Source organism: Centroberyx affinis, unplaced genomic scaffold (assembly GCF_046629955.1).
Source record: "Centroberyx affinis isolate AG114_WGS23_722 - 3 ecotype Tasmania unplaced genomic scaffold, CSIRO-AGI_Caff_v1 ptg004668l_1, whole genome shotgun sequence".
Taxonomy (NCBI): Eukaryota; Metazoa; Chordata; class Actinopteri; order Beryciformes; family Berycidae; genus Centroberyx; species Centroberyx affinis.
This window is the reverse complement of record NW_027282256.1, coordinates 752-72,840: the sequence shown is the minus strand read 5'-3', so window position 1 is coordinate 72,840 and position 72,089 is coordinate 752. Positions and strand designations below refer to the sequence as shown.

Genomic DNA, 72,089 nt, shown 5'->3' with positions numbered 1-72,089 from the left:
GGGAAAACTCCTGGGGATGCATTGTCGCGGTGATGAAGTAAAGGATTGCCATGGCAATGATGAAGATGCTGCTGGGAGTCAGGATGGTTTTGTCCTTCACCATGGAGCCTGATGGAGGATAAAAAATTAGGACAGATAAATTCAAAGGTTCAAAGCAGCCAGCACCTTAACCTTTAGACTACTGCCACCACCCAGTCCTATGATACACCCAAGAAGGCTACTGTATAATTATGTTTATGTTGTTGTTGTGGTTCAAAACTCAAAACATTGGAATGTTAATCACAGCCAACACCCAAATTTTGAAATGAACATTGGTTGACACATCAGTTCTTTGGCACCGCACCAGTGCTTATTTTTATTATACTAATAGTATAATAATACTAATCAAAATACACTTATTTGTATAAAGCATTTTTTAAAACAAAGTTTACAAAGTGATTCTCAGTCAAGACAAACAAAACTCCCAGAAACAAGGTTACACAAGAAAGAGGACAGGAGCATTTATCAATATTTTCATGTGTAAAACATTAAAAGATGTAAGAAAAATTAAAAAAAAGAAAAAGAAACACTTGCCAGCACTTAGTTTAAAAGGCTCAGGACTTCCTAATTTACAGCCAAAATGTTATTTTCTGTGGCTGATATTGAGTGGCTAGGCTTAAGGTCCACTTACCTATAATGGACATTCCCACTACCAACATGAAGAAGGCATAGCCGACGCTCATAACTGCTGCAATAAGGATCTGAGTGTCTGACTTGAGCTTGAAGCAGAGACCCAGGTAGATAGCAGGAGGTATTACAGCCAGGATCAGTGCGCCGCTGGGGTGAATGTTAAACATGAAGGTAAAACTACCTGAAAACAGACAGAAAGCACACACAGGGTCTGGTTTTACAGTAGATTAATTAACATAACTTACTGTAATTAACTCTTTCTGCCCTTTGAACAGGACCGTAATGGAATTTAGTATCCTGGCTTAATTATTTTTGCCTTTTTACAGTGTCATAAATTAATCAATCAGTGGGTAAAGGGCTTCAATTGTATTTTATTTTTGCATTCATTGAAATTATTTGTAAAAAATAAAACAATACTAACGTATATCCAGTGGATTGTGGATTACGTCACTGTGGGAGCAGCAATCCAGTATGCAAGATTTGTTTGTTTTTAAATTTCATTGTCTGATTGTGTCGTATCAAGCACCTGGTCAGGAGGCTGGATGTGCATACAGTAGGCTACATCCTTGCTAAATAATGCAAAACCATCAAGTTACACAAAGAGACAAAAAACAACCTAACCTGCAATCATGAGGCAGATGGTGGCGGGCCCCAATATGGATGAGGTCATGCCAAAGAGATGGTACAACATGTAGAGTTTGGAGATGGATCGGTTCCTCTTGGAAATCATGTTGGTGGAGCCCAGCAAATCCACAATGTTGGCCATGGTGGACGGTCCCCATCGACGACGCTGAATATGTGACAGAATGTGATATAATGTTATACAGATGTCACCACACAGACTTGGTATGTCTTTCACAGATTTTAGTTATATGTTTCTCGGAGGCAGAGCTGCTCTGGAGGCAGAAATAATCTTATTGGTTAAGTTAAACCTCAATGGAGCCAAAGAAACTGTTTTTCTTGGTACAGTAAGTAACGACTGAAGCCTAGAGAAAAAGACAAGGAGAAAGAGACAAATGATATGAAGCCTATTTCTCTTGCTCCTGACTGAAAAAATACAGTTTGGCCATATCAGGTTATCTACATTAGTAAGTTAGCCTAGCTGATCTTCCAAGTTCAAACTAGCCATACAGCCTATAGCTATCTAGGTAAGTTAGTTCAGTTTAGTTTAGTTAGTTAAGTAAGTTAGTCAGTAGCTAGCTGCTGACCTTCCAACATCATGAATAAAAAATAAGTCATTGCCATTGTTTAATTTATATTTTAACCAGAGTTCTTTCCTTGCCATTTGAGTTTTCCTGTTTGCTAATTTGCACTACAAAAAATTTTCTTTGGCTCCACCCATTGAGGTTTAACTCAACCAATGAGAGCATGTCTTTCGACAGTGCACTGTGTACAGTTCAGTTCTGTTCAGAAACCTGTACTGGTACAGCTCACAAACATACTTGGAACTGGCCCAAAGGTGCTGCAGGGACCTTTTTATATTTGTCATATGCAACCAATAAAAACTTCTGATACTTCTTCGGTTCTGATACTGTACCTCACTCATAGGCCCAGTATGAGTAGGGCACAGTATTTGTGGATTGGAAAAACTCCAGCTGAAAAAATATTTTGACCCAAGTCTAGCACTCACCTGGTTGTAGAATTCATTGAACTCCTCTGGGGCATTGGTGTAGGCATCAGACGCTGCATTGTACTCCACCCTCCAACCCTGCTTCAGCAGCAGAGTACACAGCCAGCGGTCCTCCCCTAGAGGGAGGTAGAGAGAGATTGTGTGTGTGACAGACAGGGAGAAAGTGAGAGGGATTATGTGCGTGAAAGACAGTGAGATCAAGTGAGAGACACTGAGTGATCTATCAATCTATCTATTTTGTAGAGTGACCTCTACCTTGGTCGTACTGGATGTAGTGTCTGGCCTCCAGGGACTTGGTGGAGTATCTCTTCATCACGTTGTTGTCCATGAGAGCTGCTGCCCTGAACAGGCTGAAGCAGCCCGGGCTACACAGCACACAGCCGAACACGTGCTCTGCTGTCTTTTGTAGCCAGTGGCCTATAGCATACTCAAACTTCTGGAACCAAACCATGGGACCTGACAAGGGAACAGAGAGATATTATAGCACAAACCTCTGCAAAACAAATTAACATTTAGATTGTTATACTGCAAATGTAGATATAAAGTAGACTTAAAGTTTTTGTTGTTGTTGAATTTTTCAGGTAGATGCTCTCAAGATCAAGGAAAACAGAATTGAATCGAATCAAATTGAATCGAATAGAATAGAATAGAATAGAACATTTTCCTCTCCCGGTGAGGTAAATCTTGCCACATACTGCCACAAAATATATTCTGCTACTGTTGTGATACTGTTGCAATAATTTTTTGTACTTCTTTAATATACTTGTACTGTATTTTTTTTTTGTTATAGTATACTGTGTGCCAACCTGAACCAGTAGGGTGTATCCTGCCACATGCGGCCCCAACAAGCGGGTACAGTTTCAGGCGATCGATCAGCAGCATCACAGCAGCCGGCTGGAAACCTGTGTCCCCGTCTAAGGCCAGGAGGTAGGTGTTGTGCTTCTCTTTCTGGAGGAACAGGGACAGGAATTTGCTGTTTTAGAATTACGCTATAGCCTGCTACTTTCCATAGAGAAATATAGAAGACATGCAATCTATACACACACAAGTTCATGCACACAAATGCCAATTTATATGTACTGTATATATAATCTATATAGTGTGCATGAAGGTTTGACCGATATGGGTTTATTCAGTGGTGATACTGATATTTTTGGATTGAAGATGCTGACTCATTTTGTGTCGATATTCAACATCAACATCTCTAAATTTGACTGTTTTCATGCCAACAAATTGCAAATACTCAGTGTTTCCCCCAGAATTTTATTCTGAGAAGGGTGGAAAGGCAACTAGTGTAGCATTGATCAATTACACAATAATATGTAATCAAACAGCTGTCCTGTAGCTGTTGTTGGTGGATGACACTGACTGGCTGATTTATTGGTCTAACCCTAGTGTGTATATACACTTTGCACTATACAGCATGTACATACACATATACAATGACGACAAAGTTGGTGTGCTTGTGTGCATGTATGCCTGTGTGTGTGTGTGTGTTTATATGTGTCTGTGTGTTTTCTGTCATCTCACCTCTATCTTTGTCTTCAGCTCAGCCTCCTCCTCCCCGTTCACCCAGTTTATGTAATATTTAGTCATGAGTCTCCAGCCCAGAAGATAGTACAAGTACATGACCTGGAAAATAACAAATAATGTTTTGCAAAGACATATTGACACAGATACCTCTACAGATACCTCTACCCATACAACCAATGTTTACATCAAATCTGACAATTGTGACAATTGTGTTAAAAAAAAAAAGTCCAACATCTTTTTGATAGAAATTCATACACACAAAAGTAACTAAACCCTAGACCAAAGTTTTTGTATTTGCTGCTGCCTAATGGTTAAAAGTGTGCTATTGCAATTGCCATCTGCTGTCGGCTGATCTCTCTCACTGGCACCAACGATCAGCCAATAGCAGATAGCAATTGCAATTAGATGGCAGCAAACCCACAAAAGTGGTATAGGGATTAATTTATCTTTAAGCAAGCCATACTAGCGTGAAATAAACAGGATTATTGTGGTAACATAATAATTTTGGAGAAAAATTAGGACTTTTGTTGAGAAAACGATCAAGTCTATTCTTACAAAATTATCTCTGGCAGAAAAGTAAAGCCAGTTATGTGTTACTGTTAAAGTTTGCTTACAAAATATGTATGGTTTTGATGAGAGAATCATCTTTTTTTTTTACTTTAACTAACTATTCAAAACTGGATGCATACAATTTTGTAATGAAACCCATCACATGATTTGCCCACCTGGGACCACCTCTTCTTGTGGCGGATGAGTTGCTTGTCCTTGAAGTGAACCACCAGCTTGTTCCCGTGAGGCATGGTGACCTCCAGGCGACCTCCATACGGCGTCCTCAGGATATTCTGGTCAGGGATCTGCTGCTGCATTCTGAAGAGGCTCCTATCATTCCCCATGAAGATACTGATGCAGAGGACGACAGAGTAGTTCAGAGTTTAAAGTGGCAATCTGCGAGATCCTAATATTTCTGTTTTTGGTGAAATCTTTGGTGTGAAGTTGTCATTGCTGTGGTGTTTCTGCACTGCACTTCCCAGAGATCACCTGTCAATCAAACATTGCGGCCAGTATTGCAGCGTCGTTTTCCATGGATTTTCTGGTGCTGAAGTTTGAGTTCTATTTTTGTTGTTGTGTGTGTGCCAAAATTTGCATTCCCTAAAACATGTTTCCCTGGCAGTGTGCCGTTTTGTCCTTGGTGTGTGTTTAGTTTATTTATTTGACAATTCACTTTAAAAGGACAATTCCATGGTTGCAACACCAGTGTACATGCACAATTAAAAGAACATCAAGGATAACACAAAAAAGTCACAGGACTTATTTCCATTGTGGTCCTTGTTGTAGTTAGTGTTGTTATTTTGCCACTGCACAATGAAGTTATTGTGGGCGGAATGCAATTACTGAATGACAGGAGATTAATATATAGCCTGACAACTTCCTTATATAATCATTGGATGCTTGTGGTTTGAGATACGACCAGATACAAGCGTGATCTCCGTTCATTACAAGGCAACTAGGTAGGTTACTTTTGGTAGACTACATTCATTGTAATACCATTCATGTTTTTGGCTTTACCATTTAAAAAGACAGCAATTGGAAAGCAATCCGCAAAAATGTTAATTGTTTTGTTATTTCCTTCCCTGTTGTGCAATAGTAGTGAAGACTATGCCAGGGGAAACAAATTTTGGCACAACACCAGCCCTTACTTTGGGCCGCCCTGCTGTGGCTCCTCAATGATCTAACAGTGACACATAGGCCTTCTATGTGAGGTACTAGGAGACCTACTTTATTTTTTATGTAAAACAGTTCAATGCACTATAAATGTATACCATGTCTAAGCATGGATTTTACCTGTAAACTTCTCTGATGGTTTCCACAAGGGTCTCTGCGTATTCGTTAACGTGGCGTCCCAGACTCCCCGGAACATCTTTGAACGCATCGTCAAAGAAGATATGGGTCTCGAAGATCACATCAGTGTCCTCTGGATCCTTCTTTGGTCTGTATTTGTCCAGCCTGGAGAGTTGAGAGAATCACACAGAGGTACTTTGATATTTTGCTAAAATCTCCCTAGACTGATTTTTCTGTTGTTTAATTTTCTGAGCTCTCAAGATCTAGGAAGATGCAACACTGGGACGCTGAACTGCATTATCCAAAATGGTTGAAAGAAAATTCTGGACAGTCATGCACCTATATTAAGGATTTTTATTTTTTTTTCACTATGGGCAGCAGTCCTTGAACTGGAAAGCATTGGTTCAATCGCCTGTGATAGCAAACATACGGAAGTGTCCTTGAACAAGAAACTTGCTCCCTCTAGGGGCGCTGTTGTATAGCTGACCGAGTGCTCTCAACTGCCTGTGGTGAGACGCAATTTCCCTTTGGGGATCAATAGAGAATTACAAAAAATAAATCCAACTGCTCAATATAGGAATGGGAAAATGACTGTCCATAAAATTTTCTTGTGACCTAGGGGTCTGTGTAACTCACCGGAACACCGAAAATATTATCTGCATCATCTCGGTGTAGGTCTCATGCCACATGGTCGCACATAGATACACTGTCAGTGGGTCTAACGACTTGACACTTGAAATGACAAGATTTGCAAGTTTAAGAAATTGATTTACATTTAGACAATTGACAATCAAAGTCAAAAAATCATTCAAAAAAGAAATTCACTGTTTAAAACAAAAAAAGATTTTTTTATTTTTTCAGCCTCATGAGGACGCCACCTATCTCAGTTTCATATACAATTTTACAATATGCATTCCAATTTTCTTCTTTTCTCCAGTTTGTGTTAACCAGCCTTTCAATTTGCATAGCACAAAGGACGGAGTGTTCTCCTCATTTACCATTAGTGGCTGGTCCCGGCCTTCCGACAATTTGTTTTTATGTATAAAAAATACTTTACAAGTTTAGAAATGCAAAACCGTTCCGCAACAGTTGATACCTCATTTACTGTAATTTCTAACTACAAAAAGGAATGCAATTTGTAATTTCAGGTGAACTTTAACCCTAAACCCAAGTCTTACCCCTAAACTAGCCCCTTTGTAGGTTTTTACTGATCCTCTATCCTTGTGAGGACATAAATAAAGAAATACAATAATCCACACATACACACATCACACCCACACTTACTACTTCTTCCTGTCGGACATCTGAATATCAAAACGTGTGTTGAGGAGTAAGGACTGCTCTATGAAGGCCCCCTCATACATCCTCCTGATGAACAGATCTTGGGTTCTCTGAATGCGCTGCAGCTTGAGGAACCAGAGGTGGAGAGTGGCCAGCAGAAGACCCAGCCACCAGGCCACTGCTAAACCTGTGGCAAGATTAACGGGAAACATTAAAGGAAAATTTCCACCCTTGGATACTCTTACACTGTTATATACAGTATCATAAATCTGTGATGTTCGGTGCATTCAAGGAGTTATTTTGTGAAGTGTTGTAGTTGACTTTTTTTGTTGTACCCACTTTTCCTCAACCTGCCTTGTCTACTTGTCTATTTCAGTTAGTGATTTCCTACATTTCCCAGAATGGCTTAGGTTTTGTACACAGTATTGTTGCTGACAGGTATGTGACGTGGTGGCCGACAAAACCTTTGTAGAACCCTCACACTGTCTCTTTCTTGCAATTAAAGCATTTATTTTGGAGAAAAATTTTATGTTTCAGTCTCGTGACCCTCCTCTGAAAACATACAACTTTTTGGTTTGCAGCGTTTCTCAGGTATACATGAGGACGTTATGCCTGTGGTGTCTTATTGTAGTGTATTACATTGTACCACATTTTATTGTAAGTTTTAACAGGCTCTAGAATCGTACCTGTTAATAGACCTATGTCAGTTATCTGGGACAGATCACGGCTGCAGAGAGTGTGTGTCACATCCAAAACAAGATGCGGGAACGTGCTGCCCTCCAGGGTTTGGTTTCTGCCATACACAGCTACAGTGCAGTAGTCTGTGAAGGTGCTGTTGTGAGTCACATTCAGGTTTGTCCTGTAGTCCTGATAATAAATAAAAACCGGGGCGATCAACACAGCCATAATGGCCAGAGAGGCGAAGTACAAAGGAAGGATGAAACTACGTCTCAGGGCGTGCATCTTGCAGGCCGCCACCGCAAACCAGTGGCACAGTGCTGAGGAGATCAGCTGGACCCCAATGAGGATTGCTATTGTCCTCGTCTCGCGGAGTGGGATGGTGGTCAGTATGGTCCAGTCCCTCTTGGACAGAGGGACGTAGGCTCCGAGCACACAACCCGTCACCAGGATCCTGACCAGGCTGGAGAGGATGTGAAGCATGTTCCGGCACCGTCTGATGTCTTTAGACAGAACACTCAGGAAGTTTGAGTTGCTGTTGTCTGTAAACAATCTGATGTAGTTCTCCCACCAGTTGAAAGAGGTCAGGAACGACCCAGCGACAGCCAGGCCAGCCCAAATTGCCATCTCATTCCTGTTTTCGTCCAGCAGGTAGAAGACGAGGAACAGACTGTAGCCCAGCAAGATGAGGACCACGGCAAATATAGATGGCAGGAGGAACTGATTCCTCTCTCTGGCAATACATTGGGCTGCAATCTGTAAGACCGCAGAGAGGACAGCTACACTGTTGAGTATCGTCACATTGCTCACAATGTCCAAGTGTGGCATAGCCACTATGGTGAGAACCGCTGAACCCAGGGACACCAGGAACTCGATCAACAGAACCTGGGTGACACAAGAAGATAGAAGAAATGTGACAAAGTAGTGAAAAAAACATGGATGATTTCCAGTCAGGGACCAAGACAAGGCACAGATATTAAGTTATTAAAATGTTTCCATTAGTGCCATAAGTTTTTCTGTAAGTTTTTTCTGTCAGATTTTCTCAGTCTAAGCATGCACTTCAAAGAACAAAAAGAAACCGTATTGCAATGATTCCCTACTTCTATCAGAGCATAATTTTAAGTTGGCATGAAGCTGGAGGTGCAATAACAAAGAAGCCAGTACATAGCAGATCTAAATGTAGGAAAAATACTTTAACCACAGTACTTAAATGGATAGAGTGGTCCTTCCATTGTCTGTCATGGTAATTAGGCTAGTACAGCATAAAATGATGACTATGGAATTTTAAGGGTTAGTTGCTATGGTGGCAACACCAGTCTGGGCATTAAGGTCGTAAAGTGTTTCACACTTGCTTGAGAACTGCAGATGTATCTGTTGCATGAGTGTTTAGCAAACTGTCAAAACTCAACTGAAAGCTGGTGTTTGCGATGAGGTTAATGTAGCATTATCATTATAATTGTGCTTCTCTCTCTAGCTCTTCTCGTCAAAGTCAGCATATTAGCAAACCTAGCTGGTAAGCTAGGTAAACTTAATATAGCCCCTTAAATGCTATAAACTAATGTAGCTTATCTTAGCTCTTCTTTAGTGGAGAAAGGGACATTGGCAGAAACAGATTAGCTATAAACAAGTATAAGTATTCTACTCACTGTGCACAGATGTCAAAATGTTTGACCTACTTAAAAAGACAGAAGCAACTGGTAAAAGAGCACCACCTAGTGGTGGCTTGCCGTAAGTTGGTTTATACTGAAGCTAGCCCAATGGTACACATAAAAATGGCTGCTGCTCCGACCATTCAGAAACGTTGATTTGAATGGGAAAGTCTGTTATATCCATTCAAGTTCTGTGACTTTAACGCACTGCGTCAATTCTGATATAATCTGTGTTGAAGATCTGTTCAACAAGAACAAACCAGAACTTCAGAATGAAAGAATTTAAGTAGCCTAGATAACTGAGTCATTTAGCCTACTATCATGAATACAATCACATGGCTTCACATTTGCATTTCTGTCGTGTCATGTTGGATTGCTGTAAAATTTTGGTCAGTTCAGTTTTTACTGCTAGCCTTAATTATTTATTATGATAAGCCACTTGGGTCACTGACTCACAGTTGGCCAGACTGAAATAATTGACTTGGGAATTTACAGCACTGTTTTAGCTTGTCACACACTAGAAATTTACTGGTTAATAAAATTTACGCACTACTAGTTAACGCACTTACACAAAAGTTTCTTTAAAAATGGCAGTATTTTCAGTATAACATTATGTTTAGTTTATTATACCATTATCAGAAAAACAAACAAATGAGTTCATAAGAAAAGCAAACACACTGTGAATAACAAAGGACCAACCAGTATGTTTTAAAACTAGAAATGCCAAGGTCAATTGGCCTTGGTCAATCAAGCCAAAATCTCAGTTTTCAAAATGTATCTCCATTACTTTTACTAGATCTTATTTCTATCCAAACCAGCATTGTAACATTTTCAAAATCATGCAAGGAAATAATATATTTCCCCCCCTTAATTGATGGCTTGTTGGTCTTCTCTTAGAATGTAAATTCATTGGCCTCTGTTAACCTTTATTGATCAATGGAAGAAATTTACTAGGTGTACATGCTCTGTTTTAGCAGCAGTTCAGCTTCACTTTCATAAGGTTACACCAGTTCACACCTGGAAGCTGTCCAGTACAACCACAGTTTTCTTCTTTTGGCCACTGAAGCTCCTCTGGAGGAATCGGGGGCTAGACTAACTTTTAGCCATTTCTCACAGTGAAGTGATATTGAACTTTTCTAAGCTTTATTTACCAGTCGACAGGTTGCAGAGGCTGTATGGTATTTTTTCAGTAATGCACTGATTGACACTCAAGATTTATTCAAAACTGGGAGCTGCCTAGCACAGCCACACTGTTGCTGACTGAGCAGCTTTACTGGAGCAATTTGTCATACAAAACCAGCACACTCACAACAACAAATGTTTTTTTTTTTTACCCCAAGGCATTAGTCAGAGAGGAGGGAACGTTACTCTTGAAATGTTGTCAGACTTGTCCTTACCACAGCTGCAGTTACTTTGGCTGGCAGCTTTGAGGTTTTGAAGTTTGCCTTCCAGATGCTCTTGAGAAGGAGCAGGACGCTGGAAGAGATGAGAGCGCAGCCAACACAGAGCAAGGCGACGGGTTTCTGCTCAGCTGGGATGGTCAAAGCGGCCTTATTGGACAGAGTGATCAGCAGGAGGAAAGAGACCTGCAGCAGAGAGCAGAGAGTCGAGGCAAGACAGATTAAAGTATGAAGTGCTTTGTCACAAAGTGTTTTACAGAGCAAGAAAGGAGAAAAACAGTTTAAATACAGATAAAAAGAAGAGACAACAAACTACAAACGTATCACAAATGTGGTTGCTAGGGTGTAGTAGGTGGTTGCTATAATGGAATGGAACTATAAATAAAGATTCTTATTCTTATTCCCTAACACTGGCAGCAAGCATCTTCCAAAACTTGCTCCTGTAATAGATCCAGAGATGAAAAGAATATTTTTTAGTGGGAGTGCTACTCCGGTTACTGTTTTTTTTTCTTTTTTTCTTTTTTTTGGGGGGGGGGTTATTTCTCAAGTTATAGTAAAACAGTAGTTTAATAAAATAATAATAATGATAATAAATTAAGAAAATGTAGAGAATATAAAATGTTTCGTGTATTGAATGTATATAAGATTCAAATGCATCAGTGGAAACCTGTTCCCTCTTAATGTTTTTAAACATATCTGCTAGCACTGTGCTGTGAAAATCAAAGTGTGTTCAATGTGTGCAATTAAAACTTACTGTAAAGGATCAAAATATTTTTTAATCTGAATTTCAGTAAAAAAAAAAAATGTTTTAAGTCAAAGGAGATTCCCTGGAAGTGAGTGAATGTTGGCAACAAAGCATTAAGTTTATCCCTGAATGTTTTACAGCATGTCAGTGTCTCAGTGCCTGTGAGTCCACTGAGCAAAAATTACAGCAGTAATTGAAAAATTGTTTTCATGCACATATAGATTTAAATATGGCAAACCTTGCTGGAAACCGCCAACCCGAACACCAGCAGGGCGAGCGCACAGAGAGAGAAGAACTTGAGCAGTTTGACCAATTTCCAAGGAGTCTGTTCATCTTGGATGACCGGGACGTCTCGGCACGAGTCCCACGGCCTCCTGGGGAAAAATAACAAACTGTCAAAATAATGGAATGAATAGACAAAGTAACATATCTAGCAATATATTGCCTAATTAGAAAACTTCATTTTTTCAGCTGATAAATTTAAGAGGGGGGAATGATTATTTGCTGTAGCTTCCCATACTACCCAGGACAACTTTAAAATTACTTTTCTCCTAATAAATCACAGCAGTTTAGAATTAAGTGTTAATTATCCTAAAATATTAGTAGAAACTGATTATCAAAATTGAAGGGTTTCATTCTAAAACAATACATACTGTATATATTTTTAAAACTGCTGTTACCTGAAATTCATCAATCAACATTTCAATAGGTAATTCTATCTATTGTCCCTCTTTTTCCCCCTTTTCCCAACAATTCCCCATCCAGAGGCTTTTTGCCTCTTGTCAGGTTATTGTAATTACATTACAATTTGTTACATTACAATTGATTTGTCTGATTAAATACAGGTCCAATTAAAATTACAATTAAAAAACAAGCTTGTAAGTGAAGGTCTTATGACTTGTATCCTTAGTCCAAACAGTGGATAATAAATAATAATGAATAATGCTTAAATAAATTAACTGCAGTTGATGAAAGAAATTAAATGACTATCAGTGCAAAAACATAATCAATGTATCAATCAAAATTGGGCATAAATAACTGACAATGGTTGATTAATATTTCATTTTTCCCTTATTATTTATTGTTAAATAAATTAACTGCTTGTGGTAACATAAAATATAATATGTGGTAATAACAATAAAATATACGGTAACACTTTATAATAACCATCATTAATAAATGGTAAACTGATAGTTAATTAAACTTTAGTTAATAGTTATTTTACTGTTAACAAACAATGAAACGATCATTAATAATGTTTACTAATTATTAGTAATGCCATAATTTATGTTATTTTATCATTCGTTTGTATAATTTAAAATCATTTGTTTATAAATTATATATTGTATCATAGCTGATAAGAGACGGTAAAAAGGGTAAAAAGCTATGATACAATATATAATTTATAAACAAATGATTTTATATTACACAAACGAATGATGAAATAACATAAATTATAGCATTACTAATAATTAGTAACCATTATTAATGATCATTTCATTGTTTGTTAACAGTAAAATAACTATTAACTAAAGTTTAATTAACTATCAATTTACCATTTATTAATGATGGTTATTATAAAGTGTTACCAAATATACTTCTATTGGTAATAGCAGTTGTATAAATATAGAAATATAATATTTTCAATAAAAAAGCACAGACTCACTTTGGCATGTGTCTCTCGTCCCCCATGATTGTGGCAAACCGTGTGCTAAAACTGCCTTTATATTGTTAAGTTAACAGAAGATGTGTTTGAGCTCCATCCAGATGCCATCGTCAGGACAGCTGAACCTGACGCACATCCACAGCCACACCCATTAATATATGAGACAACACCCAAACATCTGCAAGTGCTGCTACAGGTGAGGAGCAGGAACAAGCTGAAGGGAAATTCTGCTGTGCTATGTGACCCTACCTTCCTAGTTATTTCTGGGCTGAACTACCTGGTTCTCTCTCTCATGCAATGTCATTACCTGTCTATTTATCGGAGCACCCATGCAGCACAACCTCGTTAAAACCATAGTAAAACCACCTGTGTTAATTTTACTCTGAGAGGATAAAAATCAATACTTTGCCAATATTTCTAGAGGTCCACACCCAACAGAGTTAATTTAGCACTTTTAGATAGATATTTAGTTTTGAACTCCAATCAACACTTCATGTCAACTCCAAAAACTTTTCACTTTTTCAACACTGGAGAATTTGCTGTGACTTAACAGTGTTTGTGCAGGACAGCCTGCTGTCGGCCTGCTGTCACACAGACATACGTGCTGTGTTTGTGCACCGAATTCCATTTCCTTTGAACTATATATACTATAATTACAGGAAAAAATTATCTTGTATTGAAAACAACATAATTCATCTGAGAAATCGACACCCACCAAACACCAGGTAAAATAACCCACAGTATGATATATTAATGTAATATATACACATTTAATTTGATGTTTTATGATGTAAAATGGCTTTTTAGTCAAGTTTAGATGTATGTATGTGAGGGTTTCTTTCGGAAAAGAATGAATGTAAAGCTATTTCTAACAAAAAACCCCAAAAACAAACACTTTCTATACCAATCAGGCATTCCTGACAAAGGTCTCTTCAAACAAAGGTCCCTAAAATGTCTAAAAACTTAAACAATTTTCCAATATCTAATTTTGGAAGTAAACCTTTCATCTGTAGAGTGAGACATACAGTCTCCTCTGTGTCGTATATCTTCACTGTCGCTTTCCACTGTGTATGAGGTCACGTTTTTGCTTGTTTAGATTGTTATATTTGCTAGCATGCTTGTAAAGGTAGCTGGTTTGAACGGGAGAATATTGCAGAATCTGGCTTTGAAACTTGCCAGATTTCATTCTCTCAAATGGCAACATACTCTCAGAATTGTTTGACAGTATTTCTTGCTTACTGAATATTTTTTTTCTGGACCTAGTTTGCTTCAGCTGTAAGTGAACAGAATTTTCTAACATGATCTAACATGATTTGTAACATGATCAGTAAAAAGAACATTAATGAGGACGTAGCAGCAAAGCCATTAACGTAGACCGGAAACAACAAAGGCACAAGAACGGAGCCCTGTGGGACTCTGCCTGTTATTATCGCCGTATCAAATGTCAAATGTTTATAATTAAAATTGTGAAACCAAGTGTAGCTTTGTTTTGTCTTACCCACAGACTCATTGGAATCTGATGACATGGACATGACTTGGACATGATGCCCCCAGCGATGGCTACTTACAACCCCATTGGCATGTGTGAACACACAGAAGGGTGAACTTTGAAAATGACAATTTCTATTTTTCCCTTTCAAGCTTTTTTACTTGATTATTTATTTATTTATTTTTTACAAAAAAAGAGCATTATCACAAATAGAATTTCACTCATTTCATTTCATTTTCAAACTTGTGCAATTTTTTTCAGATTCCAGAAATGATCTTGTGACCCCACAAAACTGTCTTGCACCCTACTAGAGGGGTCCCACTCCAGATTTACAACCACTGATCAAGATTATGTGTGTAGGTCCATCAGTGATTGTGTGCAACGTGTGATCGGAACCAAGCACCTAAAGTGAATCAGTTTTTTTCTCTGCCAAGGAGGTTATGTTTTCACCTGTCTCTGTCTGTCTGTCTGTCTGTCTGCGGGATAACTCAAAATCTTATGAGTGTTTTCCATTAAATTTGGTGGACAGATCAGATGAAACCATTGGCCACTGAAGGAAGAGTACCTTGACAGTGGTTGTTGGGGGAGGAAAGAGCGTGTCTGACTTCCACCAATCAGATTTTCCCAGGATTCAAACTGGTGACCCTTGGACCACAAGCACGCCTCTCAAACCATTACTGTAGGTTGTTGCAGTCCCAAATCTACTGAAGCCCTATCAAAAAGTATTGTCTCCTCTCTCCTTGTCAGGTAGAATTTCGATTATAAAAATGAATATTTTACCTAGAGTAAACTTCACTGTTTCTATGTTACCTCTTTCCCCACCTCCCAAGTATTGGGACAGATTAAACAGTATCACTACTCGCTTTATTTGGAAAGGCAAACGCCCCAGGGTAAAACTTATTAATTTGCAAAGAGAGAGAATGGCTGGTGGCCTGTCAGTCCCTGACTTTAGATCATATTTTTGGCTTTTAATTTTCGATCATTGGCAAATTGGTTTTCTTCTTGCACCTCTAACCCTTGGATTGATATTGAAAGAAGTATTGTGGCTCCTGTTCCATTGGACCAATTGGTATTCACTAGACTCTCTAATCGGCAGTGCAGATCTAAATACGGACCAATTATAAGTCATGCTATCCTTATATGGCAAAAGGTGGAGAAAGTCTATAAGTTTAGATGCAAATGGCACGCCAGCACTCCATTATTTTATAACAATGCGTTACAGTCTGGAGGGCGACCGTTCACATCATTGCAATGGTACAATGCTGGTATACAAACTTTAGGTGATGTAATGGATGAAAAAGGCCTATGTACCTTTCAAGACCTCTGTGGAAAGTATAACATTTCACCTACATCCTTTTTCATGTATTTACAGCTACGGTCAGCTATGCAGGCAGGGGGAATACCCATCAATATACAACCTACTAGTCATCCACTCATGGAATTGATAAAAAAAGGTTCTGACAACCATAAAAGGTAGTATTTCGTTTATTTATGATTCTCTTCGTAGCTCTTCATTGTTACATTCCCCCCTTGCTATTACAAGAGTATGGAACAAAGACGTTGATTGTGGTGGCTCGTCAATAAATTGGGATAGAGTTTTTAAGAATATTACTCTTTCATCACAGAACTTGGATAATCAAATTATAAGCTTTAACTATGTACATAGAGTTTATATGACACCAAAGAAAAGATATTTGATGAAAATATCCCCATCCCCTAATTGCACCTTATGTAACCTAAATTTGATAGGTACATTTATGCATATGGTCTGGGAGTGTCCAGAGGTCAAAGCATTCTGGGAAAGGGTCGCTCAAAAATTGTCTATTATGATACGAATGAAACTGGACTGTTCACCACTTCTAATGTTATTGAATGATGATTCATATCTGACGCTTAACTTAACTCAGAGGCGGCTGATGTATTTGGGGATCATTGCTGCTAAAAAGATAGTTGCTGTAAGATGGCTACCTTCTAATTCATTATCAATTCATCAGTGGTTCCAGTCTTTAACGGACTATGTATTCATGGAACTATCCATAGCGAGGATGAACCATGCTAGTCAGAAGAATCTTGAGGCCTGGACGGAAGCATTGTGTTTAGTTAAATATACATCAACTTGAAGGGAGAAGAGGAAATCCATGCAAAACCATTCACACTCATTCTTTATTTAATTACACTTAGATTATGATAAAGATTGATGCGGAAAACGGGGGGGGGGGGGGGGGGGGGAGTTGACACATCGGGAGGGGAGTTAAGGATGTAGGTGTGTGTGTGTCTGGTATGGATGTATGTGTGTATATGTGTGTATGGGTGTGTATATGTATAAATATATAGATGTATACAAATGTATTTCATTTTATACTATCCCTACTATTATTATATGTTTATTTATTTTACTTTATTTTATTTTTATAGGTGTGTGTGTATGTATGTATATGTGCGTATATATGTTTGAATGTGTGTGCATTTATGTATGTTATTATTATTATTATTATTGTTATTATTATTAATGTTATTATTGTTGTTATAATCTATCTTTATTGGGGGGTTTTTTGTGTTTTTTTTTTGTTTTGTTTTTTCTATTGTTATATTACTATTATTATTATTCTTGTTATTATTTATTTATTATTGTTATTTTTTTATGTTTAATTTTACTTATTTTTTGCTATTTAGTCACTTATTTATTTATTTACTTTTTGTTTCGTTTTTCCGCTGTTTCATGTCAATGTCAAGGTACCTGCATCCCTCACATCCAGGAAAATAACAAAAAACTTGGTCACAAAAAAAAAGTACTGTCTTGTCATTGCCACTTGTATTGTTGGTTATAGTTTGTGTGACACTTTATGAGACTCTTCTGAGATAAAAGAAAGAGCATTTCATTAAGTGATAGAGAAGTTATTTTCTATGTAACATTTGTTAATGCCATTTGCTTTTCTGAATAGAATCAGATCATACTCAGTTGACTTTCTCAATTAAAATGCCCAATAGAAAACCTGAGATCCCTTTCTCAGAATCTTTTCACAACCTTCAATGACTAAACATTCCTAAGCTACTAAGCTTCCACCCACATCATGAGTGACAAATCAAGAGCCTGAAATTAAATGATGATGACCTTTCTCTCATCCGGCGAGAAACTAGGTTAACTCACATACCAAGTGGTTTTATATGTTTATGCAATAGCAATAATACAATTATCACTCTAGAAGGATATGTTACATGAATGATGCATCCAGTTATAAACATGCATTACAGAAGTATTGGTACAATTTCACTGTAACAATATAGCACTACAAATTATCTTGTGATCCCACAAAATAGTCTTGCGCCCTCCTGGGGGGTCCCACTCCAGATTGAGAACCACTGATCAAGATTATGTGTGTAGTCCATCCCTAAAAAGTCACATGTGAAAACCCACATGTGAATTCAAAGCACATGATGTGCTTTCTGGACACATGATGGTTTTCACATGTGAACAATTTTTCTCACATTGCATTCTGACATCACATGAGAGTTTTTTACTTCAGATGTAAAAAAGTTCAATTTCTAGATATCTAGTATTTTTTCCAAATGTAAAAAAAATTGTGAAAACTTAATTTCACCAGTTCGAAAGAGTGTACTTTCAATTCACATGTGCCTTTTTCTGATTGTGTGCAACGTGTGATTGGGACCTTAATTCAGTCTGTTTTTTACTCTGCCAAGGAGGTTTTGTTTTCGCCTGTTAGTTTGTTTGTCTGTCAGCAGGATAACTCAAAATCTTATGAATGGATTTCCATGAAATTTGGTGAAGAGATCAGCATTGGGCCAAGGGACAGCTGATTAGATTTTGGTGATGATCTCGGATTCCCTCCTTCAGACAATTATCTATTTTTAGCCATAACTATGGAACCATTGCCAATCATTTTGAAGGAAGCAGGCCTTGGTATTGTATGGCTTCTGTGATAAAAGAAAGAGAATTTCATTATGTGAAAGAGAAGTTATTTTCTGTAACATTTGTTAATGCCATTTGCTTTTCTGAATAGAATCAGATCATACTCAGTTGACTTTCTCAATTAAAATGCCCAATAGAAAACCTGAGATCCCTTTCTCAGAATCTTTTCACAACCTTCAATGACTAAACATTCCTTCATGCCTTTTTAATTGTAGCTTCCACCCACATCATGAGTAACAAAACAAGAGCCTGAAATTAAATGATGATGACCTTTCTCTGAAACTAGGTTGACTCACATATGTCAATTATCACTCTAAGGATATCTTACATGAATGACAGGAATAGGAAATGATCAAAATCTAAACATGTCCAGTTATAAACATGCATTATTGGCGCAGTTTCAATGTAACACTACAGCAGTAGAAATCTCTCTCTCTCTCTCTCTCTGTATGAGACAGGCAGCATCGTTAAAACTGATCTTACACTCGTCTACCCTTTACCATTTAAGGCTACTTCTAATAAAACGCCTGAATGCGAACTGCTACACACCCAAAGACGTACTTCCTTAAAAGTTAATTGACAGGTACAATACACATTTTGGATTGCAGAGAGACAGGTACTTCAGGCTGCCGTTTTTTAAGGCAGTATTAACAGTAAAAACATACAGACATTTACCTGCTTAGACACACTACAAAAAATATAACAGTTTGTTTAATCTAGTATTGAATAGTAAGATCAATTTTCTTAAACACGTGGAAAAATCTGACAGCGGGATAACAGTTTCACAATTTATCTGGAAACTGAGTATCTTGAAATACAGTAACCCACTAGTATTAATATAATCTCAAAGATGAAAAAATAAAAATTATCTCCCTCCACAGTAATTTTTTTTTAAATTGCCTTTTTGCAAAAGCCAATTAAACACCTGAATAAAAACAGGACAGGACAAGGAGAAAATAACAAATAAAACATAAAACAAGAGGAACAAAACAGGACATTATGCAAAAGCCTGTTCATAAAATCCATAAAAGAGACTCGCTCCCTCAACAACTATCGCTGAGGTGCCTTTGAGCAAGGCACTTAACCCCGACATCTACTGCAGTAGAGCTGTGGTTTTACTGGGCAGCTCCCTGCTGTGAATGTGTGTAACTGTATTAATATCGACACTGCATTTGTTAGTTTGTTAGTTTGTTTGTCTCTCAGCCAGAAAATTGAAGTGACAGGAATAATATCTTTGGGTGTAACAGCAGGTTGGAGGTTTGTTCAGGGCTGGCAGAGGTTTGCACTGTCATTCTAGTTGGAGTAAAACTCCTCAGATGAACTCAGTGTTTTGAAACTGGGTTTGCCCTCTTATGTGTATCTCTTTTTTTTGTACTTAACGGTACATGACCACTGCTTCTATCTTTTTGTTTTGTGAAGCCCTCTGAGGCTTGCTGTGCGATATCGGGCTATAAATAAATAAAACTTGACTTGACTTATGCTGCCAGTGGAGACTGAAGAACCGGACTTCGACCTGACCTTTCAACTTTAATCAGAGGGAGTCACTGCACAATAACCAGGATTAGCCTTGTGCATTCACACTCGGGTAGTAACACTTTACTAGCGCTCAGGCTGAGCACGACATAAGAGCCAAATTTGTTTGTTTGTTTGTTGTGTCATGTGTGATACTTTTCAAAGAGCATCATTTTTAATAATAATAAACTGTATTTATATAGCACTTTTCAAAAAAAGCTTACAAAGTGTTTTACAAAACAAGGTAAAGGACAAGGTTAAAAGAAATTAATTAAAAGTAAATAGTGGAGAAGTAGAGAATAAAACAAGGATAAAAGGGAATAAAATATAAAAATTGTGATGTAAAATAATAAAAGAGAAAGAATAACAGCCACACTAAGAAAACGCCTTAAAAGTAAGCATAGTAAACATAAAAGTAAGTTTTTAAGGCGTCACCCTTAGACAAGCCTGAGGGTGACTACACTCTTAATGTTTCAAGTCCTGTCTCATTCTTGAGATTTTTCTAATTAATTTCCCTCCTATTATGTAAAGCAGCATGGTGGTTGATTATATTGCAAACCACACCTGGGTGTTACATCAAGCTGGTAAACCGCATCGAGCTGGGAAAACACCAAGTCTACTAAGACAGTGTTGGACCTGTGCCAACAAGGATGAACTGTTAAAGTGGATTAAATCATGGTTTATCAAACTTTAAACCTAGTTTAAGACTGAGACATATTTTCAATCTCAGTTAATAATGGTCAAGGGTTTAGGGTTTAAACTTTAAACTGACAGTTTGAGATGGAGGAAATTGAGAAAGTACCTCTATTAAAGATAAAATACAGACAAAATAATGAAAGCTCAAAGACTTAGATAATTCCCTGGTTTTCATATTCATCTGTCCTCTCCTGAACTCCTGAAGCTGCTGATCTCTTAAAGGCTTTTGCCAGTTGAAGCATCAGCTTTTCCCCAAAGAGAAATTAGAGTTTTTCTGCTGAGCCATGAAGTTTTGACAAAGCTGATGTCAGTTTGCTAGTCTACTTTTTAAGCGGATCGGAGCAACAGTAATAAAATAACTATTATAACTCATTTAAATTCAAATTTAACCTATACTTTTTTGTTTTTATTTCTATCTTTTCTTTTTGTTTTGTTAATCATATTTTAATAATTTTAATTTAGATTTACATCATTAATCTTACATTTACTAAACTAGGGTTAAATTTAAATTTTTATTATTATAATCTTACATTAAATCAAACCATGCAATGAACTCAAGTTTGAGTCGAGTCACACAACTTGAGAACTGACCTGGCTCAAAGAAAAATGGCTCGGACTTCACCTGAACTCGAAAACTAGATTTTCTAAGCATTTGGCTTGTGAATTGAATCTGATAATGTTTTTTTCTTAACATTTATCTTAGTCTTATTTCAGGCCAATTTTCTGTTTATTCAGTGGGAATACTCTGATGTGGGATCTGGTGATTTACGATGAGTCACCCACAGTAGCTGAACTGGATCTGCGAGGTGGTTTATGAAAGGTGTTGCCGCATGCTTCAGGTGTTTGTGCTGGCACAAACATAAACCTCTAATTATATAATGGAGGATTATTATTTAGATTCTATGTTACATGGCTTATCAAAACATTTTGACACCTCATTAGGATAAAACTAACAACTCTGTCAACAAGGCCTCTTGGCTTGTATTTCTTTGTGTGAATTCTGTGTAAACTTACCAGAACATTCAATAGTTTTTCTTTACATTTTTATGTTGTGGAACAAACCAGTGATTCATCAGCACAGCAAGGTGTTGCCTCATTTTTGTTTGTACACAATGGCATTTCAATCATTTCACAAGAATTGCCAATTACCTGACCTGCGACGTTTCATAAAGCATCTACTCTTCATATCTGAAGAATCTGCAAAATGTGACACTTTAGTTGGTCTACACCTACATAAAACACAACGTTGTCTGTCTTAGGACTGAGCATTTTTTTCCCCATACTCTTTCAGACTTTTAGTGCAAATCCCAAATTTTCACTAACTGGAAATAATCAAATTCGTTTAATACATTTCCAGACTTTTCAGACCTGCAGATACCTGATAGTTATGTGGAAACATCATATCTGCACATGAATGCCCTGTTGCTGCCAATTTTAGGCCAAGTAAAAAATAGTAGACAGTAGCAGTCAATACTCTCATATAAGCATTGCAGTATAGGCTATGTAATAGCAATGTAACAATGACATGTAGCTAAAATCTTGCTTTATTTAGCCTTTGTATCCATTTAACACTAGAAAGGCCGAGCAGCAATTGACAGCTGCTTTGAATTATAGAACAGAAATATTTCAGTTTTCAAAAAGTCCCTATATGACTCTCCCAGACCCACTTTCCCTACAAACGGTTGTCAGGTTTTTAAAAAAAAAAAAAAAAAGAAAAGAAAAAGAAAAAGGGCATTGGACATTTAATTATATTCACTGTTTTCAAACTTTTTGAACAAGGAAAAAGGAAATAAATTACAAAAAACTTCGGTCGGTCGCTCTGTTCAGCACTTCATGGGTCTGCAGGCTCTCAATCGGGAGACCGGAGTTTGATTCCCAGCAGGAAGGAAAATTCAGTGTTGTGTGGCTGTGAGACTCTTCCTCTCACGTCATATGACCATAGAAAAAAACTTGTTTAGGGAACTAAACTAACATTATGTAACCTAAGGGGGAAAAAAACTTTTTGAACAAGGAAATAGGAGTCTGGGAGCAACTGACAGCTTGTCACAAAAAATATTACTCAAATGGCAAGAGAAATACACGCGACACTGTGTCATCACATTTTACTTGTTTTTATTTTATTTAAAACTCAACAAAATGAAAAAACTAACACCCCCCCTCTCTCTCTCTTTCTCTCTCACACACACACACACACACACATATATATTCATCCTGTACTACAGTTTAACATTTCATCTAATCTTGGTTTCTGTGAAGCGGAGAGAAGAGCAGCAGATGAACACACTGCTGCATTCTCCTTTGATGTGCAGGGAATCAAACCACAATATTAAAGCAAACCCAATGACAAAGAAGGTTCTTCACACACACACACACACACACACACACACACCTCTGCTTTTTACATCATTATGACATCATCACTTCAGCAAATGGAATTATTTTCTAGGGTTTGTCTTGAGAAAGATCTTTGGACTGAAACAACAATTCAAGTTGTGATCTGGAACCTTCTTTCTCTTTAGGAACTGTAATTCTGAATCAGGCATGGACAGAGGTGTGACCAAGTCGGCTTCGCTCGAGTCTCAAGTCAGTCCCAAGTCTTGAGGAACAAGTTTCAAGTCTAAATGTAGATTACCAAGTCAAGTCCATGTCATTAATGTCAAGTCTCAAGTGTAAACGTAGAACACCGAGTCAAGTCAGAACAAATCAAGAGTCCAGTCTCAATTTAATATAACTAATAAATATCTAGGACTTTTCAATGCAATATGGTTTTAATAGGATAAAAACTTGGTAAGTGCATCATGAGTTTGATTTCTATAATCAGTTTCACCTTCAATAAATTCAATCATTCCATACAAATTCAGAAAACAGAATTTAAATTCAGTCGTCTGCTGGAACAAATCTCATCACTTTCAATCTAAGTCATTTACACAAACACAAGATCTCAAGTCAAGACTTTAGAAACCTTTTCAAGTCCTCAAAGTACAAGTCAAAGTCAAGTCCCAAGTCACCAGAACCCAATTCAAGTCAAGTCTCAAGTCTTCTCATCATGCACCAAGTCAAGTCTCAAGCAATTGAGACTGTGACTCAAGTCTGACTTGAGTTCAGGTCATGTGACTCGAGTCCCCACCTCTGGGCATGGACATAAGGTTGTTATAGTACCTACTAGTCCTCCTCCCTTATACCCTATATCATTCTCTGTACAGTATGTTTGTTCAACTCAAATAAAGATTACTAAAAACCTGTTTTGACACTAGAGAATGTCAACTATATCGCCCCAACGTAATATTTTCAGATCCATCTAGAAGTTCCTTTCAAAAATCTAAACTCTGAACATGACGTTGTCTAAAAATGACATCTAGGCCTTTTGACAAGAGAGTGCTCATCAGCATGACACTAAAGATTAAAGAAAAATAAAGAACATGAATGAATCAGATCCGAGTCGAACACTATTTCCACACAAGTCTTAAGAGTTTCTACATTTAAGTACTAGATGGGTGGGCTGTGTACGCTTTGTGTTATTTTCTGGAACTGACGACTAAACTGACTCTCCTAATGCGGGAACCCTCCACATCTCTAAGCAGATTAAAACAAGCACTATGATTGGTTTGTCAGGACCGTTTGACTCAAGTCTGCGATGAAACATAGAAACAAAACATGTCCTGGACCAGAGGGAACAGCAGAAATGTGTGAAGCAGCCATCGCTGTGCGGAGGACTGACGAGCCGTAACGAGACAGGAGGAAGAGAGAAGTGAAATCTCTGAACTGGTGTCAAATTAATGTCTCACTTGTCAAAACTGTTGGAAAACGTTCAACACCGATACTGATCTAAAGTCTTGTTTAAATACCTTTCCAAGCACATTTCATCAGTAAATCATTAGGTATATCATTTTCTGTCTAAAAAACAATGACAAAGCTTGAGTTTCATCATAACATTGCTTCTGAATATTCACCCACAATTGCATTGATTAGGATTCATAGAGTCAAAGGTTGTACATCCTTTTCCATTTCAAAATTCAAGACTTTTTTCCAAACTTTTATTTCTTGACTGGATTAGCACATAATGGACGGTGTTCAGTGAAAGCTGATAGATAGTGGCTGGGCAATACGACTCAATTAGACAATATCACTGCATAGCTGAAGATTATTCTCCATGACAACAAGTATCACGTCATATTGAGCAATTTTTTCATACTTTTGCAACATTTTTTTAAGACCTAGAAATTTATCAAATGTCTTTTCCAGACCCGTGCTGGAACACTGTCTGCCTCCAAAAGGTTGGTGGAGCACAAGTCAAACTGTTCCACCACAAAAATCTAGTTCCCTCTAGTGGTTTGGTCTGTAACTGCAGCAGAATTAAGCTTGAATTTCATCCATATTACATTCAAACATGCCCCATTTCCATTACAAAGGCTGAGTAACGACAATATAACAACATCATTTTGGTCCTTTTTCTGTCAAAGATGTCTGACCTATGAGCCATTTACAGATTAACATACTATCACAACACAATGCCATATTACAGGTCAAGGGAATGTCTCTTACTTAGAACAATATGCAACGAAAGTGTGTGCATGACTTTGCAAAAATGTGAACCTTTATTGGCAATACTCATCACAGCGGGAAACTTCATCATCGGTCTTCATCATCCATCACGTGTAGAAAAAGGATCAGTGTGGATTGCACAGCGATGCGTTCAAAACAACAGTAATGACTTATTCCCTGTAACCTCTGCCTTTCATAAACAAGGAGATGAAGATGAGATTTTAATGATTTGCGCGTGAGAATATATAATATTATGATGCCATTTTGAGCACATCTGTAGAAGTGGGACAAAAATGCGGATGCAAAACATTATCAATTTTATTCTGTGGGATGTGAAAATTTTACCGCTCAGTATCTCCAGACTCCTCTGAATGGAAACGGAAGCTTATAATTCCAAAGTCACAGTCTGTTGCGAGATAGCATAAATTCAAGATGGATAACTGACCAACGCACTGACGTCTTCTGCCTGGATCGGTCCCAGTGTGAATGAACATCTGTTGAAGCACAATCTAGCCAATAAGAATTAGTTACAGCCATTTGCCTTTCTTGCCTGACCAAAGTTTGGGGATTTCACTTATTTCACTATTTCTGTGTTGACTGATTGAAATGGCTGGTGCAAGTAAAAATATGGAAAAAAAAAAAAAAAAACAAGGGAGGGAAATTGCCACCAGCCACTAGCCAAATGCTAGAAAAATTTGGCTGGTGGCTGGACCGTTTGTCTACTCTATCAGCCACTTTTGGAGGTAACAGACCATCATTCTGAGGTGCAACTGTATTCTGAAACTGTAAGAACTCCTGTCCTGATTTCGGCCCTCAGTGGGACATTACAGCCGTCTTCCCTGCCTCTCTTGCTGAACTACCAAGCGGTTTTTAAAAGCTGACAACTCTGTTCTTTGCCTCTCAAAAAGGTAGTAGCAACACAAATCAGGGCTGTGATCAGGAACTGAAAAAAAAAAAAAAAAAAAAAAGGAAAACGGTAATCTCCCATTCACAATCAATGGGTGTTGTCTGTCCCAAAATAAAACTGAAATCCCAATAAAAAAACATGAAATCACACCCCCGACAAAAACATCCACCTGAACTCTACTTTTCATTTCCTCCTCTTGTTTTTTTGTACCCTTTTCTCTCTCTCTGTCTCTCTCTTTCTCTCTCTCTGTCTCTCTCTCTCTCCAAGTCCCTCCCTTCCTCGCTCTCTCTCTTTCATCAGTTTCTCCCCCTCCTCCCCAAATCTCACTCGTACTCGGCGATCAACACCATCATGCCGACTCCGAACAGCAGGGCCAGAATCTCCATCAGCGATTGGCCGAAACTGGAGCGCCCCGCCAGCAGCTCCGGAAGCACGGTCACCGTGGCGATATAAACAAATCCGCCGGCTGTGAACGGCAGGATCCAGGCGGTCGCCGCGGCGCCCACGCCTTCGGCCAATAGGGAGCAGGCTGTGCCGGCCAGAGCTCCCAAGGCTGTCAGCAGCTGTAGACACATGGCCTGATGGGAAACAGGAAGAGGAAGAGCGGTTACCAGGGATCGTGTCAGGGTTCCTGCAGTTTCAATTTAAAAATTCCATACTTTCACCAGACGTTAATTTATTGGTTTAAAGATTTTGGTTGGTGTTCATGATGTCCACCATGTGTGTCATTTTGTATTAACCCTGTTCACTTTCTAAGAGTGGACATGCATGTGGGTCAAACTTAAATGTGACCAACTGGAAGAGCAAGTAATGAAATACAACATAAGAAAATAAAACTAAGTCTACTGTCGACCCCATTCACATCTTTTAGTGAAACTACACAATTTTCCTGATTTCTTTGCCTTCCTTTCCAACTCTGCCATGACTAAAAATCACTGAATTTAAAGAATTTTTGTCAAATATGATTTTTATAGTTGTACAAAAATGAAACTTAATTGAAAATAAACCTGCATAATATGGTGAAAAAAGTAAGACCTGTAAATGCTTTCAAGACATTTTAATGCTTTTCAAGGCATTTTAGATAATTTACGACTTTTTCAGACATTTTGAGGAACAGCAGACACCCTGAGATGGAAAGTCAAACTTCAGTACAGCTATTAATGTTTTATATTAACATGAACTCTTATAAAGTCCAACTTCAGCCGTCATCTACCTTCCTCTTGGTGCAGCCGGACTGAACCAGGATGGCGAAGTCTCCGATCTCGTGCGGCACCTCGTGCAGCAGGATGGTGACGGTGGTGACGGCGCCCACCGCTGGACTGACCAGGAACGACGCTCCGATAGCCAGGCCGTCGGTGAAATTGTGCGTGAAGTCAGCTGCCAGGTTCAGGTACCCCGACACCTTGATGTCTGCATTTAGTGAGTGAATGAGGTGAGAGGACAGAGAAGAGTTATGCGTGATGATAGGTTTTTGAAGGCCGATACCAATATTTTAGGATATTTTGTGCCAACATTCAGTATCTTTAAATTTGACCATTTTTATGCCAGAAAAAAGACAAGGGTATTCAGTGTTTCCACCCAGAATTGTATTCTTGTCAGGGAGGAAAGCATTTAGACCCTCATGGGACACTAAAACTCTCCACCACTCATTTGGCCTTTGAATGAACAAACATTGTTGAACAATTAAATGAATATTTGCACGAACAAAAGAAGGTGAACAAAATGACTGGCCGATATCTGATATATAATATAATATCGGCCCAATACATCAGCAAACCGATATAGCAGTTTAACCCTAGTACATACAAACTGAATTTGTATTTATTTATCTGAAAAACAAAAGTTAAAAAAGATTTGCATTTAACTAATTTTGTTGGTATAGTCTATCATTGCGAGTTGTCCCTCCATGCAAGTGTGACATGAGCATGTGCATGTTGATTGGCTGAAAAAATAACTGTTTACTAGCATGTTTGCATTGTTAACATCTATTTGTTGCATGTTATACAAGTTACTGTTTTTGGAGCTTAGGGAGCCGTTATCTTATTTAGAGGCAGAGGCTGGCCGGTAAAATCATCACCTGTGCTCTTCTCCTCTTTCTTTGGCACCTTCTCATCTTTGCTTTCTTTCTCCCCTTTCTTCTTCTCCTCCTTTTCTTCCTCTCCATCGCTCTCCTTTTCCTTGGGAGCAGCTGAAAATGGGAGGAGAGTAGTTTAGGTAGTGATAGATGAAATTCAAATGATCTCCAATCCTCTGACATCAGCTACTGACTCTATGGCTACTGTCATGAATCAATATCTTTCCACGCTGCAACACCATCGATTCCAGAGTTTACCAGCCACTATTTAACTGCATAAACAGATTTTTAGAAGAGGCACAAAACAATAATTGGTGACCTGCAGAAGTGACCCAAATAATTTACCAAGGCTTAGCTGGTGGCTGGTGGTAATTTCCTACCGTGGTTAAAATGGGAGGATGTAGGGGATGGAGGGGATGGAGGGGAAGGTGGACAGGTGATTGGATAAGCACAGAAGAAGGAAAGCTGTCCTCAGCCAGTCTGGGGATTTGAGCTGACGACCTTCTAGTCACAAACCTGCTCCTCTAACCTTTAGTCAACTGCTGCCACTGAGCTACTGGAAGCCTGGATACAGCTTTGTTGTTTAGATGCCAGGTTTTATAAGTTTCAAGAGGCAGGACAACCCAGCTAGCCTACCTTTGACAAAATTTTACTCTTAATATTTTGAATACTTTCTCAAAATAAACTTGGATATTTGTTCTCAATTAGTTTGTTTTGTAGGCCTAATACCCCATGAACTCTGGATATTAAAAACACAGGAGATTATTTCAAAGTAATCATCAGACTCATCTGGCTGACTGAGCACCCCTGCTTCTTGAAATTATTTTCTCTTATGAAAAAGATCTCAGGTAAAGTAACATTCTAGTCTTGTGAAAACCTAAACTCAGCTGTCACAGAAAAACAAAACAATGCAACATTTTTCTAACTTGAATTCAAAGTTTACATCATGGTAATTTGTGTGTCCAGTGAGTTTCATCACCCTTGAGCCTTTGAATCTGCAATGTCTAATTTCAAAAATACATCGGCATCAACAGGGGAATAAGCATTCTTTTCTTCATATATAAAAATCACATTTTTGCAGATGATACACGTCTGAAAACAGCAATATTGATTTCTGTTTGGTCGTGAACGATTACATCATGCATCCATGGAGAACACACACACATACAGTACACAAAAGAACAAGAGGTGAATGACTTGCGTTTCGGTCAGCGTACCGTGTGAGTGGGCGTGGGAATGCCCGTGGCCGTGTCCTCCCTTCAGCAGACGCACAAATTTCTCTACGACCAGGAACGCCACGATCCCACCGAGAACCCACAGACCGACGGACATCATGTGGCCGTGGGCAGCTCCTGTGGAGAGGGAGGAGAGGGAACGCCGGTTGGAAACGTGATATGTTTGACTTTGGTGGCGCTCGTTTCTCTGTCTGTTCAGCCATGGTGGCTATCGCTGCTCATGCTAACTACCAAGTTCTTCTTCTTCTGTTTATTCCAAACAAAAAGAACTGGCTATCGCTGCTCATGCTAACTACCCAGTTCTTCTTCTTCTGTTTATTCCAAACAAACCAGAAAGGTTAAGCGCTTCACTTCCTGTGCAACGGAGGATTTTTCTCCCGGAAAGAGCTACCAGACACCAGCTGTTTAGAACAGAAAATTTAAAAGCTTTCATGAACAACTATAGGTTGAATTGCTTCTGTACTAAAGCAATCAGTGACGGTAGCAAAACAGACATTTATTTATATGGAAATGTCGCAGATTCTAACCGTTTACTGCATGTTTTTGTCCAAAATGCCTTACAGTGCCTTACTTATTTAAAGCCCCAACTAGGGACTAGGGTTGGAAATTAGCGGTGGCTACAAACTCCATGGGCATACATCTTTTACATTTCAATTGTAAAGTGTAATTATGTTAACTGCCCAGTCGCTATCAAATAAACTACTAAATAAATACATAAATAAATAAATAAACAGTACTGTGAGTTTCTAAGGTTTTTGTATAGGTGGCTGTAGCTGTTGTCAAATGGGAAAGATGATGACGAAAATCCCTAGCGTTTGTATTTCTGCAGTCACGCACATCATCAACTCCTCACTCTCAGCGGGTGTGTTCCCCACTGCTTTTAAGCAAGCCCGGGTTACCCCGCTACTAAAGAAACCTACACTCAACCCATCTCAGGTTGATAAATACAGGCCGGTTTCACGACTCACCTTTCTTTCCAAAACACTTGAGCGGGCAGTCTTTAATCAAGTCTCTGAATTCCTTTCTGAGAACCGCCTGTATGATCCCAACCAGTCTGGCTTCAAACGCGGACACTCTACCGAGACTGCGCTCTTGTCTGTAGTAGAAACACTGCGATCAGCTAGAGCTGCCGGTCAGTCCTCTGTCCTACTGCTACTTGACCTATCGGCCGCCTTTGACACGGTGAACCACCAAATCCTCCTCTCCACACTCGCTGAGCTCGGCTTCTCAGGATCTACCCTCTGCTGGTTTGAGTCCTACCTCTCAGGGAGATCCTTCAGAGTGTCTTGGAGAGGGGAAGTGTCTAAATCCCACTACTTGTCCACAGGGGTACCTCAAGGGTCAGTGCTTGGACCCCTTCTCTTTTCATTATACACCACCTCATTTGGTGCAGTGATCTGCTCACATGGCTTCTCTTATCATTCATATGCTGATGATACCCAGCTCCTCCTGTCGTTCCCGCCAGACGACCCCACAGTCTCGGCGCGGATATCGGCATGCCTCGCCGACATCTCGGCTTGGATGAAGGAACGCCACCTTCAGCTTAACTTGTCAAAGACTGAGCTCCTTGTCATCCCAGCCAGTCCCTCTATACAACAACAAATCAGTATCCAGCTTGAATCAACTGAGCTCATACCCACAAAGTCTGCCAGAAACTTGGGTGTCATGATTGATGACCAGCTAACCTTGAAGGAGCATGTGACTTCTGTTGCTCGGTCATGCCGATTTGCTCTATACAATATCAGGAAGATCAGACCCTACCTGTCTGAGCATGCAGCACAACTCCTGGTACAGGCTCTTGTAATATCACGCCTTGACTACTGCAACTCCTTCCTGGCAGGGCTCCCGGCCTGTACTTTCAAACCTCTGCAGATGATCCAGAACGCGGCGGCGCGTCTGGTCTTCAACCAGCCCAAAAGAGCACATGTCACTCCGCTATTCATCTCCCTCCACTGGCTCCCAGTTGCTGCCCGCATCAAGTTCAAGTCATTGATGCTCGCCTACAAAACAATAACCAAAACGGCTCCGACCTACCTGAACTCCCTCATTCAGGTCTATGCTCCCTCCCGCTCACTACGCTCTGCCATGGAGCGGCGCCTGGTGCTGCCACCTCAGCAAGGCCCTAAGTCTCTAGCCAGACTCTTCTCTTCTGTGGTTCCCCGGTGGTGGAACGAGTTGCCAAACTCCATTCGATCCGCAGAATCCCTCTCTATCCTTAAGAAAAGGCTAAAGACCCAGCTCTTTAGCGAATACCTCCTTTCATAAAAAAAAAAAAATTTTGATGCCCTCTATGCATTACCTCATAGCACTGCCTTGTAGCACTCCCTCGTAGCACCTATGTCCTGGACCAGAACTTAGCTTGTTGCACTGTCTCGTAGCACCTTTGTCCTGTTGGACCAGAACTTAGCTCTATAGCACTTACTCTCGTTGTTCTCTCCTATCTAGAAACTTGCTTGTGTTGTATGCAAATCTCATGTGTAAGTCGCTTTGGATAAAAGCGTCTGCCAAATGTGAAATTGTTAATTGTTATTTCTACAACAAATCACAATTCATAGTATTCCCATGATGTCATGTGCATTTCCTGCCTTCATGGTGCTTTACCATATACACAGCTCATTGGCCGTGGCTGTCATTTGACTATAATCACCTGTCAATTTCAATCAATAATCTCAACTGAAACACTTAACAACAGGGTGTGATGCATGTCCTGTGTGTACATTCACAGGTGTTTAATTGCCTCTGTAGCCCCCACATGCAAGACAGAGGGTAACTGACTGATATGCGAGGACCAACTTGTGGGTGTAGCAAAGGGAGGGAGAGGGGAACTCAGTCTGCCATTTCCAGAGCAGAAGTACGATTCACTATTAGCCCACAAGACATCTGTTTAGTCTGAATGCTGCGGCAAATACAGAGCACCGGGTAAAATGACTTGGTGAAAGACAAATAATATGATTCTTTTGTGTTCTGAAATGCAAAGGTGCCGCGGCTCTCCTGCTGTCAGATAACTCCATACCGTGGGAGTGGCCGTGGTCATGTGACTCTTCACTGGCGTGTGAGTGGCCGTGATCTTCGTCTCCATGGTGAGAGTGAGGCTCTGTAAAGATACGGTACAGCAGGAAACAGAGATCAACATCAAGTCAAAAAGACAAAACCAAAAGTCCCTCAATCATTTTTTCTTCATGTGTTGTCGATGTGTTCATCACTCCGAGTACATGACTGAAAATAGTTTGTTTGTGCATGTTTGTGTGCGTGATCAAACTCATTCTAGAGTGTAAGGCTGCAAATAATGATTGTTTTCATTATCGATTAATCTATTATTTTTTTGATTAATTGATTAATCATTTTGTCTATAAAATGTCAAAAATAATTACAAATGCCCATCACAAGTTATCAGAGCCCAAAGTGATTGCAGAAAAGCTTTTATTTATAATGATATGATAGAGAAAAGCAGCAAATTTCAGCATTTTTGAAGCTGTAACCAGCAAATGTTTGATATTTTTACTTGATAAAGAGTAAAATGATTATCAAAATTATAATCCATTAATTTTGTCGCTCGATTAAACGATTAATTGACTAAGCGTTTTAAAGCACTAGTAGAGTGCATGTAAATGAGTGTATGCATATCTATTTACATTCATGAATCACCTCCCCAGAGAGTACACACACCTCACTGCTATGAGGTGTGTCTATGTATGTCAGCATAAGCATGAGTGTGTGCTTGCACTTGCGTGTCTGTCATCGTGCATAGCTTGTACCTGGCTACTATAGCATTAGGTACCAGGAGACAGAAACCGAGAGGGAGGAGGAAACAGCAGTACTGCCCTAAAACTAAGCTGCATTAACAACTTCACACTTTCGTGACTCCCAAGTGGCAACGGGAAATAGCCATTTGAAATTTTGAAGGACTTCATTACCCAGAAATCATGTAATGTGCCGCTAACCAAAATGTCTTCTTTGTAGTGGCCGGTGGGGTTGGAAATAGTGAAAAAACAAAAACACTGTTGGTGAGTCTCTGAACAAAGTGCTGCTGTTTAGGAAAAAGGTTTGTATTGGCTCAACGCGTCCTGTAATGGAGAAGATTTCCCGCCATTAACCATAGCTGACGCCAGAAATTAATTTGGGAAAAAAGGGTGGATCGACAGCCTTTTAATTAGGGGGGACACTTTTCTCTGTAGCAGCCTTAATATGTGATTGTGACTGATAAGCGTGGGTGTATTTTTACAAAAATCTTGCCTAGTGCAGCTTTAATCATATTTTGTGCGGGACAGTCTATATCCCATGAAAAGCAAGTGAAATATGTTTAATTCAGGCTGCAGGTAAAGGCTTTTGTCTACATTTAGCTACATGTCTACATTTATGCCCTATGTATAAATGGTAACAAATACAGCAACTCAGACAGAGACAGATGAGGAAACAGAGCCAGAGAGAGTAAAAAGAGAGAGGCTTGATTGAATAAACCACCTACCCAGAGCGTGCGGTATGAGGTGGAGGAAGGCGTCGCCCAGCAGCCCCCCGGAGGCGAAGCTGAGCAGCACCTTGAGCAGGTTCTGGTGCTGGTCGGTGTTGGACTGGACTGGGATCAGAAACAGGATGAGGAAGGGAGCGGCGCTGATCAGCAGGGTGGCTCCGACAGCCTGGAGACAGGGAGGGAAGGAACTGAGATTTAGCGTTCATCAGTTCATGCCTCCTGGAAACAGGGATGGTAACAGGCCACGAGATCATCAGGGATGTGATGTGCAGGCAACACAAGAATCAGCTGGGAGAAAAGGGGAAGAAGGACACACAGTGATCTGTGTGTAGGCTAATCTGGTGGGAAACATGTTTGTTTAAGAGATTACAAAAGCAATTTAAAGGGGTAGTAAGTAAGATTCTTTCTGCCCCACCGCAGAAAAAGTTTGGGCTTGATAATTGTTACCAGTGACTCAACGATTAAAAGATTATTTGGCCAGGTGTTGAGATTTCTGCCTTTCAAAACTCACTTTGTGGACCATATTCTCTATTTCAGAACAAGGCCTCCATCCCACTCCACACACACACACACCTTGAGAGACTTGTGTAGGAAGACATAAGCTCTATCGATGTTGCTGTGAAACAACAGCGTGATAAATAAAATGTTTTTTTTTCTTGAAGCCTCAAAATGCCTCAAAAGATGTTTGCTGGCTTGTTAGCATTTTGTGACTTCCAGATAATTAAATTATAATGAGACATATATGAAAAGATTATGGGCAATTAACAACACCATATACATTTCACATAAATTATTATAACACAGAAAAAGCAACCACCAGTTGTTTTTTTTAAATTGAGCGGGGCGCATCTCTTGTACCGCACTTTGTGGGCTGTGGTCAATTACAAACGTCACGCCATTCTTATCTATCTGCTCCCATTCTCACTTCTCCACCCATCACCTCCTTCACTGGGACCAGACCTGCATCCAGAGCTCCACCGTGTCCCTCTTCTCTCCCTCTGCCTCTCTCTTCACCCTCTCCCCTCCGTGTGTGTGTCCGTGACCACTCTCCTCCTTGTGCACATGAACCACATCCTCCTGATGGGCATGTCCGTGTCCGTGATCATGTGCGTGTCCGTGATCATGTGCGTGTCCGTGATCATGTGCATGTCCGTGATCGTGGTCGTGGGAGTGTGCGTGTCCGTGGTGTTCCTCTTCAGGCGGGGGGAGGTTGGCCTCAGCGCTCCACTTGCTCGCTCCATGGTGCATCTTCACCTGAGGGCCGTGAGAGTGTCCGTGGCAACCGCCTTCTCCGTGGGAGTGGCCGTGGTGATTGTGGCCGTGGTGACCGTGGGAGTGGGCATGTCCGTGGTCGCCATGGGAATGGCTGTGAGCTACGGCTAACTGGGAAGCTAGCAGCAGTACTGCGGATGTGACCAGTGTCAGTGCCAGCAGACGTACTGAGGCCATATTATCCCCTGTAGCAAAGAGAAAAGTGGAGAAGAAGAACACAGATAAACACAAACTCACAGTTTGACTGATGATGAAAGCCAGTGTTTACATAAACTGAGATTTGGCCACGGCGTTGCTTCAAAACGGGACTTTTCCAGTCAATTATGCCTGCATATTATACACACTGGCTTTGGTTGGCTACGCAGCAAAACTGCCCTTTTCAGACATACACAGACATATAGGTATTTATTAGCTGGCTTAATTGATACTTCATTATATTTAATAGACTGTGCATTTAATAGACTAACATAATTTGATAGTAGCTAACGTTACCTGCTGATGTGTACACTGTGTTATAACTGTAACGTTACGTTCCTAGCCAGCTAACAGTTAATCATAAAGTTTGATTTAGCTTTGTTTCATTTGCTAGCGGCTTCTCGCAGTGATGTAGATGTAAACCAGATAATCGCTTGGCTTTCAAAGGCGTCAACGTTAATCTCATAGTAAACAGCAAAGCAGGACATCAAACAATGCTCGCTGACCACCGGTTTGCTTAAGTTGTTAAGGAAGCCTGCTAGCTAGCTAACCAACTTGCTAATGTGTTGCTGCAGCAGGAGCAACATCACTTCTTGCAAAACACAATAAAAATAAACAATTCGTTCTCACCGGACTGCGTCAAATGTGACTGTCTGCTGAACCGTTGACTAAGTATGTCCTACGTGCAAGGTAAAATGTTTTTGCCAACGTTGTACTGGTAGGTATTATTTCTCAGACGTGGCATATAGTCAACTGATCGAAACCTCGCGAGATCACGTTCTATTCCAAAACATGCCTCCTTCCATGTTCCCTCGGTGTCTCTCGTTAGATGGATAAGGACATTTGCTTTTGCTTGAACCAACTTTATTGTTAATTGAATGTCTTTATGAACGTTTTGTACGCGTATTGACTCATGATTTTTTTTTTTTCAAGCATTGTGATAATGGAAAGGAGACATACGAGGGATAATAAAGTCTCAGAGAAACATCGCGAGATGTACCGAGTAGTTTGAATCATCCTTCCCCAGGCAGCAGCATCCTGAAGGAAAGCAGGATGTCAGATGGTAAGTGTTACTATAGAACCTCCTTGGTTTTCTTTCCTTCCTATGGTTCTCTCCCTCCAGCAACCTTTAGTTGGAGGTTGTGACTGAAGTCAAAATCCCAAACAAAACAATTAGAAATATGTTTAATAACATCTCATACCCTATAGTATCTTATAGAAACTCAATTTCACAAATCTATTCGAAAAGTACTATTAACATGTTACGAACGAAATATTTAAAATTCCCCATAACTTCCAAAGCAAAATGGAGTGTATCCATCCAGTGAATTGTTACGACACGATTTGGAAATGAAACCAATAATTGTGTATTTTGTGAAGATACTGAAACTACTGATCATTTATTTTTCCAATATATGTATTCTGAAGCTTTATGGCTTGATGTACATGACTGGCTTTACCCAAAGGTTTTTCAACTTGAAAACTTTTCTCAAAAGGACATTGTTTATGGACTTGTCATGGACAATAGAAAAGATGACTTTCTGGTTAATCAAAGTGAAAGCTAAGTTTAGCGTATTCCATAATGAGTTTCTTTCTTACATAAAAGCCCTTAAAGTCATGGAAAATAAAAATGCAATGAAACTTTTTAGTATAATAGAAGAATATGCCCTTTAGGTTATTATTTTTCTTTTTGTTGTAATTCATATTATTTCAATCTCTTGTCTTTTGAATTGTCTTTTTTCTGTCTTTTTGGTATGCACCTGATCCTATTGGTATATTGTGAAGATTTCTAAGCCATGATGTTTGTACATGGAAATTGTTCAATAAAAAAAAAAAAAAAAGGTTCTCTCCCTCCAGCTCCAAATGCGGTCCTGTCGCATAACACTTCCGGTTAGGGTGTTTAGCCTTCAAAATAAAAGTTTGAACGTGTAGAAATGTTTTGACTATAAAGGCTGTGTACTGTATATTACACTTTGCAGCAGCCATACAGAACATAGACAGAAGTGGACGTTTCATTGTTACTGCACAAGATGCCAAAACAGTCCTACAGACCTTACTTTTACAACACACCAACATTTAGGCCTAAGCAGTTTAACAAAAATCATGTCATGCCCTCAAAGTCCGCCATAATACAGAACTGTGTACATTTGTAGAATCAATTGGTACTCATCAAAATATATAATAAATTAATTCAAAATAAAATATATACACATTTTGGCAGAAGCTTGTAAATAACTTTAGCTTATAGTAAAATCATTTTAAACTCCTATTTTGTTCTTATGGGCGGAAATTACGGGGGGATAGGGGGGTCCGGAAACCCCCTTCCTGGGAAAAACAGAGAGTTGTCCCCCTCAATATATCATATGCCCCATATGCCTCACAGTGGTTTGGTCCACTGCCTACCATCCCTGAACCCCCACACTCTCCAGTACAGTGATTCTCAACCTTTTTCATATCAAGGACCATAATTTAGTCCACATTAGGGCCACAGACTCCCATTTGAGAGGTTTTGTCTCTCGGACCCAAATCTGAGAATATTTTTATTGTTAGATATGATTTTATCCAGAATGACTATTGTAGGTAGATATCAAAACAGTCCTTCTTCTACATTCTCTAATGTGTTAACTTCTTATAAATGAAATAATGCTGAAGTTTAACAATTCTTCAGTTTGCTGGGGACCCCCTGGAACCCTCTCAAGGACCCCTGGTGGTCCCCGGACCCCATGTTGAGAAACACTGCTCCAGTAGAGTCTTGCAGCCGCGGTGGGGCGTTCCTGTAGAGGACGGGAACGCCCCCTGCTTTGATTGGTTTGTGGGGTACAAGAACGCCCATTTTTTCTTCTCCTCTACTTTGCATCCTTTTTCCACTGAAACAACTTTTCTGCAGATGCATTTCTGTGCAAAAGATGGTGCTTTGTTTACTTAGGGGTAGTTATTCAATTTAGTTTCCTACCGTACATACATTCACAAACACCCTGTTGCATGTAAGTTAAGTCAATAACACTAGCAATTAAAATAAAATGTTTTTACGGTGAAATATATTTATTACCTTTTCGATTTTTTTCAATGACAAAGACAGTACAATTCACACAAAGTCTGTGTGTGTGTGTGTGTGTGAGGAGAGAGAGAGAGAGAGAGGGAGAGAGAGAGAGAACATTTTCACTCACTACAGTACTCACTATTCAAATCATCACAATGCACAACCGACAAGCATAGTTAACATCAAGACTATCATTACTGGCTCTCTAGCTGATAATTAGTGATGTTACGTTCGCGAACGATCCGATTCTTTTCAACGGCTCTTTGGTACGAACGAAGGGAACCGAGTCATAGATGAGAGCCATTCTTTTTATCGTTGTGCCCAAATTTCACTGCCTGCCTGAAATCCACTTAACCTGACATGCCAGATTATCTATCTGATTTGCACTAAAATCTGTTTTGCACAAAAATTCATTAGACTTGTTTTTTTATTGTGCCAATAGAAGTTTTCTAATGTTAAGTGTTGCATGAATTGCATTCAAGGCAAGGCAACTTTATTTACATAACACATTTCATACAGAGGGTAAATTCAAAGTAGTAAATTCACTGACAAAGCAGAGGGACATGGCGTCACCTTGTGTAATGTTTACAATGAAGATCACTGACATTCGGTCTGGCAATACGAGCATTTAGTGCTGCTAAACCTAGTCCACACATGCGAAATGAAATTATATTGGTGGGATGTTAGTTTGAATCTGATCCAAATCTTACGCTATCATTATCCTAGTGATTATTTCACATGTAAACCTAGTAACCCCCACCCCCTAAAAAAAGAAAAAATAACGATGAGCCGTTCAAAAGAACGGCTCTTTAGAACGGCTCTCGGAAAGGAACGGAGCCATAAGATCCGGCTCCCTTCAAAGAGCCGTAATTCCCATCACTACTGCTAATGTTAGCTACAGATTGCTAGCTGCTAACGTTAGCGTGACATTATCGGACAAAAAAAAAAAAAAAGGCAACCAATAGCTACTGGGCGTTCCCAGAGTGTTCCTGTTCTACGTAAACCTGCCCTGCATTCAGCCCCGACAAAACATAGCAAAACGTTTATTTAAATGGAAACGGTGGTGCGTTGAACACCCTGTTGTGTTACGCAAGCATTGCAACTACGGCCGCTGAGGAGGCCATTCTTTGCGTTCTTTTCAAAGAATTTTCTGAGCCTGATGAAATCGGTTTAAATCTGTGTTTAATGCTACAAAATACGCTTGATGTTACAGTCACTGCCCTTGCCGTCCAGAATAGCAGAGAACATCCCAATGGAGTGAAGGGGTTTGTGGAAACTGTGGTTCCTAATTATAGTGATCCAGCATTTGCCTCATTTGCATTTCAGGATGACAAGGCAAACATTTCAGGTGAAGGATAATCCACTTCTTACCTTCGAGACTGTGTTACGATCTATAGCCTATGAGCTAATTATTTTATTATGAGTATTAGGCCTATCATTATTGCTGATCACTGTTGTTGTGATATGATAGGCTATTGTAATATTTACCATTATATATTTAGAGGAGTAGAGTGAAGTAGAAAAGTTTATGAAAGTGTCACTCCACAATGGTACATACAATAGCAAAAGATACAAACATGTCTTACATGTCAAATATGTCTGTGCATACTGCCTTTTTAATACGGCGGGGTTTATATACACGTCGCTGCTGATTGGGTAACACCTCTGACACACCCACCAAACGAGAGACATGCCCTGCGTTCAGCCCTGACAAAGCGTAGCAAAACGTTTATTTAGACGGAAACAGTGGTGCGTTGAACACCCTGTTGTGTTACGCAAGCGTTGCAACTACGGCAGCTGAGAAGGCCATTCTTTGCGTTCTTTAAATATGCGTTTAATACTACAAAACACGCTCGATGTTACAGTCACTGCCCTTGATGTCCAGAATAGCAGAGAACATCCCAATGGAGTGAAGGGGTTTGTGGAAACTGTGCTTCGTAATTATAGTGATCCAGCATTTGCCTCATTTGCATTTCAGGTGAAGGATAATCCACTTCTTACCTTTGAGACTGTGTTAGGATCTATATGAGCTAATTATTTTATTATGAAGCCTATCATTATTGCTGATCACTGTTCTTGTGATATGATATTGTAATATTTACCATTATATATTTAGAGGAGTAGAAAAGTTTATGAAAGTGTCACTCCACAATGGTACAAACAATAGCAAAAGATACAAACATGTCTTCTAATTAATTCAGTTGTTGCAGACACCAAGCTGCAGCGGACGCATTTGTAAAGGACTTTTGTTGGATCCATTGTGCCACTGCCTTTTTAATACGGCGGGGTTTATATACACGTCGCTGCTGATTGGGTAACACCTTTGATACACCCACCAAACGAGAGACAACATACCTCAAAACCCGTTGCACACCGTTTCGAGGAAACATGACGTTCAACCCGGAAACCGTAGCAAAACAGTACACACCCGTTTACAGATTGAACGTGCCCCGGGTGAGGGTCATCTGCATGGAACGCAGTCTGTCAACCAATAATAGCCCAAAATGTGTGCAGTAAAAAGGATTTGATTCTAGGGTCACCAGAATCAAAGTTACAGTGGGGATACATTATTAGCATTATTAGCCTAGAAATGCAGTGAAAAATATGAAAAAAATATGTAAAATCTGTCGTTATGCGTGTTAAGTAGGCTAATGCGTTTTCAATATCACTTTCAAATAACCTCAGCTGTTCAATTCAGCCTAGTAACCCATGATGTAACAGATTTTTCTCAATTTCTATTGGCTAGAATTGGATCCTTGACTGTAAGGCTGACGGTCCGCAGAGCAGACTGTAGACAAAGTTTCAACCAGCGGACGATTTACTCATTATTTTCGACTGTAGTCTTCTTCTTTATCAAAACAAGATGAAGGAGTTTATTTTGTTGCTTCTCTTCTGTCACGTTGCATCTCCAGGTAAGATCACATTTAAAATCTTTCCTTTGAACACGTAGTTGTTATAACTGCAATTTGATTTAGCTACTGGTAGGCTGATATAACATTAAGCTGCAGTATATTTACATCTGGCTTTGTTGAGTTTAGTGTTGGTTAAGCCGAGAATAAATTTGTTTTAATCGTTGTATTTTTTGGTTTTGTTTTTTTCTTAAATCAACAAAAGCGCTGTGTTAATAGATACTGCAGTCTTGTCAGCTGAAACCAAACATTTTCCGCCTATACTGATACTTAGGCTATATATCTAATATGAAATACTTTAAACAGTTGTCAAAATTGCATGGTAGATTGACAATGCGTGTACCTTCGTAGCAATTGTTTTACTCATTTAAGTGCAATAAATAAAAAAAGCGATTTTACTGCCTTTTGCTTTTTGCATTTGAGTTGACACCACGGAAAAGGAGAGAGCGTATTTTCCCTTTTTGCTTTTAGTTTGTCAATTCAGAAAAGATGTAGCCTACTGCTGAGGCGTTAACAGAACAGGCTGTGACTTCCGGACAGGACGAAGTTCCATTTCAGAGTAAAAGCCTTATATTTACCGGTCGTAACTTTTTTGTCTGACCGATTTGAATAAGATACGCTATAAGGTTTTTTAAGCTTCACAGCTTGCTTTCTAGTGTAAAGTAGCCCTAGCGAATGTTAGCCTAGACAGGTAACAATAGTTGTCGGTAGATTATGATCAGACATCAAGGAGCAAGCCAAGCACAACAAATTGGAATAGATTAGGATGAAGACAACGGCTTTGATTCATATCATTTTTAACCAACACTGAATAAATAACATTGATCAGTGATGTCTTCAATTGTAGGACATTGAAGATTTATTTTATTTACACCAAGCTGTATAAACAGTAATGTATAGGACTAGGTAAATTTTGTTTTACTCTTGTTTATCTGTTACATGAATTAGAATGTTATAATCCTTATTTGCAGAGATCTGCCAGTTAAAACCAGTCGAACCAGATAGTCCAACCAGTTGTGTGGTTGGACTATCATTTTGTTATTTGTAATTAATCTTTGTTATTTAGCCTATAAGAAATCTGATCCCTGGCATTAATACAAATTAATAGGGTCCATTTACAGAAGGCTGTATCCATGGTACTGTGTGAGTTATTTTTGGCTGGACCGCAACAGCGGGGCCAGCCCTACAAACGCGAATGTCTGTCACTGACTGACTGAGTGACTGACTGAGTGATCAAGTTACACCATTGGTCGGCCGTGGCACGTGGCACATCATAGCGTCACAGAGCCAGAAATTTAAGTTTCGTTTTCTCCGCCGTCTAGTTTCTCTGCTGAGATCGGGAGCCCGTTTCTCCCACACAGTAAGCAGGCTGACCAATATCTTGACTCATGACTCGTCCCGACGACGATGCGCCCCCGGTGTCCGGCGAACAGCGTTTTCGGCACCGACGGGTAACAGAGCGCCTGGCGCTTGGATCGGCAGGATCAATGCGGGCCGTGGGCGCGGTGGAGACGACAGCGGTGGAGAGAGAGACGGGACACGCTGGAACGATCAGTATGGATGTATGGACTATTATTCTGTATTAGCAGTCTACAGCCAGGGGTTAAAGTGGGCCGGAACGATCCGGAACAGCGTTCCGGCACCTTCGATTAATAAATCAATAAATCTGATTGGCAGTTTCATACATAATAATGACAAGCGAGTTAACAGGGCTGCCAACTCTCACGCATTGACCGAGAGACTCACGCAATTGACATTTTTCACACGCTCTCATGCCACAAGTCTATTTTCTCACGCAGTGAAAAACAAATTCATAACTGATAACGTCGCGACGTGAAAAAAGGAAACTGACAGCAGGACAGACGAGACAGAGCAGCACAGCGCAGCAGCGAGTTATTCAGACCATCTGAATAGCGAGAAATATACACAAATTATTATATTATATTATTATATATATTATATTATTATTATATAATTATTATATTGTAATTTATTCCCATGCATGCTGCTCAGAGCAATCTCAGTCAGCGTCTCTTCTGCATCTCTCCCTCTCCTCTCGCGCCGTGCGCACGCAGGCAGGAGTGAGAGTGAGTTGCTATGGTTACGGGGACGCTTTGTGTCTGTCGCTCTGAAACTTTCTCGTGATTCCCAATAATAGGTTTTTTAGGTTAGTATGCCTATGCAAGATCATGAATGTAAGCACCTCAATGCTGAAATCTAGTAATATAACATAATCTTTACATTTTTGGTTAACATTATACAGGGTTGCTGTTTCTTGACTTAATCCAAGAGGTTAGGTGGTGTAGAAATGCAGGAAATTTGTTTTAAATTACTATTTTTTTCTGACCCCCCCACCAATTATGTATCTACCCCCCGTAGAAATACAGGAAATTTGTTTTAAATTACTCTTTTTTCTGACCCCCCCCCCCCCCTCCGAAACAAGGTTCCCCCACCTGCCAAATCCCTCTTTAATCCCTGTCAACAGCGGAGTAAGTTACACCATTGGTTGGCCGTGGGACGTGGCACACTCATACACGGTCCAACCATATACTAGGTTTTGACCTAGTCTTGTTTAAACTTGATTGTATTCTTGAAACAATTTACAGTTTACTGTCTAGCACACAAGCTAGCTGACCTTGACTCATGACTAACATATTTCTTTCATTTAGGCCCACATGCTCTACTGCTGACTTTAATTAGCATAAATAATATGGCCTAATGATTCCACACCTTTATAGAAGGAATTACATTGCTTTTTCTGTGTACTGGGTGCTGCATGGCCACTATGGCTCAGCAACAATCCAGTCTACTGGAAACAGGAAATGAATAACAAAGAACATTTGAAATTTAAGTAAAGATTTCAGAAGTCATGGTAGAGAGCTAGAGCTTTTTTAATCCCAAGGGGGGGATTAGATTGTCATCATGGCCTAACACAATACAGAAAAGAAAAAAAATCCTAACAAATAATAATGCAAAATAAATCAACCATTCAACAGGACAAAACAGTTGCTTAGGTCCGCTGAGGCCCTGTCCTCACGTATACGGATATTTTTGAAAACATAGTATTTTCTCTGCGTTTTGGCCTCCTGTCCACACGAAAACAGCGTTTTAGGTGACTGAAAACTGAGCTTTTGGAAAACGCCTCCCAAGGTGGAGATTTTTCCAAGCTCTGTTTTCGTGTATTCGTGTGCAGGTGAAATGGAGCTTTTTGAAAACGCTGACATCATACCCTGAACTTGCGCATGGCAATTGCTGTTTTATTATGCCTCCGCGCCGGCGACAGCCATGGCCGGAGTCATTATGTTTTCGGGTTGTCCGTCGGTCTGTCCGTCCGTCCATCCGTCCCATTCTCGTGAACGCAATATCTCAGGAACGCCTTGAGGGAATTTCTTCAAATTTGGCACAAATGTCCACTTGGACTCAATAATTAACTGATTAGATTTTGGTGGTCAAAGGTCAAGGTCACTGTGACCTCACGTCTGTCCCATTCTCATGAACACGATATCTCAGGAACGCCTGGAGGGAATTTCATTACATCTGACACAAACGTCCACTTGGACTCAAGGATGAACTGATTAGAATTTGGTGGTCAAAGGTCAAAGGTCAAGATCACTGTGACCTTACAAAAGACGTTTTTGGCCATAACTCAAGAATTCATACGCTAATTATGACAACATTTCACACAAATGTCTAATAGGATAAAATGATGAAGTGATGACATTTTATATAAAAAAGTTCAAAAGTCAACTTCACTGTGACATCATAATGTTTTGATTACCACTGTAGCTGAAAAAACAATCTTGGTTCATTCTACAAAAACGGTGGAAGTGCTGTCACTTACTTTTGCAGACACCAAAATCCTTTAAGTTGACCTAATAATCACATTCATTATATATGTTCAATAAATAAAGACTGTCCTTGCAATGATAAAACAAAGTTTATTGGCGGAGGCATACACCGTGAGGCGGTTATTTCTAGTTTGTATTGAGCATGTGTCAGGAACCTACGAGCCTACCTTACCTATAGTCAGTACTGTTAGGTTTAATTACGTGTTTATAAGTCAACCTTGCTGTATTTCTCTTACTTTACTCTTCTGCTTGAAATCCACAAAACGAACGAAGAAACGAAACGGAGCACTCAGTTTGTTGCCAGGCAACCAAAGTAGCACTAAGTTGTCCTCTTGTGAGAAGTGAGACGTGAGTGTGGATCTTAACCGCTCAAGTTGAACTATTTTCCACTCTTTGCGCAACCAGCCGCAGGGGGGAAATCCGCGATCTGCCGCGCATCCGTCGGTGAGTGCGGAATCCGTGCCCTGCCATAGGAAATAATGGCATTTGAGCGGAAAACACTCTGCAACGTGAACGCTGCCTGTTCCTGTGTATCTCTGTAATCAGAAGTGTAAAATGTGAATTAATGGGAATAGAACTGTTTGTTGAGGCTCTACGTCAGTTAATACAGATCTGAACTGATTTAGTCTGACATACGGTAAAATAACAAATATTCCACATAATAAACTGGAGGAGACACATCCAAGTGGACATGCTTATGAGCCAGTTATGAGGCTGAATGTTTTCAGAGCACTGGAGAAAAAAAAAAGTTAAGTTAAACGAAGTTAAACAAAAAACAACAACTTTATTCTGATTTAACCGTGGTCTCCCAAGTAGGCTATTTTATTTTTAGGCTACATTAAAAAGCAAGCTGTGAAGCTTAAAAAAACACTTTATAGCATAACTTTGATGTTACTTATTCAAACCTAGGTGTAATGGCAAGAGTACGCCACAGCGTGGCGCTGTGGACTGGGGGTTTTGGGGGTGTGTATGAGACTGGTAAGAGGGAGAGAAGAATAAAGTTTTTGTATATGTTCCCGGACGTTGTTGTCTTGAATTATGAGGATAATAGAGCAACAATACACTAGGGGCCTCCTCTCTGCCCAATGCTCTGTTCGGACAGGAAGAAAGATGTTTGTCCGTTTGGTTCAAACGGACAAGGCTTTTACTCTGAAATGGAGCTCCATCCTGTCTGGAAGTCAGATTGGTCCTGTTCACACCTCCGCAACACTTCACTCCCTTTCTGTATCGACAAACTAAAAGCAAAAAGGAAAAATGTAGATCGCTCCTTCCTTTTCCGTGGTGTCAACTCAAATGGAAAAAGCAGTAAAATTGCTTTATTTATTGCACTTAAATTAGTAAAATAATTGATACGAAGGTACACGCATCTTTTTATGCCAAATTCTACCTCGCGAAAGCGGAGAAGCCGCTGTCCCAGTCGTATTCGGATACAGTTTCCACACAGGACAGACCTCAATTTCAAAGTAAAAGCCTTCGTGTTTGTCCGTTCGAACCAAGTTGTTAAATGGTAATTATCTTCCTTCCTGTCCGATAGAGCATGGCAGAGACAATGGCGGCAGCTTGCTTTTTTAGTGTAGCCTAAATATAAAATGTAGTTACTTGAGAGACCACAGTTACAGAATAATGTTGTTTTTTTTTAACATAGAATTTCTGCAGTGCTCTGGAAACAATTCAGCCTCTTAACTGGCTCATGACCTGTCGTCATGACTACACATTTATTTTATTTAGGTGTACATGGCTCTAGTGTTGACTTGAATTAGCCCAAATAATATGGCCCTATTTAATAATTCCACAACTTTATACAGAGAATTACATTGCTTTGCCTGTATACTGGGTGCTGTATGCCACTAGGAGTCAGCAACACCCTGCTGCTGCATCCAGTCTGCATCCAGGAAATAAATGCTAAAAAAAAAAAAATGTAAAATTCAAGTAAAGATTTCAGAAGTCATGGCAGTGCTAGCGCATTTCTAATCCCAAAGGGGAATTAGATTGTTAATACACAAAGAAAAAAAGGAACAAAATCCTAACAAATAATAATGCAAAATAAATTCAACCATTCAACAAAAAATTGGTTGCTCTCTGGTACGCTGAGTCACTCTCAGCAGTTATAGCTGACTAGGGCCGCAACATTAGAAAACTTCAGTCTGTGGCTAGTTCCCGTTTATCTCTGTAAGCAGAGGTGTAATAAGTGATGGGAAAAAGGAATGGGAATAGAACTGTTTCTTGAGGCTCTAGGTCAGTAAATACATATCTGAATTGAACTGATTCAGTCTGACATACTGTGGTAGGATAACTAATAATCTACTTAATATACATGGGAGACACATCCAAGAGCCATTTCAGCACTTGAGAAATGATATATGAAACAAAACATTATTCTGATGTAACTGGTCTCTCAAGTAGACTAGCCTACATTTTACATTTAGGCAACATTAAAAAAGCAAGCTATGAAGCTTAAAAAACTTCATAGCGTAGCTTTAACATTACTTATTCAAACCTACAGGTTGGACAGGTTTAATTGCCTCCCTCGTCTCTGCCATGCTCTATTCGGACAGGAAGAAAGATAATTATAGTTTAACAACTTGGTTCAAACCATAGACTGGTGGAGAAAGTGGTCATTGTAATAAGTGAATTTACGTTACCGCAACAGCGATCACAAAGGCAGTATGGAATTATACTGGATGTGTATTGGGAATATCTGGTAAGCCTTTGCTTGTTGCTCAACACTGTTTTGTCTGCTAGAAGTGCTAACCAGCTGGTTAGTGAGCTAGCAGCTGCTCAGCTAACGTCAGATGACATTATCGTGATCCGCTTTTTATTTCTCCTCACAAAAAGCACTCCAGGCAGCTTTTTTCCACACAAAAAAATGCTGTGTGTGAATGTAGCCTTAAGCTTCTGTTTTCACAGACTTTTGTATTGAGCACAATGCTGCTGGTCTGTGCATCTCCAAATGAAAAACATAATGTGATGCGCACATCAGGCGCATTAGATCAGTTTCTATACATTGACCAACTTTTGATCTTGTGCCTCTGTATGAGAAACACTGCATCGTGCAATCAAAGACGCCCTCTAGAGGCCATCCCATGAAGCACATCATCTCACGAAGCGACAAATGTCTGACTGACTGCCTGACCTGAATTTGCGCCATGCACCATGGGAAAAAGCAAAAGGCTACTGCCTTTTTTGCTTTTCGCTTCTTTATTTATTGCACTTAAATGAGTAAAACAATTGATATGAAGGTATACGCATTAGTATGGTACATGAGTTCAGATTTCAGACTGATATAATGAGGAGTGTAAACTACCAATTATGGTTACTTTTTATGCATTAATGAATGATTTAGATGTAATTATCTGTAGGAACACCAAAATGAAGTTGAAGAGTTTCACTCCATAAAGTGATATAGCCTACACCATTTGAAAAAGTAAAATGACCCCTACTCTAACAAAATGATGCCTGGCATGAAATTAAAGCACATCATGGGTTAGTATTACTGTTTTTTGTGACGTTAAGAAAAAAAAAAAGGTTTTGAGGACAGGAACAACTGTGTTTTATTAAATAATGACTTTCAGGTAGTAACATTTTCTGAAAATGGTTATATTGTATATGTTTTATTTATATGTTTTTAAGTGAAACAACATTACATTTCTGGCAAATTATAAATCCCTTCTGAGTCTGTCAATGAATACCAAACCTTTACAGAATTAATGAAAACTGTCCATACATTACTCTTTACTCAAGACAGTTTATTTATTTGTCCCATAGTCATTGAACAGAAATGTAAATTCTCTGTTGTGTTCAGGGAATTGACAACCAATCATACATTGTTAGTATAACAAGCACAGATCCTGTGCAGACCCACAGTGCGCCCTCTAGAGGCCAGCCGCATGGCGCGCCGTGGGAAAAATGTATTTTAAAAATGTCACTCAAAACCTGAGTTCCTTATGTTAACTGTTTTTGTCCCACAGTGACTCACTCCCTGAAGTATTTCTACACTTCATCCTCTGGAGTCCCAAACTTCCCAGACTTTGTGGCTGTTGGGTTGGTTAATGGAGTTCAGATATTTAACTATGACAGCAACACCAAGAGAACAGAACCCAAACAGGACTGGATGGACAAAGTCACAGCATATGAGCCACAGTATGGGGAGTGGCAAACTGGGGTCTGTGTGGATGCCCAACAGTTCTTCAAAGCTGAAATTGAGACTGTGAAGGGCTGCTTTAACCAAAGTGGAGGTTTGTTTATTGAAATAGAGGTGGGACCTCTGGGATGCTGGGTTGGTAGGCCTTGGGGACAGGGGGCACTGGTTAGAGAGCAGGGCTCAGAGAGAGGTTTATCCAAAAAAAGATCTTGATCTTGAAAGATCTAATGATTATTGAAGATTAGTATTATCCAACATAGTTCAATCGTTTAGACAGGAGTTGTTTTTAGGGAGTTGTGTGTCTGTGTGTGGTCTAAAGGAAAGAAAAAATAAAGAAACAAGAATACAGTATAATTGGAATGTTAATGAATACAAATACATTTCAAAGTAATAGACTGTAACTTATACGTGGCAAAATATCAGAATATTCTGTATGTTACTAATACACCTAATACCATGCTGCCATCTTCAGGTTGAAAGGTAGAGCAACATACAGAAACCAATGTGTACCAAAGCGGCCAATATTAATTAAACCCAGGTAAACGGATTAGGTGCTCTTATCAACCAGATAATCATTATGGCGATTATAACTACACAAAGCAATCAAAAATTAAAAAATATGTCTGAATGGTGAAACTAATCTTAGCAATGAACATTACAACTGAAAGTTGAGAAGTGACATAATTCAGATTAAATCATGAAGTAGAATTGCAATTTCAATTCTCATATATGACAGCATAATATACAACAACATTAAATAAATATTATATGTAAATTCCTAGGGAGCATGTGAAGTCATTATTATTCTTAATGATGAACAAATCATTTGTTGATCGTCAACAGATGATATCTAAATGCTCGACAAAGTATTTGCACAGGTTTTTATTAATTTATTATAAAATATTTGTTAGAATATTTATTAACATTCTGTTAAACAGTTGTAGATGTTTTGCAGCCCCCAGTCTAAAGTAAAAATAAGAAAATTAACATTCATTAAACATTTGCTAATGTTTAGTAAGACATTTGTTGCCATGACTGTTTGAGGAGTGACTTTTAATTCACTCCTCAAACCTCCACCACCTCCACCCTCAAGTTTGCTCACGGCTGACCTCTTTGCATCCTTCTTTACTGATAAGGTTTCTACCATCAGTAATCAGTTCTCTGAGCCTGACCAACTCAGTATGCTGCCACCAGCTAACAGGACCTCACCCTGTACATTGGACCCCATACCCTTCAACCTCCTGCAGGCCATCTCGCCCACACTTATCCCTGTAGTCATGTACATCATCAACTCCTCACTTACAATGGGTGTGTTCCCCACTGCTTTTAAGCAAGCGCGGGTTAGCCCGCTGCTAAAGAAACCTACACTCAGCCCATCTCAGGTTGATAATTACAGGCCGGTTTCACTACTCACCTTCCTTTCCAAGACACTTGCGTGCAGTCTTTAATCAAGTCTCTGAATTCCTCTCTGAGAACCACCTCTATGATCCTAACCAGTCTGGCTTCAAACGCGGACACTCTACCGAGACTGCGCTCTTGTCTGTAGTGGAAACACTGTGATCAGCTAGAGCTGCCGGTCAGTCCTCTGTCCTACTTCTACTTGACCTATCGGCCGCCTTTGACACGGTTAACCACCAAATCCTCCTCTCCACACTCGCTGAACTTGGCTTCTCAGGATCTGCTCTCTGCTGGTTTGAGTCCTACCTCTCAGGGAGATCCTTTAGAGTGTCTTGGAGAGGGGAAGTGTCTAAATCCCACTGCTTGTCCACAGGGGTACCTCAAGGGTCAGTGCTTGGACCCCTTCTCTTTTCAATATACACCACCTCACTGGGTGCAGTGATCCGCTCACATGGCTTCTCATACCATTCGCTGACGATACCCAGCTCCTCCTATCGTTCCCACCAGACGACCCCACAGTCTCGGCGCGCATATCGGCATGCCTCGCCGATATCTTGGCTTGGATGAAGGAACACCACCTTCAGCTTAACTTGTCAAAGACTGAGCTCCTTGTCATCCCAGCCAGTCCCTCTGTACAACAACAAATCAGTATCCAGCTCGAATCAGCTCGAATCATGCCCACAAAGTCTGCCAGAAACTTGGGTGTCATGATTGATGACCAACTAATCTTCAAGGAGCATGTGGCTTCTGTTGCTCGGTCATGCCGATTTGCTCTGTACAATATCAGGAAGATCAGACCCTACCTGTCTGAGCATGCAGCACAACTCCTGGTACAGGCTCTTGTAATATCACACCTTGACTACTGCAACTCCTTACTGGCAGGGCTCCCGGCATGTACGCTCAAACCTCTGCAGATGATCCAGTCTTCAACCAGCCCAAAAGAGCACGTCACTCCGCTATTCATATCCCTCCACTGGCTCCCAGTTGCTGCCCGCATCAAGTTCAAGTCCTTGATGCTCTCCTACAAAACAGCAACCAAAACGGCGCCGACCGACCTGAACTCCCTCATTCAGGTCTACGCTCCCTCCCGCTCACTAAGCTCTGCCAAGGAGTGGCGCCTGATGCTGCCACCACAGCAAGGCCCTAAGTCTCTAGCCAGACTCTTTTCTTCTGTGGTTCCCCGGTGGTGGAACGAGTTACCAAACTCCATTCGATCCACAGAATCCCTCTCAATCCTTAAGAAAAGGCTAAAGACCAAGCTCTTTAGCGAATACCTTCTCACCTAATGGCCCGTGTAACCAAACAAAAAAAAAAAAAGAAGAATTCTCTATGCACTTTATGCATTGCCTCATAGCACTGCCTTGTAGCACTGCCTCGTACATCCTGTTGGACCAGAACTTAGCTTTATAGCACGTACTCTCATTGTTCTCTCCTAACTAGAACCTTGCTTGTGTGGTATGAAAATCTCATGTGTAAGTCGCTTTGGATAAAAGTGTCTGCCAAATGTGAAATTGTAATTGTAATTGTAATGACTGTGACAAAGAAAAGTGTGACACATTACCTTGCGAGGCAGCTGGATTCGCGAGATCACGATCACGCGAGAATCCATCTTGCCAGGCTTCAAGTTATGCGTTTGTGGCCGAACCACAGTGGTGCGAACCAATCAGCGTCCTATGAGGGCAGCTGGGGGCGGGGCTTAGGTGTGACGACAGCGAGAAACGACTGTTCGTTCACAACAATGGCAGCTCCAAAAGAGGCTAGTGTAGATAACATCAGTTATTTCTGAACTGGAGAGTATTAAGTGCCTGCCCTTTTCCAAACAGTTTCCAAGGACAACTTCCCAGATGGCTCTGTGTAACAAACCATCTGGCGCGTCAGGTTAGTATGACACCGCTGTGACAGTAATTAGATTTATTGTTCACTTCCTGCAAGAAAATCACATGACTGCTCTCAAACCGGCTGGATTTGAAGAAACAGACCTGTAAAACCACAGTTGTAAAAAAAAAAAATCCTTACAATTGTACATTGTGTAGCTGTACACTGTGGCCACAAAAACAAAAGTAGCCTAATTATTGTATGCATGAAAATTGCAACACTGATCTGAACAGTTACGCACACACTAAAAATTCCGGGTTATTTATCTACACAAACGCTGGTTTGAGTTTGTCTGTCCATTTTTGGCGTTATTTCCACAGAGCTGGGTAGTTTGTGTTGCCCAGCTGCTGGTTTAGTTTAGTGGCTGGGTCAGCTTCAGTGACAGCTGCTGACTTATCTGCAAAAAGTTGTGGTTTGTCAACAAGCGGTCTCCTGTGCACTTCAGGGGCAAATAAAGTTAAAAGGTTTGTATCCACTTTTGTACCTAAGTCACTACAGCCAAAACTATAATTCTGTAATGTTAGCTAATGTGTTGTGCACTCACTTTTGGTCCATGCTAGGCTAGCTAGATAGGTTAGCTAACCTTAGTGTTACTGGCCAGCTAGCCAAAGAGCCCCACCTGTCTAAGACATACTTAATGTACCTCAATGAAGTGAAACAGCATTAATGTTAGATATTAAGTACCTTTGTCCCATGTTAGCCCAGAGTCAGAGGTGGGTATGCAAGAAGATGGCAAAATGATGACAAATGAAGAGGCAAAAACCTTTAACAATTGTTAGCTAATGTTAGCGTTTACGTTAGCGATCACGCTAGCGTAAGACTTTTCTTCATGTCCGTGCTTCATTTAAGGGTCACATAAAAAAAACAATCGTTTTGGAGCAAGCAGGGGGATGTTACAGCTAACAAAAGCAGTCTAAAGGGGGTCGCACACAGGACGAGAAGGGCTGTGTCACGCCACGTAGCAGATAGGACAAGGCGCAGGTAACTGTTATACCACATAGGAAGCATCACACAGAGAGCGCCAGTAGATATTAACGTTATAACTTTACAATTTACCGGTAGTACATCCCGTTACTCCCGCTTCCTCCAAGCTGCCGACTTTCATTGATTATCCTTAAATAATCTGTGATTGATGGTGTATAATTCTGGATATTTACAGACTTCATCGATTAACCGTTCTTCATGCATCTTTAGTTTTTTTTGTTTTTTTTGTTTTTTTGAGGGCCATTCATAAAGTGAATGAATGGATATACTAGATAGCCTACATTTATTTGATTTACTAGGCATTGTTTTTTTAGATGGAAAACAGCTGACAAAATAAAAACAAGTTATTGTTTTTAAAATATTAGATGGCTTGCTACTTCTGTTCACAATAATATATTTCAAGCCGCATATCTAATATTGTTTTGTGGGTCTTGTTCTGGGTTTAGTAGTATAGTGGAAAACGTGAGTGGTGCTCCAAGACTCTGAGCAATAGCTGGGCGTGTGGCGCCGCCAGATTGGCGGCAGTGTGTGCACCTTCATTGTAAACACTGGTTTCGAATTTTTGGATGCTGTATGTCGTCCACCAGATGTGTCCGGTGTGCGACCCCCTTAACGCTGCTTATTACAATATATCATGCCCGTATAGATGAAAGTCAAGCTAATAGACGAACCACTGCATGTAAGCTAACTAACCAGCACTACAACCTGACCTGTTTCTAATCACATTTTATGTCTATTTTGGCAGATCTTGGAGAAATTACATAGCTGGATAGCTAGATATAGATGTTATCAACTGAATTATGTTGAGGCATATGTTTTTTGTTGAATAGCTAGTTGAATATCAGTACTGCTTCACACTCCATCACGTTTGGAATGAAATGGAGTGCAGCCGCCATATTTAGCTGGCACTCCAGAGTGCAAAGAATAGTCTCCTGTTCAGTCATTTTAAGCTGCAGGGGCTTAGACAGTAGAGGGGGGGCACTCATTTTTAGTATTATAAGAAACTGGGAAAGCAGCTGCTAACTCCTTGGTTTTTAACTTTATCTTTACTTTATCTTCCTCCTTTCTTTTTCTCCAGCTTTCTCTCCACCATAGGTTGGAACAAACATGGTGGAGTACGTCCAACAGGCTGAGTTGTCAAGACCGTTATGTATGGACTTTTTAGGGGCTTGCTATAATGTTACTGTTGATATGTAGATATTTTTTATTGATTCCAGTTTAATAGTGGCTCTGCTCTGGAATAAAGGTTTTAAATGTAGTGTTTCAGTATAAATTAGTTATATTGCTATTGATGATTAGGATTATTTTTCTAAACCTTTTCCAACATTTTGTATTTTTATTTTGTTGTTGTTTATTATTGCATGTTTGTATGATTTGCATTACCAAATCTTGAATGTATTGTGATTAGGCCTGCACATCCAACTAGACATGTGTAGTCTATTGAAATAGCATTTATACAGATTTTACTGTAAGGAACATGAAAATAATAATCTATTTATGAGATAGAATGGCCCCAGCATTCTAGTTAATATGAACCAACATTTGAATTGAATACTCAACCCATCTTGCTGTGTTAGATTAACCCAGCGTGTGTTTGGAAACTATCCAAACTGGGTTGCTTTCAATTCAGCAGTTTGTGCAAATGTTAACAATACTGTGTCACTGGTTTTACACTGGTCTGTTTGGTCAAATCCAGTCGGTTTGAGAGCAGTCATGTGATTTTCTTGCAGGAAGTGAACAATAGAATATAACTAGAAAAGGTTAAATTTTCTGAAGAAAATTTGTGTGCTTGCTTCAGCAAGAGGAGGCTGAAGACAGTTGAATTTCATTACAAAGAGTTTAAATGTCTGTACATTTTGAGTATTTCCATCTGGTGTTTGAAGTAGTAGCTGAAGTTATAGTTGTAGCAGTATCAGTAGAAAGAGTAAAAGAGTGAAAGTGTTTGAAGTAGTAGCTGAAGTTATAGTTGTAGTAGTATCAGCAGAAAGAGTAAAAGAGTGAAAGTGTTTGAAGTAGTAGCTGAAGTTATAGTTGTAGTATCAGTAGAAAGAGTGAAAGTGTTTGAAGTAGTAGCTGAAGTTATAGTTGTAGTAGTATCAGTAGAAAGAGTAAAAGAGTGAAAGTGTTTGAAGTAGTAGCTGAAGTTATAGTTGTAGCAGTATCAGTAGAAAGAGTAAAAGAGTGAAAGTGTTTGAAGTAGTAGCTGAAGTTATAGTTGTAGTAGTATCAGTAGAAAGAGTAAACGAGTGAAAGTGTTTGAAGTAGTAGCTGAAGTTATAGTTGTAGTAGTATCAGTAGAAAGAGTAAACGAGTGAAAGTGTTTGAAATAGTAGCTGAAGTTATAGTTGTAGTATCAGTAGAAAGAGTAAACGAGTGAAAGCCAGTGCAAGTCTATAAAACAGCTAGAGTGAAGTAGAGAGACTGCTGACTGTAGTAGCTGAAGTAGTAGTACTAGTAGTACTACTAGCAGTATTAGCAGTATTAGAAGTAGTAGTAGTAGTAGTAGTAGTAGCAGTAGTAGTAGTAGTAGTAGCAGTACTAGTAGTATTAGAAGTAGAAGTAGAAGCATTAGCAGTAGCAGTATTAACAGAGAGAGAGTGTGGGTTTGGCCCCAGCGTGTGTATGAAAATGGAGAAGTGCAGAGAGCAGGACAGCTGCATTAGAGCTGCAGCAGTAGTAGTCCAGTCAATCTGTGGTTTGACCCAGGGAAAATTGCAATAGTAATCATTCAAGGTTTTATGTGATCCCTAGGGACATCCAAATAACATATTACAGTAAAAGTATACCATTAGTGGATCAATGTAAATTCAGAGGTCGAAATTTTGGGCCTTCATGTCACAGCGTCACACAAAGAAGTGCGTATCTCTGCTTCTGAACATGCTATTTTCATATAATATATGTCTATACATTGTTTTTTTAGGGTGTTCTTTCACATACAACCATCGGATATGACCTGTTCTGAATGTATATGTGCACTTTGGGGGTACCCTTACCCCAAAATGACCAAAGTCATCAAACAAAGTCAATCACATTAGGTGATAAACCATTTATTATCATTGAATTTTCTGTATACAAATTTGTCTTAGTAATATGTTTTTCCATGGCAACCATGATGCATATCAGCACACAGATTGAAACCTTAAATGAGATCAAGCTTGAAACATGCCTTGTTGTTGTGCCGACATATTCGCGCACACACCTCTGCACTCTGAACAGGCTAGGAAGCAATCAAGTCCTTGACGCAACCTGACAATTGCAGCGCACAAGCTCCAACAAGGATTGAGGAGCAGGGTCCTGGTCGGAATGGATGGGAATGAGGCATGAGTCTTGGATCCTCCAGCCCCATTCCTCCGGTGGTAGCGAGTTACCCATCCATTCCTGAACCTGATGGTACACTCTGAAGCTGTGAAACATGGCAGACGAAGATGTTGCTGATTTTAAGAGGGGCATAGTTACTTCCAACCTTACCCACGCTTTATTGCATTTCTTCACTTTGACATTCAGAAGCACTGGGCAGAATTCACATCGTCGTCAACCCCACTGAGGCGGAGCTGCAACAATGTAGGACCTCGGCCATGGACAGCCCGCTCGTCACCACCAATACCAATCTATTGACCAGCGAACTCCACAACCATGGATGCTCTGCCAGCCGCCACCGATACCTTCTCCATATTGACTGACAGAGTATACTTGAACTCAAGAACTGAGCCAACGCCCATTTCGTGACGTTTAACGAGGCACGTCCACCCCTTTGTCATCGCTTCCCTGGCCCGGCCACCCCTATACAAAACGAGGGATGAACGCCCAACGAACACCGGGTTTGAGCGCCCTAAAAGATCCGGGGATGAACGCACCCAACTGACTGTTATTGTTCAGAATAATTTAATAAAGAACACACAAACGAACTTTCTCAATGAACCCCAAATAACAGAACAATCGAATAAATCACGCAACAAGTGCATGGAACACCTTAAGGGTGTCCACTGAATACAGCAAAGTCCTCCTGCTAAACAGCTTTGCCAGTTGTTCCCGCCTTCGCAGCGGGACTCCCATTCCCTCCAACACCCATTCATTCCTCTTTAACCACTTGCCCCTTGCTCCCAGGGGAAAACCCTCAATTCTGACTCTCTGGACAAGTGGCCATCTCAGACGCACTGCCTCGCCCAGCGGTGTGTATTTGAGAACCTTTTCTTGGTATGCATCCTTGAGTGTCCCCTCAGCCGACTCGAATCTTACGTCACGTCAATGACCATCGCAACTCGTGCTTTGATCATGACCAAGTTGGGGACATTCGTTTGACCATCTGCATTGGTCAAGTGTGGTTCTCTGTAGACCTGCCAGCCTCGCCCCTCAGCCTCTTGGGCCAAGATCTCACACAACTTGTTGTGTCTCGCCATGTGGTTCAGTTTAAGGCTCTTACAAGCGCTGAGAATGTGCTTCAATGTTTCAACCGCTCTTCCACACAGTCTACAGAGCTTCTCACACTCACCACCACCTTTGCCTCTTGACCCAAACGCCCTAGTCCGGAAGGTGTTGGTTCTCAGTTTGAGGGCAAGGACATACTGGCTTTCGCCAATATTACAATCACTTGGACTCCGCAGCCAGTGATTGCTGATCAGGTCCGCTTGGAAGTTGGTAATTCCTGAACGCTGGGCTTTGAGATTAACCCATTTCTCAAATTCCAACTTTTTTCCAGTCAAAATTCACTCTTCGCCCTGATAGAAAGGCGTTTTTAGACACATCACAGGTTGACGAGGGTGGGCTGTCTCCTATCCCGCCTTCCACAGCCTCCGAAAATGACTCGCAGTGACAGTCTTTCTTGTAATAGCTTTGGTGCACTCATCTTTAGAATTCACCAGAGACACAATCCGGTTGGCTTGCACTTTGGGGATGTGTCTTGCCAGCTTGTCTAGTCTCAGACCTCCATCTTTGCACCTGGCCTATAGCACCCCATGGGGTGGGACATGTTCTCCATCAGGGATGATAGCTTAGCCATCATTCTCCTTTCTCCCACCACCTCCACTGGGTCAAGGGGGCATTCCAGGACAAAGCTGGCCTTCTTAACCAGTCTGTTAAGTCTCTTCCTATCAGCAGTCGAGATGCTGCTGCCCCAGCACACCCCTCCATAGAAGATGGCTGATGCCACCACAGAGTCAAAGAAGGTCCTCAGGAGTGCCCCCTGCACTCCAAAAGACCTAAGTCTCCTCAGCAAATAGAGTCTGCTCTGGCCTTTCTTGTAAAGTGCATTTGTATTGTCCATCCAGTCCAGTTTATTATTCAGGTGAACACCCAGGTAAGACTTCACTATATATATGCTATACTGTATATACTATAATCAGCACAAGTGCTTTCATTGTGTATTATTAATACTATTGAAATTACATAGTTGTGTTTACAGTGATATATTGGGGGGGGGGGGGGGGGAATCATAGGAACAATTTATACCCAGTTTAGATGCGGATAAACCCATAGGAGCAGTGTGGCACAAACTGTAAGTGGAAGATTTGGCAAAAAAATTGGGTGTTGGGGTAGTAGTACCCCAAATACAGGTATAAGACATTAGAATATCCTCTGAAAAAGTGTTTTATTGGAAAGATTGACCCCAAAAACCTAGGAAAAGACATCAAATATGTTGGATGGGTGTACATAGACCCTCCAATATTAACACCATTTTACCCAGACCGCGTCACTCTAAAACGTCAAAACTTTGCTTTTGACCTTGAAAAAAGTATGTTCCACTAAATCCATGAAGGTATACTTTTAATATATGATGCAGGAGGGTATTAGGACCAATAAAAACTATGAAACATTACTATTGCAATTTCTCCTGGGTTGGGCCCTTTTTTGAGTTAGATTGACTGGACTATAGCGCAAGTGGAGCTCAAACGTTCATAATTCAAAAACTACAACTCCCACCTTTTAGATATCTACAATGTGAGAAAGAGCAGGACTGATTTAACATTTTAATGTGTAATATATGCACATAGTGCTAAAATTGTGGAAATTGTGATAGTTCAAATATGTGTAAACAGGACAAATCTGTTCATAAGAGCCAAAAACAGTACAGCATTAAAGTTGAACAAACCATCATAGCTCAAAAACTGTAAAAGCTATGATTTAGATATTTACATTGTCAGTGACAGAAGAAGTAGCTGAACAGTCTGATGTGTAATATATGTACTAAGTGTAAAAGACTCAAAAACTACAAATCCTATCACTTAGATATTTACACATAAGTTAAAGCTGGAACAGCTGAACAGTTTGATGTGTAATATGTGAATGAACTGTTCAAATTTGTGGGAATTATTACAGTTGAAAGACATTTGAAGAAGTTGAACTGTAGTAAAATTGTGTGAAAAAGTGAAAAAGTTGAATTGGAGCACTAATGTTGAACAAAGGTACCTAACTCAAAAACTACAAATCCCAGCACTTAGATATTTACATTGTGAGAAAGAGTAGCACTGGCTGAACATTTTAATGTGTAATATATGCATGTAGTCTTAAAGCTGTGGACATTGTGATAGTTCAAATATGTGTAAGCAGAAAATATCTGCTCATAGGAGGCAAAAACTGTACAGCATGAGTGTTGTACGTTTTTTTTGTTTGTCTTTCCTTTGTCACAGTCATGGCAACAAATATCTTAGTAAACATTAGCAAATGTTTAATTAATGTTATTTGCTGCCACTTTAGATTGGGGGCTGCAAAACGTCTACAACTGTTTAACAGGTTGTTAATAAATATTCTAACAAATAATTTATAATAAATAAAACCTGTGTAAATACTGTGTTGAGCATTTAGATATCATCTGTTAATGAACAACAAATGATATGTTCATCATTAATTAAGAACAATAATGACTTCACATGTTCCCTAGGAAGTTACATACTACATTAGGTAATGTTTTACAAATGAGTTATTAGCAAAGGTTTTCTTGACTTATAAACCAAGTACAAAGATGTAACTAATGTCATTACTAATGATGTACTAATTTGTTATACATTATTAATATATAATTGATAAATCACTGATAATAATGAATTGATGATTAACTCCACATTAAACTCATCATGAATTAATCAGTAATTCATTGTTTATTAAGGGCTTATAAACATTCATTATTTTAAAGTGTTAACAAAAATTTGAATACAGACCTAAAGAATGCCAGAGAAGAATGCCCGTATTTCTCTGAATTAATTGAAAAAAATTGTCATAACCCAAGAGTTCTTTTTCCATTGATCCAAGCATTGATCCCACCCCTGAAAATGTGAAGAATTTCTAACTTTAAGTCTCTGACATTAGAAGAAATATCTTCCCTCCAGTACAGAACTTACCTATCACAATCTCTGCTACTGATTGTCTTGACTTCTTTCATTAACATTGATATCCTCTCTAAGGTTATATCCAATATGAAGCCTTCGTCGTGTTCCATTGACATTTTACCTGTGAGATTTCTCAGAGAGGTCTATGGATCTGTCAGTCCATACCTCCTTTCTATAATTAATATCATCAACATCGCTGCTGATTGGTCCTTGTACCAGCCTATTTTTAAGCCGCTATTATTCAACCACTTCTGAAGAAGCCCTCCCTAGATCCTACCTCTTTGAATAATAATTATAGACCAATATCCAAATTGCCTTTTCTATCTATGGTCCAAGAAAAAATGGTAGCCAATCAATTGACTGCTTTTTTAAAGAAAAATTACCTCTTTGAGAAATACCAGTCTGGTTTTAGGGCACATCATAGTACTGATGTCGACCACACTATTTATTGGATTGTCTTAAAAACTGGGTGGGTATTTTGGGTTCCGTTTTAAACTGGTTCTATTCTTAGTTTAAGGATAGGACTTTAAGTGTTGCTATTGGGGACTCGAGGTCATGTTGGGTCCCACAGGGGTCTATCCTAGGGCCACTCCTGTTCTCTGTATACATGTTACCACTAGGTCGAAGGCACTTTGTAAACATTGTTTTTAGAAAAGTGCTATACAAATAAAGTTATTATTATTATTATTATTATTATTATTATTGTTATAATCTTAGTTTTCAGTCATACGCTGATGATACACAATTGTACCTTTCTCTTGACTCAGTTGATTCACAACAGTTAAAGACACTCCATGAGTGCCTTCTTGAGATTCTGGATGGAACTGGATGTCACACTTTTTTTCTTTTTTTTTTTTTTTTAGAATTGAATGCAGATAAATCAGAAGTTATAATCAGCTCAGACTCCTGTAACACTCAAATATCCCGGCATCTAGGTTCACTGGCCCTCATTTATCAATCTAACGTAGAGACCAGTGCAGATCCGAGCGCAGAAATCATCTTACGACAGGGTTCACGTGTGATTCATGAAACGTTCGTATCTCGCCAATTACGGCGTAAGAATGATCGGGCGTTGATAAATGTGGCGACTGAAAACAATTGTCATTTAAATATCACACCCCTAAATATTCTCGGTTTAGAGGCCTCGCCCCCCAGAGTTTACGACATGGAGATGCGTAATACGTCCAAGAAGAGAAACTTCTCCGACCTCGAAATAGAAACTCTAACGTCCCAAGTCCAATTGAACCAATTAGTTCTATTTGGCAGCCTGAAAAGTGGCATCAAAGGAAGTCTAAAAAATTCAGTATGGAAAGAAATCACTGCTGCGGTCAACAGCGTTGCCGCCGACAATCGAACTCCAGCTGAGGTTTGAATATTTAATTTATACATCCGTGATATGTATAGCCTATATATATAATAGTAGCCTAAATTAAAGCTTGTATCACAATTCTTTACATGTAGGTGAAGAAAAAATAGTCAGACCTCAAACAAGTAGGCTATCTCAAAATGAAAGAGAAATTAATCTTACACCAGAAAACTGTTAACCCCGTTAATTGCAAACAATTTGTAAATACCTATTTATGTTAGGGATAGGCTATACAGTCGATGCAAACCTTTGCAAAATATAATATTTTGCCATAGGCTACATATTTTTAAGTGATGAATATGTGGCTGTATATGCTTAGATGCCAGTCAGAATCTATGGTCTAATAACAATTGTTACTAATACAAGATTTACTATGCTGCACCATAAGTCCACGCTGACTCGAAAACTTGCGTACACGAGTTGAGACTTGACATGAGATTTGATCGTAGCCTCCGCTCACGTCCAAATTGATAAGTGCCAAGCTTTGCGTGGAAATGACCGTACGCCCAGTTTTCTGTCGTACGTTGGTTTTGTGAATGAGGGCCACTGTCTCTAAACGTGACTCAACACAACAAATATCTTGATGTCATCTTTGAGAATCATCTCAATTTTGACAAACATATTAACACAGACATCCAGTCTTGTTTCTTACAGCTCAGGAGAATTTCGAAAATAAGTTAATTTCTTTCCAGTAAAAACCTAGAAACTGTCATGCCTTCATTTCATCCTGGTTAGACTACTGTAACTCACTATATACTTGTCTAAACCAGTAGAACCTTGATAGATTACAACTTGTCCAGAATGCTGCAGCTAGACTTATCACAAAGACAAAGAGAAAAGAACACATCATTCTTATTTTAGCTTCCCTTCACTGGTTACCCATACATTTTAGGATTGATTTAAAGATTTTAATTATGACTTTTAAGGCTTGCTCTGGAACTGCACCTTGTTAGTTAAGAGAACTTTTAACTCCATATCAACCAGAACGCACTTTAAGGTCATCTAATAAGTCTCTTTTAGCAATCCCTCCAACAAGACTGGTAACTAAGGGTGACCAAGCCTTTTCTGTCAAGGCCAGAACACTTTGGAATAGTCTGACTAGCAGGCACTTTACCTCTTTTAAATCTCTCCTAAAAACACATTTAGATCCTCTGAAGATCATCTGTTTTGGTGTCTGTGGATCAGTGTGTCTCTGTGGTAAAGATGTGATATCAACCACTGTGACTGTGCTAGGATCTCACTCTGGTTTACTTCAGTCTCTGTCTCTCTCTCTCTCTCAGGTGTCCATACCTACCAGAGGATGTTTGGCTGTGAATGGGATGATGAGACTGGAGAAGTTAATGGTTTTAATCAGTATGGTTATGATGGAGAAGACTTCTTAACATTGGACCTGAAGACACTGACATGGATCGCTCCAAGACCACAGGCTGTCATCACCAAAGAGAGATGGGATAATGACAACGCTAGATTAGCATTCTTACAGAACTACCTCACCAAGTATTGCATTGATCGGCTGAAGAAGTATGTGGAATATGGGAAGAGCATTCTGCAGAGAACAGGTAGAGTCATATGGCCTGATGTAGTTTCATGGACACAACAATGTTCATATGCCTCTTCTGTTTCTAATGTACAGTAACTTTATTAGGTACACATGGTCGTTAACGCAAATAGCTGCTTCTCCAAACAGTGAATCGTGTGACAGCAACTCAATATATAAAGCATACAGACATGGTGAAATGGTTTAGTTTTTTGGTTCAACCAAACATTAGAATGGGCAAGATTCATGATCTAAGCGAGTTGACCGTGGTCTGATTGTTGGTTCAGCATTTCAGAAACAGCTGCCCTCCTGGGATTTTCATGCACTACATTCTCTAGAGTTTACAGAGAATAGTGCGTTAAAAAAGATTTAATGAGCCTCAGTTCTGTGGTCAAAAAGACCTTAATGAGAGAGGTCAGAGGAGAACTTGTTCAAGCTAACAGTAAGGCCACAAATGCTCCAACAGCTCTGTACAACAGTGGTGTGCAGAAGGGCATCTCTGAACACGTTGTTGGCCCTTATGATAAATGGGCTACAGCAACAGATGATCTGTCGCTACTACATAGATAGGTGTACCTAATAAATTGGCTGGTGAGTGTATAACTGTAATGGTTTTTAAGTTTATACACATTTCTCTGTCTCTCTTTGTTTCTCCCTCCTCTCAATTTCTTTACCTCTCTCCTCTCCCTCTCTTTTTCTCTGTTTCTCTCTCTCCCTCTTTCTTCCCCTTCACCCCCACCCCCCCACCCCAGAGCTTCCCTCTGTGTCTCTCCTCCAGAAGACTCCCTCCTCTCCAGTCAGCTGCCACGCTACAGGTTTCTACCCTGACAGAGTCATGTTGTTCTGGAGGAGAGATGGAGAGGAGCTTCAGGACCACATGGACCAGGGAGAGAGCCTCCCCAACCACGATGGAACCTTCCAGACGAGCGTTCAGCTGGACGTTTCATCAGTCAAACCTGAAGACTGGGGGAAGTACGAGTGTGTGTTTCAGCTCTCTGGTGTCAAGGAGGACATCATCACCAAACTGGACCCAGCAGTGATCAAGACCAACCCGGGTAAGACTGGGATCAGAGCTGATGGAGGAGGAGAGACACATTTAGTTTACTTCTTACACCTGACTAACAATTCATGTGTTTTGTTTCTGTTGTTCTGTACTGGACCGTTTCTCTCCTTGTTGTGGTTTTGTTGTCATTTTATTTTCTGTCATCCAGTAAACTTTTAAAGATTTTATATAATAATAATAATAATAATAATAAGCTTTATTTATATAGCACTTTTCAAAACAGTAACAGTTACAAAGTGCTTTACAGTCAAAATTTAAGAAAGTCCAAAGACAATCACTACTTAAAGGAAAAAAGTAAAATAATAACGATGAACAAGATGGAACAATAAAAGGCAAAAATGGAATAAAAGCAACATAAGAGGCAAAAACAGCATAAAAACATATGGCAAAACATATGGCATAAAAGCAACAAAAAAAGAGTAAGCAAGGATCCTGAATAGACTTAAAATTAGGAGAATAACATGGTGACATTTAAGCAGAACAGACTATTGATATAGTCTGCGACGCTGAATTTTTGTTCCTGCTGGGAATCGAACTCTGGTCTCCCAATTGAGAGTCTGCAGTCTAACTCCCTGCGGCACACTTTCACCCACGTGACCCATAAAGTGGTGAACAGAGCGAGCGACAGATCCATAGAGCCCCTGCTGTTGCAGGCCTAAAAAAGCCTTCTTAAACAAGTGGGTTTGAGAGGGGATTTAAAAGATGATACTCAGTTTGCAAGTCTCCGCAAGGACGTTGCAGAGCTCAGGGGCTCGACCACTCTTGCCTCGCCATGCCTGAGGACCTCAGACTGCACTCTAGCTCATATGGGGTTAAAACATCTGTGATATACCTAGGGGCTAAACTGCCATACTGTTAACAGTATAGTAAGTAATACAGTAATAACAACACTACAGTAATAGTTCCAGCCCATGTTTTCTCATTCAGTGTAGTTTGTATGTAATGTATGGTGTTCCCAGATAGTGACATAGTTTATTCCTCGTTGGGGGTAAATTTGGACTTGTTTACCATACCACCTGTAGAGTTGGCCGAATGGCTGAGGCACAAAAGAGATGGTATTGTTCATCAGTCCAGGTGTTTTATTTACAGCAGTGCGGTCCCATGCAGCTTATATACAGTGCAAACAAAATTGGCTAATTGAAGAAAAAAGGAAAAACACAACTTACAAAAATAAACAAGAAAAATATACAAGGCAAAAAATAGATATACTTATAAACAAAATCTGCACTATAAGGCAATGCCCAGTTTATATACGTCTACAGCTGCTTTTATCTGGATCAAACAGTCATAACGTGCAAATACACATAAGTTTATGTCTGTGGTAATAGCACAGGTATGTCTTTGTAAAACTTTAACGTCTTTTGTAACCGAATAGTCACAATTGTGGCCAAAGAAGTGTTTGCAGTTTATAGCGTAATCAGGCATGACATTTACATGATTATAGGCAATACTATAGTATTGTTTCCGATGTTTATATGTGTTTGGTATGTCTAATATCTTTGTTTAGGCCTATATTTGGAAACTAGACTATAATAAACATGATTTACTGATGGGTTATATATAAAATAAAGAAATGATCTCTTTTGCAATTATCCTTATGACTCTGCATTATATTACCTGCTCTGTGCCCTAGATTATAACCAATTCAGTCCTTTTTAGTGGAAATAGGCCAATACAGCCAGTAACATGCCGTTTTCCACTTGCCAAAAAGTGATTGCAGCCCCTACCTTCTGACTGAAAGGTTGGTTCTGCCTCAAAATGACTTGGTTTCATTCATAAGGGTTATATTGTAAAGATTATAGCCCACCCAGTCCCTTTTACCTGTTGAAATACCTTTAAAAGGGCCAATACAACCAGTAACAGGCCGTTTTCCACTTGCTAAAAAGTGATTGCAGCCCCTACCTTGTGACTGAAAGGTAGTTTTACAAAGACATACCTTTGCTATTACCACGGACATAAACTTAAGTGTATTTGCACGTTATGACTGTTTGATCCAGATAAAAGCAGCTGTAGACGTATATAAACTGGGCGATACAGCTTTAACAGGCTGCGCACGCTCCCGCGGACGGCAATCACTTTTTGGCGGACAATCAATTTTTGGCACGACACCAGCAAGATGTAATTAGAAGTGGCTATGCAGCGTTGTGTGTGTGTTTGCACCTTACTTTCTAGAGGGCACGGGATATCCCCGTGACACCACCGTTTGGGCAACCAGACAGTTTTTAACTCCATGAGAATATTGAAGGCAACCAATCGTGCCGGTCGGTTCATTAAAACACATTAGGTGTCCCTCTTGTTTGTCTGATTCACATGACCTCCTCTCTATACTTAAAATACTAAAGTGGAACAAATAGACATAATCTGATCCATCCAGTGTTATGTGACAAAGTCTGAATGCTCTGTTTTGGTTCCATGTTCTCCTTCAGGGATCAATACTGCTCTTGTCATTGGAGTCGTTGCAGGACTGCTGCTCCTCCTGGCAATCTGCATCGCTGGAGTCTTCATCTGGAGAAGGAACAATAATGGTGAGGGACGAAGAGTTTTTTTTACTCATAAAGATATTTTTACTCCTCTAGTGTAGGATTTATCATACATGCTTGTGACAGTAGCGTATTAGTGTTCTTGTTCCATAACTTCATATATTTAATGTTGTGTTTCCTTTCATAAATCTTAATTTGTAATCTGTCATTGAGTAATAATGTAACATCTTGTCTGTATTTCAGGGTTCAAACCTGCTAACAGTAAGTTTTCATTCTCCTGTAATGTGTAATATTTGTATCTGTTGCTTGCATGGTTTGTACTTAAAAAGGACATGGCAGAAGAATAGGCATTAGTAATCAGTCACTAACCTCTCATGTTCAGTTCTTTTTCTTACAGTATTGCTGTTCAATTCAAATTTTTTTTTACATTGTCATCTTTTTGTAGCTTCAGAGACTTCATCTACCGAAGTTGTACCTCTTAACTGATCACAGTGAGTACTTCACCATGTAAACTATTCTGTGCAGATGTGCATAACTGCTGTACTGTCATAATACTCACAGATATATAAGCAGATACTCTATCTTTACTTAATCATCAATGCCCTTGAGACGAAAACAAAATTTAGAGTTGTAATTCACATCCACCCGCTGGTGAGGATTCAAAAAGCCTTTCTGATGAAGCTTTTTCTCACTCAGTGTTTCAGTATAATTACAGAAAACAGTTGGCATTGAGTTTTTATCTTTATTCTGATGTACAAAAAAGCAGATTGCATCACTCTATATCTAAACGTTATCTTTTGATCCAGAAAGTAATATCCCATGCAATATGAAAGCAAATAGACTGCACAGTGTGAACAATAATAAGTTCAATATTTCACCTTGTCTGTCTGTTAATCTGTCTTGACAGGCGACCAGTGGAGATAAGAAGAGGATGGTGAACTCCAATAAATCACAGAGGCATCAAGATAATTACAGCAGTTGTTTCTAATTTGCAACAAAAGTGCATATTAACAAAACTTGTTGAGATTTTAAGTCATAGGATCTGTCAGAAAGTTGTTGGACAAATCAAATTGTTAAAATTTGCGTTGATTTACTTGCCAAAGATGAATATTTCTGGTTGTTTCTTGGTTCATTTTTCTGCATTTGTGCTTCACCCCTGCCTCCATACTGTATTGTTACTACTATTAAATGCAGGTTTTTTTTTTTCCTGAGTGCCAGTCAGAACTGGCAGCAGCATCACTGTACAGGTAAATCCTCCTCTGTAGGAGTAACAACATCAGCAGAGTACTGATGCTGCTGTACAGCTGTTTCTGCAGAGCTTTTGTGGAGAGGGATTACTACAGCAGCTACCAGAGACCAAACACATGATGAGAGAACAAACAGAGAGGACACTTCCTTTACCATGCTGAGAGACACAGCATTTTGATTTGTCAATTCATGAGTTTATAATTGGCTATGAATTGATAAATGATATTATTTTCCACTGTTGAGTTTATAAATCTCACAAAATGAGTTTGACTTTGGTTCAGTTCAGTTCTCCTGGATGCTGCTGTGGCTCAACGCTCTGCTCTGTCATTGTAAAGCCGTTCAAATCTCTATAATGGTGTGGAAATGATCTCCAATCTGTACAGCTTTTTGAATGGGTATTAGAGCAAGAAGTTTTCATTTAGAAATAGTTTTTTAAGTTTTTCTTTGTGAACTGCATTTTGTTCTTCATTAGGAAATTACAGTAGTCAGATATTGTGTGTAGATGTTTTAATGAATAATGCTGAATTTGATTTAAAATCCAGTGTGGTAAACTGTTCATGTGCTAGAACAATGTTACACACTTTCTGTTAGAGAATGTTTTTCTGGAGCTGCTTTCAGCTTTTCTTTCATTGGTTCTTGTTGTGGCTTTTATATATTTGCATTATTCCTTTGGGATCTGCTCTGTTCTGCTTCATTCCAATTTGAATTGTTATGAGTGTGAGTGTGTGTGTGTGCGTGTGTGTGTGTGTGTGTGTGTGTAGGGGGAGACTTTGGAGGAGGTTAAGGAATATGGCATCCCTTTTGTTTAATGAATGAATAAAATGTTTCTGAAAACCCGTTGATTCTCTGTTTATTTATTTGTTGTTTATTTGGGGATCATAGTTACTTGCTCTGCTGTCACTAACTGTCTCTGTGCAAAACAATTAGACAAATATACTGTATGTTGAACTGCAATTAAGTGACAGAACGTGTGTGGCCTTGTTCAGGATATGAACAAAATGGTAGATAATTATAATACCATTGCCATCTGGTTCATCTTGCCTTTGCAACGCCCTGTCTGAGGAGTAGATACTTGCAAAATCAGTGTAAAAAAAATCAGTGAATTTTTACAGATATGCTTTGATATAATTTCCTACTCCATTATAATTGTTTTTGCCTGTTTAACTCTCACCTTACCCTGGTTTTAATCCCTACTTGGGATTTTTATTGCTCATCACATTGGCTTTGATTTGTTATTTTTTTTTATTTTTTGGAAAGCACTTCGTAAGACTTTTGAAAAGCATCATATAAGTGAAGTCTATTGCAGCATAATGCACCTCATTTGCATCCACATTAAGAGTGATTGATGTCTCTGCCATCTCATGACAACAGAAGATGACATAAAATGGCAGCATGCACATGATCTCAGGAAAAACTGGTGTGAAAGTCTATGCATGCATGTGTGTGTTTGTAATTATGTGAGTGTGTGCATGTGTGTTAACGATATGTTACATCACCTTGGTTTGTCATGTTCATATTTTATTACCTAGGTATGATGTTATAAAAGTTTTCATGTAAGAAGCTGCATGACTTGAGTAACTAGATTTGTCGGTTGAACAGTAAGACATTGTACCACTGTAATGCATCCCTACTGCACACTGGCTGGAGATTTTAACCACTGGAGGGAGCGCTTCACCAGATTTAGGAATATCAGTGAAACCACATTTGCACTTATATGTTGATGTTTTGACCAGGACTGTTTTTCATCCCAGGATCTGGATCTGTTAAGTCTTACATTACATTACAGTAGCTCTGAGCAGCATAGGCTACCCTAGCATGAACCATGAAGCATAAACCAAAGTACACTTTCACTTTCGTTAAGCTCGTTGGATCCGTTCAGAGTCAGGTGACGCTGGACTGAGCCTTAATTGGTTCCTGTGTTCAAATGCGACTGATGCTATAGCCGCTCCTCCGCTTTCCTCTCAGCCACGCCCTGGTGCTGCACCGGGTACCATCTTTCTCGACAGCTGGCGCCAGTTGGTGATTCAAAGTTATTATGTTAATATCATTTTTTTTTCCTCTTCCAAGGCTGTAGATAGCAGTGACAATGAAGACCTTCCTGGCTCTGGTCCTCCTGGAAATACACGGCGCAGCGGCTAGTGAGTTACTTTTTAATTGGTTAATTCTAAAAACAAAAATAAATAACAAAACAGAGCCTTATCTGTTTAGCCTTTCTGTGTGCGTAAATCTAGGATTCGTTTGATAGGCTTTGATGTTTGGTTTCAGGGAAACGTTTCAGATTATAAAAAAAATGTTTAAAATTCATGTCTGTTTTCTAAAAGTTTACAAGTAGTCTATATAAATCCCGAACCCATTACCCATAAATCACTGTAATATTTATGGAAACATACAGTGCCTGTGGTAGCGTAGTACTCAATAGTGAGTTTATAATGTGGTTTTACCTACTATCGTATTATTATCGTAGTATTGATTTTTGGTTAGTAGGTTATCCTTCTAAAATAACTCATAGGATTGTTTTGCTTTTTACGGAGCCCCCAAAGTCCCGCAAGGTGATATTTTTTTCATCTTGTGTGCACAAGTTAATTTTCTTGTGGGAACAAGTTATTATCTTGTGCGCACAAGATAATTAACTTGTTCCCACAAGATAAATATCTTGTCACAAGATAATAACTTGTTCGCACAAGGTAATAACTTGTGCGCACAAGATAAAAAAATATCATCTTTAGGGGCTCAGTAGCTTTTTGCTTTTAAGCTTTAGCCTACAAACACAGTTCTATCTGCGTGTCCATGGTGATATAAAACAGGTTAAAACACAATCTCATAGTTATTCAGGCTTTAACCAGGCCAAACCAAAGGGACATTGGATTGATGAGAAATGCTCCAAGTTTGCTGGACTTTGGAGTTTGTTCCAACAAATGTTGTGTTAGTGACACAAATGTGTCCACAAATTGTCCCAAAAACCTTGTTGTTGAAAATGACACATCCTCCTTTTTTTACAGCGCGTAGCCCGTTGGGGCTGCAGGGAGAGAAGTTGATCTCAATCTGAATGTTTTGCTTTGATTTGTGAAACTTTCATCTGTATCCAAAAAATCACACGTACTAGACCTTAATAAAATAACTTTGGCATGCCATGTTTGTTTTGGACTTTCTTACCCAGGGCGACTTGCAGGAAAGCAGCTGAATAAATTTATATTGCATCAGCAAATTCACATTAGAAATTACAAATACAAAGGAGTGCAAGGGCCCAGAAAACAATTGTTGCAAATATTACTATGTTTATCTAAAATATTTATGTATAAGAGTATTTAGTAAAGAAAACACCATGAAAACACTTGGTAAACACCAGGCAGAAAGAGCCTAAGCCATACAATATCATAAACTGTAAATATCTATAAACCTCCATTTCCTAGTCCATGATAAAGGTTGGCCTGTCTGTTGCAATGTCAGCAATAGTAAAGATTTATTCTGTATCT

General features: G+C 39.5%; 3 protein-coding genes across 3 annotated transcripts in view; 1 reads left to right on the top strand and 2 right to left on the bottom strand.

Moving 5' to 3' along the window:
* LOC139665696 (chitin synthase chs-1-like) overlaps window positions 1-13,116 on the bottom strand; it is a 17,810-nt gene extending 4,694 nt beyond the window's left edge. The window contains exons 1-15 of the mRNA XM_071544785.1: window positions 13,091-13,116; window positions 11,663-11,798; window positions 10,677-10,865; window positions 7,639-8,515; window positions 6,959-7,139; window positions 6,308-6,403; window positions 5,675-5,836; window positions 4,558-4,732; window positions 3,830-3,931; window positions 3,106-3,247; window positions 2,555-2,755; window positions 2,300-2,415; window positions 1,291-1,459; window positions 671-850; window positions 1-108 (exon numbers count right to left, since the gene is read on the bottom strand). The exon at window positions 1-108 is cut by the window's left edge and continues 168 nt beyond it. Of these exons, the coding sequence (XP_071400886.1) occupies window positions 1-108; window positions 671-850; window positions 1,291-1,459; window positions 2,300-2,415; window positions 2,555-2,755; window positions 3,106-3,247; window positions 3,830-3,931; window positions 4,558-4,732; window positions 5,675-5,836; window positions 6,308-6,403; window positions 6,959-7,139; window positions 7,639-8,515; window positions 10,677-10,865; window positions 11,663-11,798; window positions 13,091-13,116 (2,860 nt within the window). The remainder of the gene's footprint in view (window positions 109-670; window positions 851-1,290; window positions 1,460-2,299; window positions 2,416-2,554; window positions 2,756-3,105; window positions 3,248-3,829; window positions 3,932-4,557; window positions 4,733-5,674; window positions 5,837-6,307; window positions 6,404-6,958; window positions 7,140-7,638; window positions 8,516-10,676; window positions 10,866-11,662; window positions 11,799-13,090) is intronic.
* A 9,732-nt stretch (window positions 13,117-22,848) lies between these two features.
* Window positions 22,849-36,152, bottom strand: LOC139665699 (zinc transporter Slc39a7-like). The gene is made up of 8 exons (XM_071544787.1): window positions 36,039-36,152; window positions 34,902-35,398; window positions 33,939-34,107; window positions 32,487-32,567; window positions 29,456-29,590; window positions 28,242-28,352; window positions 27,378-27,574; window positions 22,849-26,742 (listed from the first exon to the last, which is right to left on the bottom strand). The coding sequence occupies exons 2-8, from the start codon at window positions 35,388-35,390 to the stop codon at window positions 26,488-26,490; spliced, it is 1,437 nt and encodes a 478-aa protein (XP_071400888.1). The 5' UTR covers window positions 35,391-35,398; window positions 36,039-36,152; the 3' UTR covers window positions 22,849-26,487.
* A 5,068-nt stretch (window positions 36,153-41,220) lies between these two features.
* LOC139665700 (major histocompatibility complex class I-related gene protein-like) lies at window positions 41,221-69,447 on the top strand. The gene is made up of 8 exons (XM_071544788.1): window positions 41,221-41,360; window positions 49,174-49,440; window positions 63,569-63,847; window positions 64,578-64,880; window positions 67,315-67,413; window positions 67,612-67,629; window positions 67,814-67,859; window positions 68,276-69,447. The coding sequence occupies exons 1-7, from the start codon at window positions 41,312-41,314 to the stop codon at window positions 67,852-67,854; spliced, it is 1,056 nt and encodes a 351-aa protein (XP_071400889.1). The 5' UTR covers window positions 41,221-41,311; the 3' UTR covers window positions 67,855-67,859; window positions 68,276-69,447.
* The last annotated feature ends 2,642 nt before the right edge of the window (window positions 69,448-72,089 follow it).

Coding starts and splice junctions, on each gene's coding strand:
- LOC139665699 (XM_071544787.1), bottom strand. CDS start 35,390: ATGGCCTCAGTACGTCTGCTGGCACTGACACTGGTCACATCCGCAGTA. Junction 34,108..34,901: donor CGGTGGAGCTCTGGATGCAG/GTCTGGTCCCAG, acceptor CCCTGTCTCCAG/GCTGTCGGAGCCACCCTGCT. Junction 28,353..29,455: donor TTCCCACGCCCACTCACACG/GTACGCTGACCG, acceptor TCCCATTTTCAG/CTGCTCCCAAGGAAAAGGAG.
- LOC139665700 (XM_071544788.1), top strand. CDS start 41,312: ATGAAGGAGTTTATTTTGTTGCTTCTCTTCTGTCACGTTGCATCTCCA. Junction 49,441..63,568: donor CTGCTTTAACCAAAGTGGAG/GTTTGTTTATTG, acceptor TCTCTCTCTCAG/GTGTCCATACCTACCAGAGG. Junction 64,881..67,314: donor AGTGATCAAGACCAACCCGG/GTAAGACTGGGA, acceptor GTTCTCCTTCAG/GGATCAATACTGCTCTTGTC.